The sequence below is a fragment of the Chanos chanos genome, chromosome 4 (genome assembly GCF_902362185.1).
Source record: "Chanos chanos chromosome 4, fChaCha1.1, whole genome shotgun sequence".
Lineage (NCBI taxonomy): Eukaryota > Metazoa > Chordata > Actinopteri > Gonorynchiformes > Chanidae > Chanos > Chanos chanos.
The window spans coordinates 24,044,973-24,117,061 of NC_044498.1; the positions used below are offsets into that span (position 1 = coordinate 24,044,973).

Here is a 72,089-nt window from a genome sequence, read left to right on the forward strand (position 1 = left end):
CTCTCCATCTGTCTTTTGCCCTTATGCTACACTCTACCCTTCTACCCTACGGTGCTAAATACTTCTCTCCCAGACAAGGAGAATGGAATTTAATACCATTCTACAAACTATATTACACGAAAAAAGGAGAATCTTACTCATAATGTCCTTCTAGAGAAAATTTACCGGGGAGAGAAAAAAAAAAAGCACATTCAAGACCATTTGTTGGGACTAAAACTATGTTCAGAGGTAAAAGTGGAACTTGATTGGTGGAGCTGTGTTTAGGTATAAACACCAATGGAGTGAGATAACAGCTAATGTGAATGAACTGAGCCGATAAGGTTTGCATCACCTAATTGGCCGTAGGCCTGTGCCTGGTATGCACAGCCTGGTCTCAGTGACTGAACTAAAAACTGGTAAGAACTACAGCTGTCATATGGTCCCTGTGTCTTGGAAACAGAAAAAAGAAAGAAAGAAGAAAAACTGCATAATTTGAAGTTATTTTGGGTAATGGTAACCTTCGCCTGAACTGATGTGCGTGGGTTTGACTGGAGGAGGGCCTGACTGTTTATATGCAAGCTATTTTACTCACTTTCACATCACAGACAAACTGTAACTGCCACCGTTTTATTTATCCTGTCATGTGCTTTGGTACATTTTAAATGGAAACTGTAGAGATGCCAAAACATACATTCTTAATGTTATAAATTGGTGAATATGCATGAAATTAATTCTTTGTCCAGTGACAGATTGTACAGGAGGACTTGTGCAAACCTTCACTGGACTCTTACCATAATCTTCTGAGACCTTTTTTTCTACACATTTAATCCAGCTCGGTAAACCTGGTACTTCCGAACCATCTATTTCACAACATAATACCCCATTAATCAGAGGAAATGACTTAAACTGAAGTACTTTAAGGCAGTCGTTCAATTCTAGAAAGTTCTAGATAATTGTGTAATGGACTTAACGTCTTGAGAAACAACTTTAATGTCTTTGAAACAGAACTTAAATTTGGTCACATGAACTTTTGCTATTCTGTTTAATGACACTTACTGTCCCAGTAAAAAGAGAACCGCATTTTTAATCTCTTACCTTCAATTCTGAAGGGAGAGGCGATTCAAAAAAGAAAAAGAGAGAGAAAAAACTTTTTTTTCTCTTTGTAAAGTGATCCTAATTAAAAACTGGTCATCGCCTCTCTCTCTCCATCACACACGGGGAGAGAGAGAGAGAGAGAGAGAGAGAGAGAGAGAGAGAATTTGGTAATCCATGCACATATACTAAGTGTCCATTTTATTTGGTATTCATTGAAACTTAGTGGAGTCAACACCTGACATAATGTACAAGCGACAAAGTATCACAACTTATACATTTAGATATAATTATTTTGACATGGATGTTGTACGCAGCTTATATTGCCCTATACCAATTATCTCAACCTACCTCAGCCTTTTTCATTTAAAAGCTGTTTCCAGATATAGTATCACAGTTGCCTGGACATTTTTGGGGGGTGCGGGTGGCTCTTGATACTCCTGTGACACTCTTACTATTGAAAGTGGAGGCAGACCTAATAAACTGCCCACCCAGCACGTGTTAGTATGCATTCTCAATGACTGATGCTCTATTTCCTTTTCACAGTGTGCTAATATTATATTAACAGCATGTATCTTTAAAACCACAAGCCTTTGGGCTGGATGCTGCCTTATAGTGCCATAGTGATAAATGCATTGCTCTGGAAGAAAAGTTTACGCAAGGCTTATTACACACTTAAATGTAATAAAATTAAAAATAAGTGCCATTGCTGAGAGAGGGTATCTGAGTAGTTAGAGCTCGAGTTAATTTATCAAACGCTGGTAGGCATGCAGAAAAATGTCAGAAACTCGGATAATGACCGCGTGAGAAAAACAACTGGAAACACAAGCTACAATAGGAGTCTGAGTAATTCCACAGGTCAATCAGCTGAATCCAAAATCCAAAAGGAATGCACGGGGCGACTGCGGGGTGAGGGGAGGGGGAAGGCATCAGTTGTGGAGTTTCATGGGACGTTTTTCACATATTATATATCTATTTAAATGTATTCAAACCATTACAGTTGATGGACACCGGCATTCATTCAAATGTTTTTACTTGATTTGATGACGATCATACTAGGGTTGGACTAGTGTGTCTATTAAAGAATTGCTTTAAGAACCTTGTTGGAGGCTCCATTAATATAAATTAGAACGATGTAACAAACAGTGATTTATTAAGTCTGATTTTATCTTGTAACTGAAACATCTAAATTGCTTGAAGGCATAGTCAGGCGACTGGTCACATTTAACAAGAAGTTGAACAGGCGGATCGAAAAAAATGAACAAGGCGTGATGCTGTCGGTGAACTGCAAAATATATACTCCCATTCCCTATATAGAGCCACATGAAACCCGCTGTCTGTTTAAAGTAAGGACTAATACAACGGTTAACTCTGAACCAACACGGAAGGAGTCATTTTCTGTATTTGATGTGATTTCAGTTTTACGTTACTGTTCCTTAGACAGTGTTTTGTATCACTAAACTCGTAGTGCAAGTATAAAAGTTTTCAAAACGGACAACGTGAAATCAGTCGATACTTAAAAATACCTGGCATACGTAATAATCGTGTGTAAAACTGCGAAAATGTTCTCCCAATAACCGCTGTGAAACAGAGGTGCGTTACGTTTCCAGAGATTACGCTACGCATTGGCGATGTTCACAGACTCCTGAAAGGATCTGGGTAAACGCACGACCAGCAGGAAAAAATGAAGACCAGAAACTATCCACACGAGAGAAAACTCTGAAGAAAAGCAGAGAAGCACTAAAGTAAAACGGGAGACTCACCTAACTCAGTGTCGGTGAAGTGATGCGTGGTTACGAATTCATCCAAGCACTCGGTTGCTGAGTTAACAGCGCTTCTGTGGATACTCCTTTGTGAGTCTCGGACCGACTATTCTTTGCGAAGGGCAGGATCTTAATGATGTCACAGAGAGGGAGGAGACTGGGGCCCGACGGCCTTGCAGCTGTCACTGAGAGTAAGTTGCACATGTCATACGAACCTGACAAAAGACGGAGCGTGAGGTAAATTCACTTTGCTTGGTCCTGTCTCATTCACTCACATATGACCTCGTTATCAATACAGATCTATCTATCTATCTGTACCTGTAACATCATTCACCTAATATGGCAAATATGTTTTTCATAGTTTGTCTTTTTTGGGAATGAATGATTAATGTGAGCTTCACTTTGTTTGCATCAAATAGTTTTTTCTCTCTGACATAGCTGAATCCATCCCTTAGAGGCACTGAACTGTTGGAATGTTTTTTTCATATCAGTCAGCAGGGAGCAGAGCATGGTTATGTCTTCTCAACAGGAACAAAGGCACTTGTCTGTGCAAAGAGAGTGTGTTCTGTTTGTCTCTGAGAGTCTCTGACAGCTGGAGAAAGCACTGCAGTTTTTTTTTTTTTTTTGGAAAAGCCTTGTGTTTCATGCTGTCAGTACAATATCAATTGGGGGGGGGGCAACATCCCTGTGGTATTCCCTCCATTTTGCAGACAGACAACACCTCCAACATTCAGTATAAAATCTTAAAATGACAATATGTGATGATAGCATACACCAGAATATGTACAACGCAGTCTAAATGTGTCATGTTTACAGTGACATATCAGCATCAAGGGCATTTTTCACAATGAAAACAGAGTTCAGTCACTTACAGTGTTGACAGACAGGTGTTGTCATGCATGAGTAAAACTCATTACAGTTCATTAAACCCTGGAGACAGATTGTCATGACTCACTGTGAGGCCATAGTTTTACACTGAGGGAGCAATACAGGCGGGAAGTGAACAGAGAGGCTAATGATTAAAAGCCAAAGGATTTCTGCAGGCCATGGCATTAGCATACGGACACATAAACAAACAAGCCATTAAGGATTCTCAGCAAAGAGGATGAGATATATCCTCTCTCTCTCTCTCTCTCTGTTTTAGATGACAACAATTCCACTGAATCTCATCACAACAGAGAGGAACTTTGTGCAACGCATGTCTTGGATCTATACATTTAGCTTCACAATATTTCATTCCATCTCACATCACTACCCTTCACTTTATTATTTTGGTCTTATATGCCTCCTTTGATAATACATAAATAATAGCAATTAATATGTATAACACTTTTCATGTGTACTGAGTTCATTTGAATAAAATTGGGATCATCATCAATTATGCGTTTATCTTGAGGATCATGTGTTGTGAGGCCTGCCTTTATCCATTTACACTGTAAACGAGAGCAATCATTAGGCCAGTGTTCTTATAAGCCTTTTATTCAGCCACTGTCTCACAAATGCCTCAGTTCTTCAGTGTCAGCAATTACTGTTCAGTTACACAAGGTCAGCATGTACTAAGCCTCTATGTTGTTATTTGGTTTTGAATTTGTGATTTTCTGAAAGACAGGTCTCATTACTGATTACATCATCAGAATTTCGGGAATTAAATGTAAATTTAGATACACATACTGCACAATGTGAGTCAGGCATGGCACCTGGTTGCAGTCACAGCCTTATCTGGAGTTCTGTTTGAACTGTGAAACTGTGCTCTGATATGGACCGGTACACTCTATTTCAGTCTAATTCAGAAGTTGTGACTCACACATTGAGACAATGTTTGCATCAATATGATTTCATGTAGACATAGAAATCTCTAGTTTTGATTTATAAAAGAAAAGACTTCCGAGCACCTCAAAAGATCCACCTCAGTATGTCTTAAGGGTAACATGTAACCAATAGTATTTAGTCTGTCTCAACACCTAACCAATAGTATTCAGTCTGTTTCAACCCCTAACCAATAAAATTTAGTCTGCTTCAACACATAATCAATAGTCTTTGGTCTCCCAGAGCACCTAACAAATAGTCTTCAGTCTGTTCAACACCTAACCAAAGATTTGGTCCTTGTCTCAAAAAGAACACACAACCAACAGTCTTTTGTCTGTCTCAAAAACAACACGTAACCGGTGGTCTTTAGTTTGTCTCAAACTTGGATTCACGCCAACGTTGCCCTGGCTACAGGACAAAATAAGGCAAAGAGTTATGGTCCAGAGTTATGTGTGGTATCGGTGGTTCTGTCAACACAACAGGCCTTATAGGGCAATGGAACGAATACGTAGAGACTGAAAAAGAAACCTAGCTCATGAGTTGAACAGTCACAAACACCACATTAAAACACACACTCGCGCACGCACACACATACACGCAGGCACGCAAGCACTGGGGAAACGTGTAGCTAACCTTAAAGAGATACCAGTGTGGTTTTGTGAAGACACCCTGAGAGCGCTGGGGAGCCATCTTTATTAAAAGCCTGTAGCGGCTGTTGTCGGGAGACTGTCTCCAATTTCAGGAGGAAGAAAGTGGCCATTAAAAACTGTGCAGTGTTTTGGCCAGTGGAAAGACACTAAAGGTACCCCACCAAGCTGGGAAGAAGAGATGGGCTAAGTTATCTGGCTTCACTGCCAGCTATTTCATACCTCCCTGTCAGATAAAATCAGTCATTTGATGGCTGGAAATACAGAGCCCCATTCAGAACAAAGCTCGATCTTGTAGGCTATTGATTAATTTAGAAAACACGGCGTGTAATTCAAGTTATCTTGAGCTTGGAACAGTAACCTTGACTCCCACAGAAACATGGAAAATGTTTGTCTTTTTTTTTCTTCTTTTCTTCAGACTTCACAGCGCCATAGTGGGTGTGCAGTCCTTAGGACTGATTCATGACGCTGAGCTGGTAGCAATCAGTTAAAGTGAAGGTTTCGAGCCAGCGCTGAAAAAAGAAAAGAAACCTTATTCAGCCTTTTTATTTTAGGGTTTAAACACATTCACTGAAATATGTTTTCATGTATATATTCAGTTTTGTTTCTGAAGAGCTTGCAGAGTGATGTGAATCACTCTGACACACACCACAAGCATTATTTTCAAAAATAAAAACGTAATGACTGTTAAAATGGAAAATCACATCGTACATAAATCATCTGATAACTCGCTGACGTTTTAGTAAGGTCATTATGCATTGAACATTTGTCATTTTGGTGGCAAGCTGAAGTGTTCTGAGGCAGCCGTCAAAATCTGAATGACTGCCAAGAGCACAATATCAGCTAACCAAATCACCTACCTGAGGCACAGCTCAGCTTTATCGTGGACCCAGTTCTCGCTGGGCCAGTATCAGTTCCAGAGCTGACACATAGGACATGTTAGTTGATGTACGTCTAGCGGTGTTTGAAAGTGAAAACAAATTTTTATCACACCGCCCAAGCAATTACTCTTACACTCGCGGTACTTCAGACAACTTCACATTCTTTGGATTTTTACCAAGGCTTATAGCCAAATCCAGGACCAATGCAACCATCTTTTTAGATGATCAGTATTCTCGCGGAGTAAACGTGCAAGAGACTGTAGCCTCCTGGAGGGCTTTTAGAGATGAGAGTCCTTTTCTTCTGTGAAGAGAGAGAGAGAGAGAGAAAGAGAGCACACAATGCCCCTCCACATTTGCTGAGCAGAGGTCTTAGGAAGAGAAAAAGAAAAAAAAAGAAGTCTCTAGTTTCATTGCATTGGTCAATTAGCCCTGCAGTTTCTAAAAAAAAAAAAAAAAACTCAGTCATTTAGTGCAGTGGGAACAGGAGTGCTGCACAATAGAAGCTCCAACTGCTAATTTGTTACAGCCGCAGAGGAACTGTCTCAATCTTAATTAGTCACAGTGTGAGTAGGAGACTGACACAGAGAGTATGAACCTTGCTATGGCACTGGATATGAAGTGAATGCATGTTTTTTTTGGGGGGGGGGGTTGCCAAAAGAAGCTTAAGTCATTTTGTCGTTCCTTTTTAAGCCATAAATAGTAACTGAATTTACTCTCTTGTAAAAGAGCTCTGTCAATCTGTATTGAAAGGAATATATTCACAGTGCCTGGAATACAGCTTGGCCTAAAATGAATTGACCCAGGGGTTTTACATGCATATTATGAAGTAATACATGGTAGATTTGAGATTCAAGAGACTAAATAAAATGGCAGCAATCATTCTGCTGTGATTTATTCTCTGTCGTGGGGTTTTAAAAGATGCATATTTTGCTGCATTCGGAAATGAGACACTTGGCGGGGATTTCGGTATAAACCTGATTGGAAAGAAGACATGGTTTATGAATAACTCAGCGATGTCAGACTGCAGGGACTCGTGCTGATAGTAGTCAAACACAGAGAAGGTCAAACAGCAGTTACTGCCACTGAGCTGATCCGCACTGTTGTCACTGCGTTGTCACTGCTGCTGTTACCGGTGGTGGTAATGATATACAATACACTTAAGACATTTTTACACTTACAGAATGACAACATTTCCACATTATATAAAAAAAAACTCTTGGAAGTTATAATTTGTGATTAAATTTGTTTTGTTTTTTTTAAAGTCAGCACTGACAGATGATACTGATTGGCATCTTGAGAACTACTATTGCCAAGATAATGAATCTTGAGGGGAAAAAAGTGTTTAACATAATTTTAGGGCTATCAACACCATGTTCATAAAGCTAAAGCTAATTTGAACCTGATGTGAGCATATAAGAAACACAAGTAAGAGAAAAGTAAACAAAACTATTTAGGATTGTATGAAACATCCAGAGATGGGCACTTGAGTGACTTGACTTGAGCCTTGTCCTAAAAAGACGTGAGACTCAACTCGAACAGTCTGTCTTTTCTTTTTCTTTTTTTTTTAAAGCACATTAACATTAAGGACATGTCTGATATTATTATCCCTTACTGTCATGCGTAACTTTAAGCATGTGCGCGGCCACAGATGACTGTACGCTGCATCAACAACACCGTGATCATGGCGAGCACACCTGCTGCTGCTGCTGTGCCATTTGTGATAACCTTTGGCTATATAATGCCTTCACACAAGACCCAAATAAAAGAATAGCTAAATGCAAGGTGTGCGGTAGCAAAATAAAGGATGTTGGATCGACCACATCAAATTTTATCAGGCACCTCAAAACGCACCCGGATAGGTCAGTCAGTTGCTTGATACTGTGAAAGAGAAGTTAACGTTAGAACCGGTTAGCAAACATGTTAGCTCAGCATCAGCTATACAATTTACAATTATAATTTACTTATTTGGCAGACGCTTTTTACCAAAGCGACTTACAATCAGTGCATCAGTCGGATTTCCAATCCCTTGTGAGCAGAGATCACAATAAGACTGAGCGTCAAATTGCCCCTTCGCATTGCGCCCCTGGAATACTTTGACAGCTATCTAACATTAGCTTGTTACTAGCATTGTAGGTAAGGGAGGTTACCAATAGACGGGTAACCTAATCAACACGGACGAACAACACCATCCTGCGTGTGCAGAACAAAAATAGCCAAATGTTGCAAAATACAGTTATTAATGTTTTAAAGGAAAGCTTTCACCGTGTTTTTTTTTTTTTTCATTTTGCAGTGCAATAGCCTGTTTAAAGTGATCATATCTCAAACAACTAATCAATGTCGTTACTGTGTGCTAGTAGATAAAGGAGTGATGATAATACAGTACAGATTGAGTATTTCTTATCCAAAATGCCTAGAACCGGAAGTGTTTAGCATTTCGGATTTTTTTTGGATGTGGGAATACGTTCTGAGAAATGCATCGTTAGGCGATTTAGTCGTTGTGCGAACATCATACTTGTGAAAACCTAGATGGTAGGCTGCAGCATACTTACTACACACCTATGCTATATGGTATAGCCTGTTGCTCCTAGGCTACAAACCTGTACAGAGACGCGGTAAAGACGAGATGTATGAGGCTGCTGCCGGCGTAACACGGCATACTGTTTTACAGTAAACTTTTTTTTTAATAAGTAGAGAGAGTATACTCTAAAATAACGATTAAAAAGTATAGTATTGTAAATACATAAACCAGTAATATAGTTGTTTATTATCATTATCAAGTATTATGTGTTGTACATAATTTCACTTTTATACCCCTGGCAGCGGAGTAGATTTGTTTACACCAGCATCACCACAAACACGTGAGTAATGCGTAGTGCTACGACGTTACGATTCCTACGACGTTACTAGGCAATAGTAATTTTTCAGTTCCATTATAATCTTATGGGACCGTATCTGCGTTCCATCGTTGACCGAAACGTCGTTGTGCGGCGCATGACTGTATTTGAATATATTGCCTAAATAATGAGATATGTTGGCGCCAACAGAGCGTCAGACCCCCACATCGGCAAGTGAGGTCAGGCGTAGAATTTTCCACTTGAAGCATAATGTCGGCGCTCAAAAAGTTTTGGATTTTGGAGTATTTCCGATTTTCGGATTGGGGATGCTGAACCTGTACATGTTTTGCATTGCTTAGATATGTAGCAATGCAGTGTTCTAAGCAGACCTGCATGCAGTAGATGATAGACTTGGACCTGTGACCAAAGACTTGAGACTTGACTTGGACTTGCCCCTCAAAGACTGAAGACTTGACTTGGACTCTAGCTCAGAGACTCGTGAGCACCTCTGGAAACATCACAGGTAAAGTCATCAAAGGCGTAATGTCATGACATTTTTAAGAAAAAAAATGTTTTAAAGCACAGTCTAAAGGACCTTTCCAAATAAAAAAAAAACCCTATCTTTTGTCCAGATTAAGTTAGAAAGAGCCTTTTATACATTCCAAACCTGAACCTTTCAAAGGAATGAAGTGTCCACAATCATACAAAACCTTTCACGCCGAAGAAATGCTGCAAAAAGTGTTCATCTTGTTGTGTTTTATGTAATGAATTTTAAACTTTCTCTCCAGTCATCTGTCCTCTTCAGTTCTGAAGAAGAATAAATAAATAAATAAATAAAAACCCTTGAGACCAGAAGAGGTGGTAACAATTAGCAGGGAACAGATGCTCTGCTCTCACGGCCGCCTACAGTCAGGGCTTTAATTTCCTCCTCTTCAATCTGAGCCCATTATAGGACCTCAGCCTGAATCTTCACTGTAAGTTTCAATCCATTGATTTTGCATTGCATGTCAGCAGAGCGTCGTGAAATTAAGAGAACGGACCTCGGGAAAGTAAGAAGGCAGAGAGGAGGAGAGAGAGAGAGAGAGGGAAAAGTACCAGATAAGAGCCATGGGTTAAATCTGTCTTGATTGAGTGCATTATGCGAGAGGAAGGTTATTTGCTTCATTAAACATGCTTGTGCAGTATAAAAATGCAATCAAATGGATCCTACAGCCAACACAGCTCTGAATATATGCATTTTAATTATTCAGCCACTTGACTGTCCTGGGTCTCATATAAAAAGGTGTCTTAGTAACAGATTTAGACCTTATAATTGGCAGCAGAATAAAAAAGACTTTAATGGTTTCACCTCCTTTCAGGTTATGTGAGCATGCAAGCTAGCACCATAACATTTTCCTAAGATAACATTACAGTAGGTCTACCAGGAAATATCAACTCATGCCGTTCTATCAGAATGTGTGATGCTAGCCAATGCTGCAGTGCGCAAGTTACTTTTGGTAGGAAAGCGTGGTCATCTCCATCCACCATGGGCTCTCGTGTTAGTTCTGTCTGTCACGGAGGGGCAGTCTTATCTGGCACTGAAGTGGAGGCTGGAAATGACAGAAAAGCAAAAAGCCTCTCAGAGAAGTACACTTCAGAAACCCCATTTACCACAGGCCACGCGGCCGGGAAGATTTACATCAAACAGGAGCGTGCCCCTCGGAGGGGACAGGTTGCCGTGGCAACGGTCATGCCTGAGCCCGTGGTTCAAACCCTGTTGTTTATGTGAGAGGCACTGCATATACAGGTGAACAGCCCTGCATTCTGTTTTTATGAAGAAACCGCTCACTCCCTTATTAATAACATTTTTTATTTTTCTGTCATATGCTTTTTTTCCCATCTCATTTGTCCATCAAATAACCCTGCCCACCCACACCTCAGTAATGAATGGAGCTGACCATCTGTGGATGTTACATCACAAACTAATAGACAGAGAGCAGGGAGTAAATGGACGAGCACTTAGAGGTTAATGCCATAGAGTTACAGGAAGGACCTTCAAAACCAGTCCCAACACTTAAAGTCAACACTGTCTGATCTCTGCACCAGATGCAGTATGACCCTGTTTTACTGGTCTCAGGTCAGTCAGAATGCTTTACTCACCAGCAGAAAGTGTGGGGGAAGCTGATCCTGGATCCATAAGGGCTAGGAATAAATCCATGTCTATCCCTTTATCCCACCTGTGAAGGGAGTCCTTAAATAGAATAAAGTAAAGTGAAGCTTCTGTTAATTCTACTGTTTTTTTTTTCCCAAGGATCTTCAGGGGGTAGTGCCCAAGACATCCTGCACTTGTCACAGAATGTTCAGTTTTTAAAAGATATTTGCAGAAGACACTGACTTGAAGTTGTTAGCTGTTCTTTTAGCAGCTGATAAATAATAAGATTAGAGACACTGCCCACAAAAACAAGAGTCTAAATTATTTTTAATCTTGGTCATGATTTTAACTAAAGAATAAACAATATCAAACAAGCACTCATTTTGATTAATCCCAGACAAAGAGTTTATGAGTGTGAAAGATTTCTCACTGACTTGGTTTTCCCACATCAGTGACTGAGCTAACAGAGGTGAGTTTTGTATTATCTGAGTGATGGGTCAGTTGTACAGAGGGAGCTTTGTTCTCTGTCCCTGGCTTTGACAGGGTGAGGGGAATGTTTGGGAAAGAAGACACCCTCCCAAAAAGGTGCCTAAAGACCATCCCTGTGGATGAGTCCAGCGTAGAAACCTTGGGGAGTGAATCATCTTCAGAGCAGGAGGCTCTTCCTCCTCCCCAGCTGTGATTAATGGGCTTTTGGAAATTCTTTTCATCGTTGTCGAGGTCAAATTCCTCTGTGATTCGAGAGTGTAAGACCATGATTCATTAAAATATCTTCATATTATTGAGTGTGTTTTGATGTGTGTGCTTTTGTGTGTGTGTGTGTGTGTGTCTATAATTTAACAAGTATAAGACCATGATTCATTGTAATATTTTCATATTGTTTCTGTTTGATGTGTATTAGCTAGATGCCTCCCTTGTGTGTGTGTGTGTGTGTGTGTGTGTGTGTGTGTGTGTCTGCCCGCATGTGTGCGTGCACACGCAAGCTCCTATAATCTGTTTGGGCATCATCATAATCTGCTGTCCTCTGGACCAATACATCTATTAAAGTAAAGCTTATTTACTTGCTCCCTGCCATAGATACAGACCCAGTGTAAAAATTGCAGCAGAGATAAATTAAATATTTGGCTAGAGTACTATCATCTCTGGCTGCGATAAAGCTGGCACCAGCAGTGTGTTCTGTCATTGGATAGCAACCTAGATACTTTCAGCATAAACACCCACAGTCTGGCCTGAACAGAAGCAACACACATGTTATCCTCCCTGAAACTGATTAAACAACACATATGCTCTTAAATAAGCAGAGGAGCTGAAATGCATTCTATAAACTTTATCTGTCTATCAAAGCCACCAGATTTCATGTCCTGTCTTGTGGCCAGTTAATTCGAGCCAAATGACAAAATACAGGCTGTTTAAAAAGTCATGTTGCTTTCAACTAAGGTTCAGACAGCCTCCATGATGCTGTGTACTAATGAGTTTGGTCTGTGAACAGGAAGTCTGTTTTGCTTTTGATGGATGGCCCCAAAACAGACAAACTGTATGTCCTTGGGGCATATTGTCTGGAGAAAAGAGCACTGGAACAATATCCAGGGAGAAGCCCTAGAAACATATTCTAGAGGATTATGTAAGATTCCATAACCTCTTCTGTGGCATCACAACCCACCCTCTTTGTACTGCTGTGGCAACTATCGATCAGAGTTCTCCCCACTGGTTCATCACCGTGACTGATAAAGACAGGATAACCAGTACAGTTCTCAGGCAAGGGCTCTGGAAATCTCCACCTCATTCACTCTCATCAAAAACACGTTCAGTCCATAATAGCAGCATGCTACTTCAATTATCAGTCTCTTTGAAGTCTCTGCAATGCGAGAGCGGATCATGTTAGCTGTGTGATAGACTGTGAAAACATTTACATTACTCAAAAAAAAAAAAGTGAAATGAAATGGGAAGAGAGTGAGAAAAACTTGAAAATGTGGGGACAAACCCAGTACTGAGGAGTCAATGAGAGCCACTGGTGAAAGGCACATGGTTTTTCTTTGATGGGCTGAAATTTGAAACAAATTTTTTATACAATTTGGTTAACAAATAAATCCTACCATTGGCTCATCTGTTGGATATGGATGTACGGATCTCAAAGACTGCACAGCTCTTTTTTCCATTTTCTTTCTTTCTTTCTCTCTTTCTTTCTTTCTTTCTTTCTTTCTTTCTTTCTTTCTTTCTTTCTTTCTTTCCTTTTTTTAATCAAAATACAGTGATGAGAATGTTTGTGACTTAAGCCCTGGGTCTCTCTGAGTCTACAAATAGCCAGAGGAGAATTTGACTCTTTTTTTTTTTTTGCTCTTAAAAGCAAAAAGAGTTCAGTGGACCTTCACAATTACATGTGTCCATATCAGCAGGGTCCCAACACCCTCTCCCTGGGGTAATTATCCAAATTAATCTTAAAAGACTCATGTCGAGCTTTTCCACGCACTTCAAGGTGAAAATACCATCAAAAAAAGATTTGCTCAGTAATGCTTTCAACAAATCTGTGGCATATCTCTAATTAATCAAAACTACCTGCTGAGAGTAACATTGAATCAAATGCTTCTTAAATTACAACAGGCACTGCACTATTCCATTCACCTCAAAGCTCCTCTGTGCCTCCTTTCAAGTCTTCAAGTTTCAGTTTTTAAATAAGAGGTAACCTTTGGATTGAAGCCACTTTGCCTCTAACCCTTACTCAATTTCTGAGGCTGACAGATAATTCATAAAGAATGAATTTAGCAGCTTTAATAATGTACTTTTGTTCCAAAAAAAAGAAAAAAGAAAAGATTTCCAGAACAAGTCTAGACATGTCTTGGATTTCGCTCGTCCATTGGTTTGTGCAGTCATGGGACGTTCTGTCCTTCCATGGCTGCAGACCTGCTTAACATGGATCACTATTTTAGAACTACATGCTCCTGCTTTTCAATAGGCTATTGTCATCATTGGTTTCTGTACACACAGTCGAGTGACTAGTTGGCAACGTGATGAGTCTGGCTAAAGGGATTAGCTCTTGTGTCCTGTCCCTGGTCGACACACTGACCCACAGTAGAAGTAGGGTGTGGATTAGCTATTTCTGTCACCGGTTGTTACAGACGAGAGGCTCTGACACCTGGCTTGGTTTGCGAGCACACGCTCTGTACTCAAACACTATCAACTCAGTGCAGGGGTAAAGCCAGGCCAGTATGCAAGTCTGTACCAAAACACAATTTACAGACAGTTTATCGGCACAGCAACCATAATCCGACTTAATCCACTTTAATTACTGCGCCTCCATGATTCCGCCAGTTAGCAAAGCCTGTTTACTACAAAACGCTAATGATTCGTGTTGAGTCTCAGGTAGACCTTAAGAGTAAATTAGACCAGTAATGAGTCTACAGGGGGTGGTTTTAGAAAAGTTGACAGCATTCAACCTAAAGAATGCTCTTTTGACACAAACTGTAGGAACTAAATGTGTGGAGAGAATATAATGTTTCTATAGCAGAACCACTATTTGACACTGGAGTACTCTAGAGTCACACAGTTGTCTAGAGGTGTTTGTTTATATAGGCCTCGTAATGAGGGTAAAGTGAAGGCGGTGCTACTTCCTCTTCTTTTAGCCTAATTCCAGAACCAAAAGTTCACACCACACTTATTAACCTTGCTACAACCCTGGCTCTATCCTCCAACCAATCACAACACGGCTACATTACAGCCCCTAAATTACACAGCACTATGTTACGTAGTTATTGACAGCTGCATATAATACGACTGTTAGGACACTTATGTCCATAGTCTGGTGGTCCATCAAATTAATTAAATCTTAATCAGTCAGAATGTAGATGCTATGTTTGTTTCTTTTCCATTATGAAGAAATTTAGTAAAATATAATAAACAGTATTTCCCCCATAATTTGAGGAACTCTGCTGAATGATGCTGATAATCAAAATATAACCAATGGTGAACATGTCTGAGTAGACACCCCAAAACACTATATTTCTGTTAGAAATGTTTTATAATGTTTCATAGTATTTGGCATTACTGTATTATGGTAGTATTATAAACATTCTGCTGTATATTATAAATTGTTCAATTTGAATGCATGTTTTCATGGGTGACCAGGGAGTTCATAGACATTTCACTGTGTGCTCTGTGTGCGCGCGCGCGTGTGTGTTAGGGATGTTTTTTCTCTTAATCGATCATAGTAAAGGATTGCACCACATCTCTTCTCCCATTGCTCTTGCCAAAACTGTAAAATGAGTTTGTCAGTGAGCTCCACCTCAGAAAAATGGAGAGATCATCTGCTAATATATCACCCTGTTATCAGAGAGGAGCAGCGGGGCTCTGGAAATCAGACACTGTGACCGCGGGGTGCCAATGCCTTTCGAGTTATTCGGCAGAATTCCGGCAAAACGTACAGACTGAATGATCCCGGCCCGTGTAATAACTGACAAATTTGCAATCAGAAGAAGAGACATTCTCAATCTTTCAACCAGTACCGCTCTCTACTTGGGAATAAGGTTCAGTGTGTGTTAGATTTAGACAGAGTACTCCCACAAACTTCGTCTGAGACATTATCATAAGAACATAATGAAAATCTATCACGCTGTATGTGCAGAGAATTGGCCTTATGGCAGCCCGAGGACATGCGATATGACAGAACAGAGATGAGATGGAGTCTGATCAACACACTCATAATCCACTCAGAATCAACGTATGAGTGTTTGAGTGACGTACGGAGAGAGGGCACCTCTAATCCTCCTCCCTGTGTGTGTGTATGTGTTTGTGTGTATCTGTGTGTTTGCGTGTATCTGAGTGTTTGCCTGTGTGTATGTGTGTGTATGTGTGTGTGTGTGTGTGTGCTGTTTTCAGACAGAAATATAGTGACTTAATCTAAATGCAAAACTGGCAGAAAACAAAAATGCAAGTACGCAGGTAAAATGTCATTTCGCATTTTGCGTTTCCGAAAGCACGATTTGCCTTGAGCAAACATATCAAAACAACAGAGAAAAATAACCTAGCTCGAAATAACCTCAAGATCCAACTCAATACAAAGAAGCAAAATTTATGTTTTAAAACAACAGTACTATCCTAAATGTTGTTTTATACTGACTGAATACAGTGAGTCCATAAGATGAAGTAATAACATAAATTGTGATTTCTGACCGAACATGTTTGGATTGAAAACAAAGCCACAGCATTGAAACTGTACACACTGCATTGTTGCCAGAGCCCTCAGTACACTTATGTATTTCATCACCACCTTAATAAGGATTTTTATTTTCAAAATTAATTGTGGAGAAGTACTATGAATCTGCTGCAATTTCCAGTGATAAATGATCACACTGAAATACACGCTGTATATGTGGTATATTTAACAACTAAAATTTGAATATTATTTACATATGAAGAAATGGATCCAACTAGTGAATTGGGACTTCAGAAAAATTAGGCCTCTGACAAAGACCAAGCGTTTGGTAAACCTCTGTTAGGTGGGATTCATGAGATTCTGTTAATATGAAATTCAGTTTTTCACACAAAAGCCATCACTTGCAGATTTTGGTTCAAAAGACCGAGCAGAATATTTCATGTTCAAAAATAACAGGGACTTCTGGACCCTTGTCATCTTGTGACTGAACTACTGACAGAAATAAATTTGCTTCTTTCTCCACCTAGTGGATGACACAGGAACTGAGGGCCGAGGCCATATTTACCAAACTGCCATCAGTCTCTAAGAGTCAAGTTAAATAGAAAAATTCTTCACCGCATCTTACTCCTAAGAAGTAGTTGTGACTATGCTGAATCTAACATTTTTTACATCATCACAGACAGACCCCTCACTCACTCACTCACTCATTTTCTAAGCCACTTACCCTAGTTAGGGACGCGGGGGGTGCTGGAGCCTGTCCCAGCATTCATAGGGCGAAAGGCGGGGAAACACCCTGGACAGGTCGCCAGTCCATCACGGGGCAGACACAAAGACAAACACACTCACACACACATTCATACCGAGGGGCAATTTAATGTCTCCAATTTGCCTAACTTGCATGTCTTTGAAGGAAACCCACCTGGAGGAAACCCATGCAGGGCACAAAAGGACACACAGGACACAAAAACAGATTTGAGACATTTACTCACCACAATTTTAGTTTTAAAGAAAACAATCAGTATAGAGTACATGAGTATCCCTTGTTAAATTGCTGTACTTAAATTAAAACTTAAGCTTTGAGCAAATGAACTAATTGCCACAAAAATAAAAAAATATGAAAATAAGAAAACTCTTCCCCACTGATTTTTATATATGTACCATAAATATTTCTAATGTGCTATATTACTATGTGTACATGTACACATTTTTGCAATGTTGCAATTTGTGAAGCCTTCAGATTTTTTATGTCAAGCCAGTGAGCAGAGTGTGAGAAGAGCCACAATTTTATAAGTGATCAGGACAACACAGTTTCAACTTGAAGTTGTTTGTATTTCAACTTGAAGTGCAAGACGCTGAATTTCAATGTGAAGACTTGTATTTACCCACAAAAGGATGAGGAAAAAAGCACTCAAAGAAACACACTTCTGTATTCAGGGTGAGTGTGTGATGGAGATCATTCTTTATACCGTTTCATGGCTATGACAGGAGTGTGCAGAGTGAAATGAGACGTTTTCAGTATGTCACCATGTTATCTGAGCCATGCCAAATACACCAACTGTCATCTCAAGACCTCTATAGTATTTCAGTTATGAGGTTTCTGTGACTGCAATATGTGGCCTTCTTACAGCTGAACGATGAGGAGAGAGAGAAAGAGAGAGAGAGGTCGAGATAATTGTCTAAAGCATGCGGTAGGACCCTGAACTGCAGTGCACCTGATTTAAAGTACCAAACAAGTCAAAATGAGTCTAATGAGAGAGCAGTCTGTGGATTATTGATTTGCTAAATCGCTGTTGTGTGTATATACGGTCTGACGACTCACAACAGTTATTCATTCACACACATAACTTAGTAAGACAAATTAGGGGTGGGGGCAAATCAGGGCATGTGCTCTTGAAATCTTCCCCCACATGTTTCGTCTGCCAAGAGTGGTGAGCTCTCCTCTGTAGCTTCAAAAATACCTTATCTGGGAAGCCATGTTTAGGCATTAAAGGATAATAGTTTTCATCACATTCTAATACATAATTTGCTAGCACATTGCACATCATTTTCAATTAAGTTTTTTGATTTTTTTTAATTGAGTATCTTATTCTTTTTTAAATATGGGATAGAAAATTTAACTACTCCATTGAATGTAGCATGTATCAGAGTTTGTGCTTTTTTTCTGTAATGAGGTCCTGATAGTAAAGAACATAGCTTGCATTAATGACCTATGATAAAATGAGCCTACAGAAAACATGTATTTCTTTACTCCAATGAATATTTCAGAGGCTGGGACACACATAAGTAGAGACAATAAGGGAAGACCCTGCTTCTTCGTTATGGACGTTTGTTTCCTGGAGGTAAAACAATGCCTTAAGCTATGTGTATTTGTCTATGAAGGGAACATGGAAAGACATTGGCACTTTGTACACTAAACGACCATACATTAAACTATTTCCCCATACACTTTCTTGTTCCTACTGGCTACTCCACAAAACATTTTGGTCCTATGAAAATGACCGAAAAATGCTACCACACCTTGTTTTATTCTTAATAACTTCATGTTCATTAGTGGTAGAGACCTCAAATATTTGCACAAAATCAAAAAATTGTATTTGAAGAAAAAATAATGATTGATACCATATGTGTGCAAAAAAATGGATTTATAATACGCTTAAGATTACTCTCTTTTAGGAATTTGCCTAATAGGAAATCAATAAGCATGCAGTACAAACTTTTAATGGTTCAGTCATACTGAGAACACGTTTGTCTTCCACCTTACAAAGATTGGTGAAGCTAGGAACAATACTTTTCAAGATATTAATGCCCAAACATGGCTTCCCAGATAAGGCGTTTTTGAGAGTGTAAAGATTAAAAAATATCAAAGGCCAAAAAGGTATAAAAACATTGGAACTAATCAAAAATATTTTACAGACCTTAGTTTTTGGGCCCAAACATTATATAGACAAACTTTGAACAACATCTGAAACGGTACTGCAACCGCTTTCCTGAATTCTGTCTGATCTGACATAGAATTACCCTATGAAATAAACCAGTGGGTCACAGCACGAAATTAATTGGTGATTTTAATTATTGTGAAAAAAAAAGTGTTAACTGCTTGCTAAGCTAATTTCTGTGATTTCTGTGGTGCACAGAGCATAATTAACCTGTAAAGTAGTTGCCCAATTAAAAAAAAAAAAAAATTCTTACTAGCTTTCTGACAGAATGTTTATTCAGGATCTTATGTTTCCAGCTGCTTACCGCATGCTGTTCAAACTGACATTTAAACAATAAAATAGAATTTAAAAAAATCTGTTCTTGTCATCCCACTGCAATTCATTGTTTTCTACACATTACAACCAACCTGAATCTTTATCAAAAACTGATAAAAAGCTGACAGTGAATACATTTTATGCAATAAATAGTGAAACTTCTGTCGTATAAGCTTTCTATGTAGCACTCTAATGAGCTTTGCACACTATTCATTCACCCACCTCAAAACAATCTATGGTATTTATCCATTAAGCCCTGAGGAAATAATTATAACTCTAAAAATGTTTGCCTGGCTTTATTTAGCTGTCTTCGCCCTCACTTGCACCTGTATAAAACAATAAAAAAATGATATATTTTGTGTATAAATCTCCTATTTACATATTGATAGTTTCTGGCTCCACACACATGCACCTGCACTTTTCACCCAGAGTTCACTTTAAAGAAAGTAAAATATTTGCCCAGTGTTTCTAACAAAGTCATTTACTGGCCTCTCCTGTAATCCTTAAGGCTTTCATACTCTGAAGTATCCAACAAACTGAGAGTACTCTAATGTCTAAAAATGATGATGAATAGCATTTTTTTCTGAACTGAGTTCGACTGAAGTTCCATAACTTTATTTTCAGCGATTAATATAGTTCTCAAACTTCAGTAGACATTAAATTTAAAATGTTATATTATTTCTGTGGATAGATACAGCACAAGAAGAGCAGAACAACATACAAACATGTGATTTAATTCTCACATGTGACTTCATTCCAGTTTGTGGACACAATGTGTGTGTGTGCGTGTGTTGTGTGTGTGTGTGTGTGTGTGTGTGTGTGTGTGTGTGTGTGCAATCAATGACTGCATGATTAAATACATTGGTATAGTGAGTCTTTTTGTATCTGAAGTAAAGTTTCTGTGTCTTTAAGAATGTATAAAAGTGAAGGCACTAAAAATTGAACTGAAATGAGATGAACCTGTTCCTTCTTAGCAATAGAAAAGCTATAAACTACATAAATACACAATTAGTTCATCTCTCTGTGATTAATCTCACACACAGAGTGTTGTAAGTGCGCCTTGCCATTGCCTGGGCATTGTTGCATTCTAGCTATGCCAGCTAACTTACATTGCAGAGGGTGATAGGGAGGAAGCATGCACAAGTGAGGGGTGTTGCGCGTCATTGTCATGGCAACCAAACCAGCGCAAGCCGATTTGGTGAAATACATCCCAAACATCAGGTATTCAGCAGTAGCTCGTGCTAGCATAGATAGCTTTCCTTACAGGTACTTTGAAGTGTAACAGCTGAAACCAGGACACATTTATGTATTTCTGAGAATGCTCTGGACACAGAGCACACCCTGTGAAAGATGGACTGTCCCGGGTAAACCAAGACATCTGGTCACCCTACCTACATCACAAATGGACACTGCACCGGATCTCTGCCAATTGTAGTGTTGCATCCAGCCCGTGTTTGTGACACCACTCTGAGTATCTGGTGCAAGGAAGGGCCAGAACTGGCCCATCTCCACCTATCATTAAATCCAGCCCAGAGCTGTAAGGCATGTTCACATCCAGCTCACATGTGGCACAGACTCATTCTCCTCCAGGATGACATTGCCCCAGCTCCGCCCCAGACTCCATCACAAACACTCTTACATCCAGTCCAAAGATGGATCCGATCCTGTTGCCTTAGGCCTCTGCACTTAAATTAAAATCTGTGCATGGTTTGTGACTGCACAACCTTCAAAGTGAAAATCTTCAATAAACACTCCCTTGGCGGTATGTTTAATGTAGTTCAATATGTAGAACATTTATATACATAGGCTATTACATACAACAAAACAACTCACAACTTGACCACATGAATGGTGCAATCAGAATGCATTCATTCCACTTCAGCATTCATCTGTACTCCAGCTCCACATAGTGATCCACAATGGCAATATGATCATTGATCCTGCCCGGATTTGTGGAGATGCAGGCGGATTCAGCACAGAGTCAGCTGCTATGTGGGTAGTATGGTTAGAGGTTGCACCGATACCCTGTTTCACTGGCAGTCAGCATGTGTACACAGAGATGGTGTCCCCACAAAGTATCTTTCTCATACAAACGCCGAACATTTTGACCAGATGCTAGCACTGCCTTCCCTTATCTTTTGTGAGGAGATGACATACGTCAGAACAGCAGAGGTACCAAATCAGGGATTCCTTGTGCTATCTGTCTACAGAAAATAATGAAACAATTATATCTACTACCACTACAAAAGCTCTCCACCTCTCTTACAACTGTCACTGTTATAAAACAAGTCTTAAAAAGTGTTATCTTGTAGCAAGAATATGATAATGTATTGTTCAAGATGTTAGAAAATCACTAATTGTTCGTTGGCTAATAATCTTTCATTGCTATTATGACAAAACTATAAACAAACGGCAGCAAATTAGCAAGTTAGTTTATCAGTCAGCTAAACAAGGGCTCTGGTCTCTTCATCAGTCACTACATGAGATGCTTTTGTTAGGATGACTGTTAGTTAGTTCAGTTGCACACCAGGCATTCCTCACGCTGAATGACCAAAGATTCTACAACTACATTGTCCATTTCTCACCTCATTTTTTTTCAGAAGCAGATTTAGGCCGTCATGAATTCTCTTGCCCTGTCATGCCACCGTTTATCTTTTGTGGTAAAAAATGGATTGGATAAGTTGAAAGAAAGAAAGAAAGAAAGAAAGAAAGAAAGAGAGAAAGAAAAAGAAAAGCTTTGAATCGATTTGTTGGCATGAAAATGGAGAATACTGTTTTAAGCAGACATATTCTGGTAAGGGGTGAGTTTTATACTGAGGATTCCTGTTGATAAGGACACATTTCACATTCTATGACTAAACAGACATTAGCATGGAGGTGACAGTAAGGTTGACTGTGTCCATTATGTCACCTAGTTGAATTTACTAAGCACATTAAACTGTAAAGTTAAGGCTTAGTAAGGCTTAGCTGTATAACTGATTCGTTTCTGGCTTTGCTCCACCCAGTTACTGACTGGATGCCAAAGATTCAGATTCTGAGAGAATAGTATGCTCCCTTTAGTGTCAAATAAATATGTAAACTTCCTACTGTTTCAACCTTTCAGCAGATCCAACTGTGTGAAAAACACTGTTGGGTTGGCTGAAAATTTCAGCTTGCTAAATTTTAAATAGCAAAAGTCCGAAAGCAAATGGAGTGAAAGAAGCACCCAGTGAGGATCCAGGAGAATTAGTAAAGATTCTCAGTTACTGTGCGCGTATTCAGTTAGAATGGCCCCCGGCCACCCTGTGACTCAGCGTTTGGCAAACCTTTTCAGCTGAGAGAGAGATGGGAAAGAACTGCCCTACCACCGGCTGGGATATGGCCCGTCACCACGGTAACAGCCACAGCTCACAGAGCGACTCATTGGATTTCACAGGATCTGATTTGTGTCCAGAGACAAAGTTCACCTTAAAGATTCTCCACAAGAAGAAGACGAAGAAGAACAGACAGACAGACAGACAGACAGACACACACACACACACACACACACATGTTTTCACTCAATAACAAGGGTGAAAACGAATGCCTAGACTCTCATTGATGTTGCACGTCAAAACTAAGGACAAATGTAATGCAGAAAGACACATTGCTTGAACAGCTGTGGATCCCAGCTCTGTCCTCGTGTGCCGTGCTGTCCTTTCAGGCGGCAGCCGTCAATGGGAGCATGTGACAGACGGCTTGGCTGAAACAGACCAAAAGTCTGTTACCAGACAGACCACTAGAATCCCAGCATGCTCGGGAACTGCCCGTCAGATGTCTGAAACAAAGACAGCCAAAAGCAGGTTCAGTGAGCTCGGGTCCAACAATAGTAGCCTTATTCGCTTTATTTAAACAGGGACAACCATTCATAAGTGAACAACACACACACACACACACACACTCTGCTTGACACAAACCAAATGTGGAGCTCTTTGTTTTAATTTTACTGTATCACTGTACATCATACAACTTTGGCTCACAGTCAGAGCTTATAATGGAAAATGTATCTCAAGATCACCAAACTGCCACATTTCTGTGAGAAGACGTAATAGTAATGTGATGAAAGAAGAGAAGATGAAGAGAGAGAGAGGAGGAGAGAGAGAGAGAGATTATTGATTTCTTTTTTTTTTTTTTAACTTTGGTGTTACCATCAGCTGACTTCTGCTAACGGCAACAAAGCAGAATATTTACACACACACAAGATGCAGTGTTTGGCCCCAACAACTGGTTGTTTGTTGTCCTACGTATGTGAAATGTATTTGAGAGCAGACAAAGACACATTTATCATGCCATAAACAGCACTTTCACTGCACTGCTTCCTGACTGGGCTGCAAAACAGATACCAAAGAATAGGAGTGAAGAAGAGGAGGAGGGAACTGAAAAGGAGCGAAGGAATGCTGCACTCATTTGACTTCATCCCTATTTTTTCTTTCTTTTTCTTTCTTTTGAGAGAAAAGTTATGATTATTGTTGTGCTATGATTATGATAAGATAATCATTATGGAACTCACTACTTTGACAATCATTTGATTAAATTCTAATTAAATTCTAATCAAAAACATGTCCATATGAATCAGAGTCACAGTGATAAAACCGCTCTTGTACACACTTTTTACATTTACAACCAAAATACCAAAATTCATTTGTGATATGAACAAGCTGGGGTATAGATTTGATGGTTCTAATCTTGAAATTGCTCTCGTCAATTATGTATTTCATTCATTTTAGTGGACCAAGATAACTTTATAGAGTAAATATCTTTTTTTTTTTTTTTTTGGATATTAAACATTAAAAACAAAATATCAAAATTCAGTTTAAAGTCTGCTGAACTCAAATTGTGCTTTGTCACTGCTGCAGTCATGAACGATCAGACTGCCGTTCACGGACTGACCAGGGCATAGATGCTCTTTGCATCTCACCCAGGGTGGGGTTTCTCGCTTTAACAGTCCTCTGGCATGCACGGACACACGTCTGGTCAAGTCTGGGCAAAAGAAGAGGTTCAGTCATTAATATTCTACTCCAGACATTTCCTCTGAAACATGCTATTGTTTCTCAAGAGGAGCCTGGAAAAAAATAAAGGAATATGCCCGTGTGTGTGATTTCCACGGGAACGTTAAAACCAGGAGCTGGCAAAAAAAAGGCACCAAAGAGCACCTGTATGTTACAGAATTGAGAAAGTGTTTAAGTGAAGAAGTCCGACAGTGTTTGTATAGAACGACTGAGCCCAGGGCTCTTGCCAAACAGCTTGTTTTGTTTAGTCATGAGCTACGACCGTGGTGAAGGAGGATACACATGGTCTTCACTGTACTGTCTATGCTTTTTAAACCCAACACGACATTTACATTAACTTACTCATTACTGAATCAACACTGAAACATACTGTGTTATAACAGCTGTATTCATAAATTCCTAATCAGAAACTTTAAACAAAAACAGATTGTGCATATTAAACAATTATGTATGTGGACAACCCCTTTTTTGGATAAAGTTATTCTAAACTCAGGTCATGAAACACTTCTACGCATTATTTAATAACTGCAAACTTTGTATAAATCTTTTTATTCTTTTTATTTCCATCGAAAAATGAGGGAAAATGCATATAAACAATATGACAATATTGTCAATAAGCCTATGGACTATTTGGAAACTATCATTGGGCTTTTAGTGATAATTTATACATATTTCAAAAGCAAAAAAATTTAATTAAAATAACGTTTTTACAAGTGTTGTACCATAACAAAACCCCCTCTCCCTCTCTCTGAGTGTGTGTGTGTGTGTGTGTGTGTACAGTGGAGTGAGTGTGTGGTCACAAGCCCATTGGTCAAAGAGCTGGACTGGCAGGGCTGGTACCCAGAACCCATTGCCCCTCCACAACTGCCCTATAAAAGTCTTCCTCCAGTTTCCTTACCCAGCTCACAGTTCTCATCTCAAAGCACACAGCACTGGTAAGTTCTTCATCCTTATGGTTGTAATGGATATAATTTCACTATAAATGGGTATGTGCTAATGTGTCAAAACACTGTTAGAGGTTTTGTGAGTTCATTGAGCGTCAACAGTGAGTATTAATAGACAGTTTATTAAAAATGCAGAAATGACTTCAGCTGTTAAAGACAAATGAGAAGGATGAAACAGTGAAAACAAAGTTATGTTTCATTGGAGTGAAAATGTCCTATTTACATCTCGTTCTTTTTTTTAATATTTAAATACTAAAAACAAACAATAAACAGTAACAACAATACTAATAATAATTAATTGTTTCTCTGTTCCTGAACCATTCCAGGCATGACAGCATAATAGTAAGAATATTCTGTTTCAGATTCGTCTTTCGTTTAATTTGGAAAGTAAAGGAAGAATAATGAGTGACTTGGAAAACTCCCTGGCAACCATCATTGAGGTGTTCCACAAGTACTCTGAGAAAGAAGGGGACAAGCACAAACTAAAGAAAAGTGAATTAAAAGAACTGCTTACCAGTGAATTACCAACCTTAACAGAGGTAGGGGAACATCTCTACAAATGTGCTCTAATGAAGTACGAACTGAAAAGAAAAAGTAAAGGAGAGGTATACATGGGGGATAGAGGGGAAAGAAAAAAAAGCGGGGGAAATTAATACCATAGAGCAAGATTCTTTAAAACACTCTGGTCGTGACTGTAGCTTAATTTGCAAAATGTTTTTTTAATTGGTGGTGGTGGTGGTGGTGGTGTTGGTGGTCAGGACAGAGTGGGGCGTTTGTCTGTGGCGACTGTGAAAGTGAACTATGGGTGCACTGTTCTCTTCTCGCAGCATGTGAGAGACCAGGCCACCATGGACAGTCTCTTTGAAAGCTTGGATACGGACGGAGACTCCGAGTGCGACTTCCAGGAATTTATGACCTTCGTCACCATGGTTACCATCTGTTGCCATGAGTTCTTTGAACACCATGAGGATGAGTAAGCAGCAGGGGCAATGATTACTGCAGTGCTTTAATGACCTGAAAGGGCACTGTGCCGTCTACCTGTTCCCCTGCCCCACCCCTGTGTCTTCCCCGCAGACTGTTATGGGATAGAATAGACATGAGTGCAGTTGATATATTTACCTTTGTTTTTCTTTTCTTTTCTTTTCTTTTCTTTTTTTCTGAAACATGTTCATTCTGCCAGGCCTGTGTTTGTATGTCAGAGGTTTGTGGATAATTTATTATAGGTCTATATGTTTTGTTGTTATTTTGCCAAAGTGGCAGAAATATCACAGAGTTCCCTATACAGGCCTTAACTAATACCACTGTTTAAAAGTCTACTGATATGTTTCAAGTGCGGTCAGAAATATGATTACAACCAAGTTCTATCAGAATTTACCCAGCCTTTTCAGAATGCAAGGACTGAAAAGCATTCAGTGCTATATTGATTCATATGATGGACAAAGCACATTCACCAATACAGGACTATAAAGTATGAATGAATTTGGAGGGTTTATCTTTTCCATTGATGCTCCTCATATTTGAAAGCCAGAAACATTAATCTGAGTTGTTTTATTGTCATCATTGAACTGTATGTTTCCTGACTAGAATTGGCTGATATACACAACTTTATTAGACTTGTGCGCACAAAAACATGAGACGAAAAGGATATCATTTATGAACACTGAGAATAATTCATAACATTGAATTGTTTTAGGTACTATTGTTTTAAATACAATTCATTTCTTCAGTCTATTACTGTTACAGCAGAGCCTTGGTGAATCCACTATAGTTAAGACCCAGACAGGAGATACAGTTTGCATAAACCACTAACACACATGTTACATAGTGTAATGGAATCAGTTGACAACACTGGTGATGTTTTTGAGATATCAGAAATCATATACTAACATATATATCCATTGTATGTATTTGAAACCCTGGTAACATTAGCTTTAATCCCTCTATTGTACAGAGTGATTCAACAGAGGTTTCTATGTATGAACAGATTGCTGCTAAAAAGGAGAGACTCAATAAAATTCTTGAAAAAAAACCTTGTTTAGTCTTATTTTGGTCTTCACTTTCATCTCACATTTCATAGTAGTTATATAATCACTATAACCTAAACCATTATCCAAACAAAAAGATAACATAAAGCAATAAACCTTTGTCATCTTCTGTAAATTGCATTTTTATTATAGTTTGCACAGTTCGTAAAGTCTCTTTAATCCAAATACAATACTATACACTTTAGCATAAAATATGTTTTGGGTTTTTTTTGCACCTGCTTAACACTACATTCATAGAAACACATCCCCTGTTCAGGATGAGCCTTGGGGCGTTGTGACTGATTTAGCACCATGATTTTTGTATTGGGTCTCCTCTGTGTCAGACTTCCAGCACAGGGTCAGGACCCCTGGAGCAATGTAGGGTTAAGTGCCTAGGTCAAGGGCAGATCAGCAATGCCAGGCATCTTTCCCAGCTTTCTCTCTCTCTCTCTCTCTCTCTCTCTCTCTCTCTCTTTTTGTGTGGATGGGTGCATGTATGCGTGAAGTATCATTTGTCAATGATGTAGGCCTAGCTGTGTGTGAATGCAGGGTCATTGTGCAGTGTGCATGTGTGTGTGTATCTGTGTGTGTGTGCGTGCGTGCGTGTGTGTGTGTGTGTTTGTGTGTGTGTTTGTGATCAACCTCATGCTACAAACATATAAGGGCTTTTTTAGATTTATAATGAACAGAGGATTAAAAAAAACTGCAACATGTGAAAACAGCACTGCTCTGACACTAATTAATGACATTTATTTAATGAATTACGATGTATCACAGTTGTCATTCATGAGTTGACTGACTGTGTAAATATTCCCTTGTAATTAAAGCATCTCTGACACAGTCACATTACAATAATCTAAATTCCACACACTGGTTTACACTCTTCCCCCTTCTTTATCTTTTCTTTAATAAATTTAAGAGATATTTTCCCGTGTTCTTTCACAGAATGTTTATGGGGCTGTCTCCTCAGCCTGTCTCATATGAGCAGTCTTGACAGAACCCTTAGTTCCACTAAAGGCTTTTCCACAAAGGTTGCTATTGACAAGGCCAGTCTTCTATACTACTAGATATGTCCTCTAGATGACACTGTTTCACTGTTTAAAAAACAGAATGCGCAGCGAGTAACGCACTACATTTATTTTAATAAATGCTGAAACCATTTCTATCGCTGGTGACAAATGTGAAACCTCTCTGGTCAGTGGTCCAAGGTTTGGTGATGTGGGTGGAATTCTTCCTCACTGAGTGTCTCTGTACCCATCTAATCGATTTATTTGCATGTAACTTTCAATCTTAAATCTGCTTCATTAAAAGACCCTGAAGCTTTGTGGTATCACTCTGACAACTACAGTAAATATTTGTGATAAAAAAGGCATTTTGTTTAGTTATAGCTATTGACCGTCTTTTTAACAGTGACCAAAATGTCGTTTTGCCAGTTTTTTTTTTTTTTTATTGTTAGTTGGAAGCGTTTTGTGCTTGATAATATTTATCTATCCTTGTTCTTCGGACACATTTTGTTTATGTCAAATGCATGCATGTGTTTATTGTCCTTGCATTTAACATTGTTTTTGTCTCTGGTTTTCATTTTTAGTCTCTACTAAAACTTTTCTTTTATTAATGATAGTTGTCCTGAAGGTCAAGGCCATACTTCAAATACAGGTCTTTTCGTGACACTGTGTCTCCCAGTTACAGAAGGTTGGCACTCAATAATAGTAAAAATGATTTGGTACAGTAACTTGAAAAATGACTTGGTTAAATTCGATTTATATTTGTTCATTTGATGAACTGCTCCCTCCTCCCAGTCTCTCTTATTATGTCACACATGAACTGGTAACAGGTTTTAAACGTTTGATATTAGTCCTGTGTATCTTTAACAGATTTGTTCTGAAAAACCAAACCCTGTGTAAGAGGTATTACAGGAGCAGATTAATATCTAAAGCAAATTTCAAGTATTCTGAATTTTTCACTTTTTCAAGCACTGTGATTGGTACTACCGGAGTAGATTAATATCTAAAGCAAATTTCAATTTCTGCACTATTTGGCATTTTAACTCAAAGGAGACACTAGCGCGGGTGCAACGATACACAACAAGGACTATTATTTTGAAAAAATAGAAATCCATCGGGATTCGGCCATTTTGGAAAAAGAATCCTTACTATCGCTGGCTTTACATTGCTCGGGAGGGAGGGGTGTTGAGAATAGAAATATCACTGTTGTGTGTTCGTTTAGTGCAGAAGAGAGTGGAGTAGTGTGTAAAGTGCGTTACATCTGAAATAGTCACGTTTGAGGAGAAGATTGGTAAGTACAATGACGGCCGTTTTGGCTCATAACGATCTTTCTCTCTTTTCTTTTTTTTTTTAAACATGAAATAAATATGTAGTGGGCTGCCAACACATAGATTAGCCGTTCAACTTTCTGTGTGAAGTGAGTTTAACGTTACACGAAAGCGGCAGGAAGTGGGTGATTTCATATTTTTGTCGAAATCGTAAAAAGTGACTGTTGAGCACCGACCCCAATTTGTATTTAACTTGTTTTTCTCTCTGCCAGTCTGCACAATTGCATTTTTAAAAAAGTAGTTACCAACCTTACTTTTAGGTCAAATCCAACGCAGATACACTAGTTTGCAGTCCTGCTGGCAAACTACTATATTTTGAAGTGAAGTGATTTGGCGCGGTACTGATAAAGGCTGCTGGCTAGTGTACATATTGGCAAGTACGACCTACAAGTAATCTGCAATAGTCATTCGCGTCACTTTAGTTTAAAAGTCAGCAAGTGGCTGCGGGTTGTAGATGCTTTGGCTGTAACACTGGTCATGCTCATAATTTTCGGCCAAGTTTGTATTGTTTTGTTTGTGTTACTCAGTTTCAGTGACAAGTGCACTAATTTAAGTTTACCCGTCCGTAAGGTTCTAGCAACGCTCTGTTCAACAGTTACACTTTTTCCTTGTACCCTTTCTCTCACATTTTCAGTTGAGTTGTTTTATTGGTCTGTCCTGTCGACGAGAGACCATATTTATTGTTTAGTCTTCTGTTCAGATGAATGTCATTTACTAACCGATTTATCCTGTCGTATCACGTCATACATCCACACCGTATGAGTGAAGACAGTACCACCTGCTGTATGGGTGTCTCAGCCTTTACAGCAACCATTAGTCGAAATATGACTAAAAAAATTATATGCTCATAAATTATTGGAATGTTTTTCTCGTGTAAAATTATCACTGAGGTTTTTAGCGTTTCTAAATTTTATTTATTTAATTTTCTGGGGGTAGCACAAGGATATGCCACTATCTGCATCAACCTATAACAGTAGCATTTAAGAGGGTTGCAGATAACAGTGTTTAGATGAGCTAATCTAACAGACTAGAATCGTTGCATTTTTTTACAGATACTAGTGCCGCTCTAAACTAAAACTGGCAAGCACAACATGTGACAAGCCACAGGTTTTCTGTTGCCAAGCCTAGAGTTGAGCAGCTGTTAGCTCGCTGACACCCACCCAGTGAGAAACTGTGCGACTCCTGGGAAAATTGTCTCCCTAATGCGATCCAATACAAGGGCTGATAAAAACATTAAAACAGATCATCTCTTTGGAGTGACGTGAATTCAACAAGCGTCCGAATTCTTGACATATTTTTCTTGAAATTCCCCCTCGTGTTCCAGTTTCTAGCAGTGTTTGCTACTCTCTCACCAGAGAATTCCCAGATTTATTATTGTTATCCCAGATCCATTGTGCAGTCCACTACCAGACAGACAGCGACAGCTGCTTCTCCCTGCGCAGTCAGGCCTCCTGGCTCCTCAGCGTTTCCAGTATCTTTTGAAATGCCAAGGATCTAATTGCAGTGTTTGACCAGAGGTGATGTCCAATACAAAGTCTTATTAAGCTGGACAGAGATGAACGGATACTCCCGCAGTTGAATATACTTATCCATTATCCATCTGTTATTCAGTCAAATATCAGCTTATTCGCAAGAACAGTCTGCAGAGGATTAGGAAAAAAAATCTTGTGTTCTTATGTTCTTATCGTCAGTCTCCTCGTTATGTTAATAAAGCTGTTACCACTGAAAAAAATCGTTGACCTGAACAAAACAAGGGAACTAGGCTGTGTTTTATGTGTTGCCTTTTTCACACTTTTCTTTCCAGTTGACTGACGTTGACGAACCAATTATTGTAAGTGGCTTTGTGAGGCGAGCGGACATGTCAAAGCATACTGCATACAAACATGAGGGCATGTGAAAAAACAGAGAGAGAGAGCGAGAGACAGAAAAGAGAGAGTTGTAGTATCTGTGTGGCTGCTGGCAGTGAGTAAATATATTGTGCAGCTTCCAAAAAGGCCTTCATGAGCCCGTCCAGCTGGCAGGGAGGCGTGTGTAAAATCGTTTGTTAAGCCAGTGAGCCGCCTCTTTACGTTTTGTGTGCAGCTGAAGTTAGATGGAGGAGGAGAGGATGCACTCTGTTAGCTGTGTTTCGCTTTGCCTTCACATGTGGGATTTGTAGCACTAACGTTGAAATGGCGTAAAGCGGCGACTTGGCAGGTCGGCGGGCCACAGATGCCCTTGCGGGGTTTTTTGTGCCTCTGCCTGCCAAACACCCCTCACCCCTCCCTCCGTTGTCACGAGACATCATTTAAACAGCAGCACCACCTCAGCTGCAGTTGTGAGCATTGTGCCCAGTCTATACTGAAATGCTTTCAGCGTACTGCTCCAGCGGTAAACTGGGCCAAACAGAGTTTTTCTAATTAAGGCCACTGAATTAACAGCAGCTGTCTCTGCAGGTGCATTTGCAAAGATACAAAGTCAAAGATTTTTACAAAGTGTTTGTAAGGACAATCAGGAGTGACCTTGAGTATCTCATGGATTTCTTTACGGAAACAACCCCCCACGATTCTCACTCATCACAACAACAAAATTACATTTTTTATGAGGTGTTGGCAGTCTGTGTTTTTGTATCTAAGATGTGAGTTTTTCACAAGTTTTGCCGTAAAATACAGCCATTCAGTCCAAGACTGTGTAAAAGAAGTTTTGTTTTGTTCACCTCCCCGCAGGAAGGAGTATATAAATTGATGCATAGCCATGTAGTCATGTTCTCATCGTGTTTTATTCAAATTCTAGATGAGTGTGAAATATTAAAAAAAAAAAAATCTTGATTACTTGTCAGGAGTATACTTGTCATTCCTCATGTAGTATTGATGGTTCACCTACTTTATCCCTCTTCCTTGCTTTCCTAACATGAAATATAGTCATATTGTTATAGAGGCTTATGGCATACAATGGATTTCTGATAGAGGGAAGAGTGCGTGAACTGTGTTAGCGCGTTATCTCTCTTTCAGTGCACTTCCTCTCGGGTTTCACTTTTTTTCTGATTTACATCCTGTGTGTCTGAGAGCAGAAAATGCAAAATACATTGAGGTCAGTTAGAGGAGAAAGTAGGTTATAGGAGACTAAACGCCAGGAGGGAGTAACATATTCGTGATGTCTACAAGTTTATGCCATTTGTCTTTTCAACACTATTATGCGAATAACAAAGAGGTTTTTTTTTTTTTTTTGCTTGTTTTTTTGTTGTTGTTGTTTTTGTAAGTTGAATTTGCCACACAGAGCAGGATTTCTCGGTCAGATGGAGCTTGATGTGAGAAGTCAGACTTGTCTTGGTGGGGAAAGGAGTGGGCTGCTCTTGTTGAAGTTTCTGGGCTGGTTTTATCTGGGCCCAGATTAGGCCAAGTGGGGAGCTAAGTTTCACTGTTGAATGAATGAATGTACTCTAAAAGTTATGTGTCAGAGGAAGTTTAACAACAGGAAGGACCTGGTGGTTCTCACAACTCCATGTGTGTAGCCTGCTTTGGCAGTGGGCATAGGCCTATTTTCAATCAGTCATTACACAACTGCATGACAGACAACAGGATATGAAAAATTTGTTCTGTCATGCTCGGCAGGTTTCAGAAGGATTTCAGTATGTTACAGCAACTTTTTCAGATATTTCCTCCTGAGTTCCCATCACCACAACTTGAGGAGGGGAAAAAACAAGTAAGCAAAGCACAGTGTGGGAAGTGTGATGACTGTCTGGTGCAGTGTCACGGTGCAGTGTAGTGGGAAAGTTTTGACATGAAGTCAGACTTAGGCAGTGCTATGGACAGGTATCCGTCTGTGACTTGAGGGGTTAATGGATTTTTAAAGACAGTGGACATGCATAAAAGCCACAGGCCTTGCTTCCTCTTTCTGTTCATTGGAAGGTCTGTCTGCGAGAAGGTTTAACAGCTCAGCAGCTTGTCTGTCGCAGGTTAACCCCAAAGTGCACAACGCTGGTCTCCATGGACACCGACCAAGGGGGACTCCACTTCTCCAAGGCAGAAAAGAAGGAAGCTTTTGGTCATCAATTCTGTAGTCACATAACCAAAAGTTTTCTTCTTTGTCCAGGTGAGCTTCTGCAAAGGCTAGGCGAGCCTTTGTGTGCCTGTCTTAGAAAAGTGGTCAGCATCTGTGGAAGCCAGCCTTCTGCTGTGTCCGCTGGAGTGTCAGCCTTGAGATGTTGCTACCAGAATTGCTTAGACTCATGAGAATGGCCTCGGTGGTGAGCCTTGGATTCTTCTTGGCCTGTCACACTGCCATTCTTGCCAGCGCAGGGATCACTTTTGGCATCCTACCCTCACCCTTTGAGATTTTTCTCAGTGTGGAACTCCTTGTACTTTTAGAATATGCTTTGCACTGTGGCCACTGACACTTGAAATCACATGGATATGGCTTTATAGCCTCTCCCTGGCTTGTGAGCAGCCACAATGTGCAACCGGAGGTCCTCACTAAGCTCTTTGGTTTTAGCCATGACTTGCAATTGACTGACTAGAGAACTACTGCATGAGCTGTTCTCAATTTACACTTGATTAGAATGTTCTAGAACATGGTAGAAATTAGCAGGAGCATTTGGAATGGTATAGGAGCTTGCGTTTTCTGAAATATTTGCGACAGTTTCAAGGGGTATGAATAAATTTGGACGTGGCATTTTTAGTAAAAATGTTTAAAAAAAAAAAGAAAAGAAAATAGAAATGTTTAATTTATCATTTACATCTCTGACACAATGTCTTACTGTCTTTTGTCACTTGTTTATGTCCTTTCCAGCCAGATGAAAACTATTGGTCAAATGAAAATTCACTATAAATCTGAATTTTGCATGGGTATGAATAATTTGGGGCATAACTGTATGTCCATGTAAACAGTATGGTAATAGACAGGTGGTGGGGTGGAAGGCTGGTTTAATTGATCCCTAATTGCCTATGTGTATAATTACACGGCCTGTTATTGATGTGTCAGTATCAGCAAAAACAGTGACTGTGTGGACTGGTGATTAGAGTAAAGTAAAATGGGCAGAGCCAATAAACCCAACAGGGAACCTACCGGCCTTCTCACTTTTTAACTCTATGTTTAATTTGACTTCACACAGGATTCTTTTGAGTGCTTTATAGACGGATATATAATTCTGAGAACTAATTTACATTTAAAAATAATCAAATAAATAAATAAGGCCTAAATATTTTTAGTTTCTCCTTAAAAGTTAGAGGTCACAGCTGGAGATGCTGCTCTCCCTTAGAAATTTTTATAACAAATACACAGAATTCATCATTCAAAATCCCCACCCTTTTTAATATATCACAACAAAACTCATATTTCATTTCAGAGCTAGGCCTACAGTCCTGGAGTGTGGTATCTACATCCTGTACAGTTTGTTTTTTTGTTTGTTTTGTTTTGGGGGGAAAAAAACCCTCCCAGGCTCAAGTCCTTAATACCCACACATGTAAACATGATATCAAATACAGTATTTCTCATGATGAAATACACATTTTCATTTACATTTTCATTTACATTTCACTGTATGTGGAGTTTGACTTTCACTTGCAGCATGTGTTGCTATAGGCGATGCAACAGATTACTCCAAATGACAAGGTTAACACACCTATGTATTTACTCTCTGCTTAGGTCTACAGACTCATACACAAACTTATAGCTCAGTCCTTACTGTGGTCTGGGGTCAAGGTTTGTTACTTTCTAAACACAAAGGACATAAAAAGAGAAAAAGACAAGAAAAGAAAAAGTTGTAGATTTTATGACTGAGAGACAACAACTATCAGATAGTTAAACAATTATTTTAAAATAACATAGCTTCAGCTTGTTAAACAGGCCTACTCATGATCATGTGTCTATTTTTATGACATTCAGGGTTTTAAATAACAGAATATGTCCACATATTTTAACATACTTGATTGTCAATGTGAAAATTATAGCGCAAATGCATTTTTGTACATTGTGTTCACTGGGTTAAAAGAACAGAGTATGGCTGCAAATTTATGATTATGATTTTCTATGCGCAGTATTATGAATGGATTTTGATCCAATGCCTTGTCCTCACTGTTCATTGCCTAAAGCCCGCTGATTTAACCTTTGTTCAGTGGAAAACTGTTTGGTTGGCAATACACAGTGAGCCATAAATCCAGGTTCAGCATGAATATTGGTCTCTGTTACACCCATATTGATTTGAATGCTGCTGTTTTGTGATTGTTTCCCACAGTTAGTATGTAAGGGGGCTGACCAGAAGGTTCCCAGCCCTGGTTTCTCCCAGCTGGCATGAAATCATGCCTGTAACCTTGGCCTTCCAAACGCCTGGCCCTTCTCAGCACTGCCACATTTTCATTGATTTCAGCAGCTGCTGTAATTCTGAGATTTATGTTGTTTTTGTCCATGGTAACAGCCTGAGAGAGGACTAAGAACATAAAACCTAAAAGTGTGGGCATTTTTTTTTTTTCACAAGTACAGCTATAATAACCAACAAACCCAAAGATGACATGGTCACGTGTTAATAAAAAACAAGAAGATGAGGGGGAAAAAAAGGAAAAACTAAGTGAGTATTTTTTTTTGTAACATTGAAATAGATTTGCAGCTTAAATACACTTTTTCCTACAACAGCAGTATAGGGCTCTTGTTTTTTCTGTCAGTCTTCTGCCTCCTGACTTATTCTTTCGGACAGCTACAGCATTTGTGCAAGTGCTTGAACAAAGTCCTCAGAAGTACTGCTTTTTTATTTTTTTATTTATTTATTTTAATTTCTGGGCAGGGGGGTATCTGGGACATGTAGGGAGGAAGCAATTAAAAGGAGGAGTTTAAGTGGAATTAGGTGAGTCAGATAAAGCTGGATTGGGAGTGAAGCCAGACAAACAGACATGATCTCCATTTATGCAACATATGCCACGGCGGGGTGGGGGTGGGGGGGGGGGGGGGTGATTATTTCACCATAAGCTCTCACGGCCTGAAGTGCATTTTTTTAAACTGTAGAGGCATGACACAGCTATACACCTGTATTTGCTAACATGGGACAAGTGAAGATACTAAGAGCATATGTGGATGAAATGGGACTGTTTAAATCAAATGAAGATGAAGCGTGCAGGCTGCTGTTATAAATTAAATAAATAACTTCCACTGTTTCTCATTGGTTGTTATTGCTAGCAAAATAGTGAAAACAAAATTTCAGTAATTTTGTATAATTAAAATGACTTTTTGGATGAGCTCTGGCTAATATATACTGTAACATATAGCTCACTGTCATGTAGTTGTAAGCAAACACACAAACATGTACATAATATGTTCCTCCAAACCTACATCCTCAGACTGTGGGGGACTCCGTGTGGAATTTCATATGCTTTCTTAGATATTAGTTTGCAATAACATCCACAGTCACAGTAAAATAATTAAGAGTCGATGAGGTATTTGGAATGTCTGGCCTTTGTTTAAGTTGTACAGATCACATGAACCATCAGTCGTTTTCAGTTTACTTTTCACTTTCATTTATGGAGCAGCAAAGACTCTTAATTCTCTCTCTCTCCCTCTCGCTCTCTTTCTCTGCCCGTTCATACTCCCGACACATGGCTCTTTTTGTGTCACACTGCTTTTGAGATGCAGAGATCACAGAACAGAAGTACCATTCAGTCCAGCAGCACGCTAGAGGAGGAATTCCACGCCTCAGAGTCCCACACGCCTAACGATCGGCTGTAGAGGCTGTCTCCAAATACCAGCCCCCACACACAGCCTCCTCAGTTTACATACTAAAGCCTTTTTGTTTTTTATCTCTCTGGTCCTGTCTTGGTCCACCTTCCGCTCCCCCATATTCAAATAAATAAATACATGAAGTCAGATGAACTAGGTCACCATGGAAACCCAATAAACTCTACACTGTTAAGAATCTCTCAAGTGACGCGCACAGGGCTTGTGTTTCTGATTAGTTTTGTATTCGTGTTGGTTAGGAATGTATGTATGTATGGAATCAGTTGTGTAGTGCTTGTGTGTAGAAGTCTACAAAGCTACAGAAGCTACACAAAGACTAGTTCCCTAGTTAAGAGTCCTGTCAAGACTGTTGAGATGTAAGATGGCATTGAAAGCAAGGCAACTACTGTGGTGGTAATAACACCCCCCCCCCCCAAGCTTATGCCCATATAAGGGCAAAACTCAGCCAGTCTGTCCTAGACTACACCCCCCCACCCCCACCCCACAGTCACATTTGTTGAAGCCTGAGGGAGACACAGTTCTCTTAACCCAATTTTAGTTTTGTTTTTCTCCACAGTCAAAACAGCAAGGTCTTTAAAAATGGGTATCTAAGACCATAAGATCTTGCTTTGTGGTGTCTGGTGTTACGATGCTATGGATGAGGAGAATCGTGTCAGCGCTAAGAGAAGAGGATGTTGGAAAAAAATGTTACTCATATGAGACTTGTCACGATCAGCTTTTCAGAGAGGTTTAATAATTGATTTCAAATGTCATTGGTCTGCTTCAGGCTTTAAAGGCATAATGTGTTGGGGAGATTTTGGGAAGCATTTCAGGGAAACAAAAGACATGCCCATTCCTGACAGCTCCTCCATGGTAAACTCGCTCTGTTTTGATTTCTGCTCTGGACCATGTAGCTTTACGTCAAAGCTGGGCCCAAGTTGTTGTGAACTTCAAACTGCTGTTCTTTTTTTAAGTTTTTATTCTGTGAAGCCCTGCTGCAGATAGTGAGCCTTTGGTTGGATCTAGATAGCGCGCTACTGCTGAGAGTGCAAGAAATTCCACCATTTATCAGCGTTTTTCTCATTTTGGTTTTTGGCTTTGTTCTTCGGTGCCCTTGTGTGTACTGTAAGTTGTTTTAAAGTTTGTAGACTGCTGGAACCACACAAGTGCCTGGTTTAATCATGCTTCCCAGAGTTGTGAAACAGTACACGGTCAGTCCCCATCCAAAATTCTCTTACTGCTCGTCCAGCTTTATATAAAGGTGTAGAAAACATAAGCAGTAATGGTGTGATCTTTTTTTTTTTTGGGGGGGGGGGGGGGGGGGGGGTCCTCTTTTGCTCACAGTTCCTTTTTTTTTTTTTTTTTTTTTTGTCCATAACAGTGCCTGTAAATGGGATTGACTGTGAGGGAATTTTTATTCTGTTTACCTCTTCCTCTTTCATGACCAGTACTGTCAAAGCCAGAATAACTGATGCACAGTGGGATTCATGCAAAAGCATCGTTACAGGATCGTACTCATCGCTCAGGCTATCTTTAGATCCTGATGCCCGTGAGCTCAACAAAGAAAGAGTTTCCTTTTTGGGGACTGACAAGGTGTTTTTCTCTTTAATGCCGAACCCAGCCTTCCTTTCACTGAGAAAACACTATGGACAACACTGCGAAACGTGGCTTTTTATAATACAGTGTCTACATGTTGTAGAAACACGGACAGGAAATTGATGGGTTTTTTTTTTTCTTTTCCTGCTGTGTTATTGGATAGTTGATGGATCCATTTTTTGTGTATTTTCAGTTGTTTCTTAGTTCCTTTAAATTGTATGTTTATAGATGTAAGGGAAGTCCATAGCCATTTCAGAGAAATGACTGCCATTTTTGTTGAGTCGAGCGTGAAGGCTATTGTGGTCTTCTAAAATGCTAAAGAATGGGGACTTTGGAAAAACGGAAATACTTTTTTTGTTTGTTTGTTTGTTAAAGTTCTTAAGGAGTTTTGTGTGTGTGTGTATGTGTGTGTTTCCAAACACTGTCTTTTATCATTTTATTTCTTGGGTTCTTTAGTGAAAGAGAGCTTTTATTTCCCTTCCGTTGCTAATCTGACTGTAGATTAGCACAGTAAAATCTGATCTGAATGTAGCTTTGACCAATGAACACACTGGATTCTGCATCAGACCACGCCACTGCAATGTTTGGATCCAGCTGTATTAGTACGACTGAAACTTTGCTGTTCCCTTTTTTTTGGGGGGCGGGGGGGGGGGCATTTTTTAAAATTATTATTTAGCACTGATAGATACTATCTGTACTTGGTGTTTAGATTCCCTCTAGTTTTTTCTCACATATACTTTCCTACACAAAAGCCCGTGTCATTTTCACACTCAGAATGTTCCGGGGGATTTTTCTTGGCCTTGGCTCATATCCAGCTTTTCTGTACACATACCACAAATTTTCAGTCAGGCCTAGCTGTTATTAGCTATTAGCCGTAGAAACTGGATGTTAACCTTCTGTTTTTGTCAACCTCCTTCCAGTGTTAAAATGGCATCTCTGATATGGTACTTCAGTAACAAGCTAATTTCAGTCTCTAATGTCACTGCTGGCCTGTAGCGGGCGAAAGGCCTTTTCTACACAGTCGAGTCTTTATTAAGCTACATTCCTCAGCAGTTCTGTGCGTGATGTGCTTTGAGGGAACTTCTGTAAACGTGCCGTGCTGAAATCAGCAACTTGACTACACGACTAACTAGGTCTGGTTTTCTGATCTCCCTGCCTTGTCATTTTCTCGTGGGACCGTCTGAATTTTACAGTTGACTAGTCTCCATTCAGCGTGACCTCTGAGTGAACTCTGGAGAGTGACTTTAAGTGCTCTTGAGTGGCTGACGGGTTGCTCTGTTGCTCAGGTGAAGATGTTCCACTAGAGCCCCTCCAGCTAAGAGAGAAAGCAAGTACTCCTATAAAGGACCTTTAAATTTCAGATCATCTTTGACATTGAGCCTACACAAATACTTTAAGGAATAATAGGCTAATATTTCAGTCACCTGACTAGGCAAATGAGGGAAAATGAAATGATTAAAAATTAAAGGCTATATAATAAAACCGGTAGATTTACAGTGATGCTCAATGCTTATTTTCATCGAATCACAGTGATGTTAAGAAATGACAGAGAGTGGTTGGTTCCTGAGGCGATTGACCCTTGTTGACCGTGGATACTGACAGTGCGTGAAATCCCTCCATTTATCACTTGAATACATGACCCAAAAAAAAGTGTCACTGAAACGGGCCAATCACGGCTGAAGGAGAATTCTGATGTCACAGAGTGGTCAGTGACTTTTCTGAGCAGACTGCCATCTGCTCCAATACAATGGACCTCCTGACTGGGCCCTCCCTAATGCTAAGGGAATGGGAATGATGGAGCATAGTTCCTCACTTACTGGTCAGTCACTGGACATTGTCCTGAGGACATTATTAATGTCGTGTCTAATGATTTAAATCTAAAAAAATGTATTTTTTGTAGTACATGTTGTTCTTGTGAGTGTTTAGTACAGAATGGATCATAATACATAGGTCTAAATGTGTGTTCCTGGGGATGGGCAATATTTTAGCTGTGACCATAACCTGCTCTTAGTCAGGGCTGTTTTAAAATCCCATCTGCTTCTCACGCTCACCCAGACTGTGCTTGAGGTGGCAGCTGGTCAAGACCCAGGTCAGCATGAGGACTGCGAAGGGGTCGGCTCTTCCCCGGCAGCGAACTGGAGCATCTTTAATAAAAACAGCTGTTGGCCAGCCTAGACCTTGTAGGGAAGATACTGACCAAAATGATGTGGAATCCCAGACACTCGGAATGGGAAATTTAAAATAAACTACAGTTTTGCTTCTTCTTTTTGTTTGTGTGTGTGTGTGTGTGTGTGTGTGTGTGTGAGACCTTTCATAAGAACTCTGAATTCAATTTCTTTTTGTCCTTCTCGCTTTCTCTGTCTTTTTAAAAGAAAGCACATCTCCTGGTCGAAGCCATTTTGATTTTTTTTTTCCCCAGTCTTTCACAACCAGCTGACACACAGCCACAGAAGTCCTTGTAACAGAGGCCTAATTGAATTGTTGAGAAACTAAACAGTGTTAGGCTGTTTATGGATTGTTAAAATGAAAAGCAGTTTTCATTTTAGTTTTCTGTTAGGGATTTTGGTGAACCCCCTAGATATCCCTGTCGTTACCATGGAGATGGGTGTCACCCAGCATTGGGCTTTAGGCTAGCTGTGGTGTGTGTTTGTGTGAGGCAGAGTTTTGTGGAGAGCAACAGATTATTAGAAAGGCGTAAACACTAACAAGACCCATAAGCCAGGATTCCAAGGGCAGTCCCCCTTTTTCCAAGGGCAGTCCCCCTCTTTTCTAACCAAAACCAGAGACTCATCTACTTTTATAATTAGCACATATTCCAGACTTCTGAATAAAAATATATCATACTGTCTACTATTCTATGTCTGATGTTAAATAAATAAATAAATGAGATCGTATTACAGACTCCTTTGACAATAAGGTCCTTTAGGGAGGAACCCAGGTGAAAGCAGAGAGACTTCAGGGTGTTTGGGAGCTCAGACAGCAGCTGTGAGCACACTCTCTCTATTCCTCTCCATTTCGCTTTAATCTCCAGAATCCCTTACAGCAGCCACAGATTGCCCTGGCTCAGGATTTGGACGATGACTGGGATTTTTGAATGGTGTAGCCCGAATTTGTCCTTTAGGGTCAGTGGAAAATTCCACTGCGAGTTCTCAAAAACATGTTTATTTTCTGGGAATTCTCTCTTCCTGATTCTAGTACCTGGAGCTGGTGCAAGGGAAATGCCGCAGATGAAATATCATCATTGCATTGGCCCAGATCATCCAAAAAAACACAAAGATCAAACAGCCACGGTTTCTGCTCCATGACGCAAACCTGAGTTTTAACTTACCTCGCACAAAATGAAGGGGAATAATATTATTCTCATTGAGTGTTACCAGAAGGAGATCTTGAAAGCATGCATAGAAGGTTCTTTTACTGGGTGAGTGTAGTTGGATGGAGTGATGGTTTCTCATGTGAGAAGAAGATGTCAGAGAAGGAGGAGATGCCCTCAGAAAAGACCACTGGTTATACTGGTTGACGTATTGGGAAGCCACATGCCCATATAAGGCATACTGGATGCATGACCCGTAGTCCCCGAGGGGTGTGTCCACGCCTCTCCGTCGTCACTTCTCCTCGTGCAGGTTCCAGAGGTGTGGGGGAGGGGAAGGGGAGGGTGAGGGCTATCTGAACTGGCAGATGAAAGGCGACGTGGAGGGAGGTAGAGAGCATTTGATCCAGTTCTTGTTCCTTAGTCCCCATGTAGGACCGAGATATGCATCCTTTAGCCGTCCATCCATAAGGAAAGAAGTGAGGGATACTGTCTAATTAGCATCTTAGTGTTCTGTGGGGTGGAAGTGAAATAAATCTTGACTGTGTCTTTGGGCGGCTGTCATTCAGGTTCGGCTGAGTGTGAGTACCTCTGCGCTCTGACAAAGGGAAGTCGTCAGATCCTTTGGAGCCTCACTGGGAAATAAGGTCAGGCTGTGTTGATGTTTGGCAGGGTTGCCCTCTGTGGTCTGCTGCTGCTCTTTTGTTGTTTTTGTTTCTCTCGATGACTTGACAGTTGTTCTGATGACTCAGTCATTATGGTGAAAAGTACCAGCTCTGTCACTGCTAAAAGAGGAATTATATAGAGTTTCATTTTAAATTTGAGATGATGTACACAGCATTTACATGTCTTGTTTTAGTTGAGTGAACACAAATATTCCATTGAAGTGCGTATACATTTATTTTTTCTCCTCTGACTGTTTTGTCATAGTTTGATTTCAGTTGGTTATTTGTCAGGACTGGTACTGTAACATGTCTTACTGGTAATAAAAATGTCTGCTCATCTCACACAGTATAAAATCTACATCTTGGAGAGCAACATGTGCTGATACTCCCTCTGTGTGTGTGTGTGTGTGTGTGTGTGTGTGTGGATAGAGCTTCTCGGTGTGGGGTGAGCCACAGACTACTGTAATGTGACAAGGCAATGTAGGTTACAGTACTGCATGTTCTTGTGTAGCTTTCATTAAGACTGTATGACATTTGCATTCTTAAAACCTCCTGGGGAGCTGACGTGTGTGCGCGTGTGTGTGTGTGTGTGTGTGTGCGCGTGTGTGTGTGTGTGTGTGCATGCCCTGCGGAGTGTGTTTGGACTCCTATTAGTCGCATTCATCAGACATGAATGTCACTGGATATTTAATACCCCAGTTAACATGGAGCAGCTGAGAGATGTCTGTTAATCGGCTTTCCGTCCCCTCCGTTACCACGGCGCTATTATTTACAGAAAGCTAAATCATTTAGTGATGCATTTAACCTACATAAAGGAAGTCTGAGAACACGCACAATAGAATTTAACAGGCTAACACTGCATGTTCCCCTAGTGTGAAGCATAAAGATATACTTTAAAGCGGCAGGCTTTGTAGAATGTTTATATCTGAACCTGCATTCAAAGTATTCAAGCCCCGATGCTTACTCTTTTCTTGTTATTTTAGAAACCAAGGTCAAGCGGATGATCTAAAGGAGAGTCCCAGGTCCTCCTCCAGATAAGGTAAAACACTCACTCTGCACAGGACACTGAATTCACACAGGACATTACATGCATTTAAAGGGAACTGGGAACTAAAAGCCAGCTTACAGACAGTGAACTATAAGACTTCAGTGGAAGCTGTGAGGAGCATCATCAAAACCACTCAGCTTGTTCTAGTCCAATCCAACTGGATTTTAGTGCTTGCTCACCTGCCGTACTATGTATAGGTGAGATGAGCAAGATTTCAACCCAAGAAGACTATGTGTTATAAAGAGAGAGAAGAAAAAAGGTCCAGACTGGTTTGTGTACTCAGACTGTCACCATCCCTTTTTAACAAAACAGTTTTACTTGTCAGCATCAGACTGCAGTTTAGTTGCCACACCTGCTAAAGATCCAGGCCCACTTAAGCTAAAAACCACTTTCTCTGGGGGAAGTTTGTTTACTACAGAATAAATGAGTAATTTATGAAGGTAATAAAAACCTCGACGGGGTATGAGGTGATGAAAGACGCATGTCAAATAAAACTCGTGACAGCCAGACTTGTGCCCAGGTTCATTTTCTGAACGGTTTATTTGTTTGGAACACGGGCCGTGGCCAAAGACAAGAGGATAAAAAAGACAAAGTAGTTTTGCTCGCGTGGCGTTTAATTACAATGGGCATGCTTTAATCACAAAGCAGAAAGGCTTTTGATATTTGTTTTCCTGAAGCTTCTGGTAAACCCAGCAGCAGTGCAGAGGGTTTTACTGAAAGTTTTATTTATAAAAAAATGTGAGCACAGTGTGTGTGTTCGATAGAGAAAACACTGGACACCCCCCCTTCCCCTCTTTCTCTCTCTCTCTCTCTCTCTCTCTCTCAGTTGGGCTTAGGAACAAATGAAGCTGATGTAATGCCCAATCTATGAAGTAACCTACATTACAATGTAAAAGTACATCTGGTAGCTTTTGTTATGCTAATGAAACAGCTAAACAATTGCACATAATTTAGTGAAACAAAGAACAACTCTGCATCGACAATGTGCAGATATGTAGCTTTTCATAGAGCACATGCTCTCATTATTCTGCTCCAATCCTGTTTTTTTTTTTTTTTTTTTTGGCCTAGATTTCTGAACCATAACAGGAAGGTGTTTTGAATGACACTCCCTGACCAACGCACTGCTTTCCTAACTTAAAGAGATGCAGATTTCTTTTTTTTTTTTTTTTGTGCAGCAACTTGAGTGAGACATGTGAAAGGTGCATTGTGACGTCTCCTCCTGTGAGGGAAGGTTTTCGTTGCATACCACAAAATGTCAGTCAAAGCTCTGCATTCCCTCTCACACCTCCACACTGACAGGGACTGCTCCCTGTAATTCTCCCCATGTGTGTTTTTACAGGCTCACACACTCTGTGTGAGCGTGCAAGCAGTGAACATATTTGTTAATTGTGATGTAGCACACCATGTCTTTCACTTTGGATTTTATTTTAGACAGAATAACCTGATGAATAAACACATCACGCATGGACGACAGGCACACACCCACAAACCCACACAGGTTTGGGTTAAAGTGGTGTTCTCATATTAAGGGCATTAAATCTGTTAGGTCGTCTCATAGAGCTTAGCCTCAGAGGTGTGACCAGTGGAACACACAGAGAGAGCTTTGGATGCCCAAGGTTTCCTGGTTGTTCTCTAACAGCACTACACAGAATGCATTTCACACCAAAAACACAACCCAACCCTTTGTGTTTCTCACTACACATCAGACAAAAACAATCAGCAAAAATGCACATCTGTCTGAAAATACCCAAATGAACATCCTGCATGTCTCTGGGAATGTATAACACCAGTTTTTATGACAGTTGGCGCCAGGGGTGGATTTAGAAAGCGGGTTTAGTGAAAACTCATTGTTAACTCAGAGTAAGTAGTAAAGCTCCTAATAGAAGAGCCCTCTGGGGTCCTCATTCTCCTAGCAAAACAAAGCCATAGGGCTCTTCTATTAGGAGGTTTACTACTTGCTCTGAGTTAACGAACTCAGAGTTTTCACTAAATATGTTTTCTGGAATACCACCCAGATGTCAAGTTAATAAATAAACAAATAAACAAGAGACCTGGCATTTTGCCAGTCATCAGTTTGAACTATTAATATTCCTACATTCATTCATTCAATCATTTTCTGTGCCGCTTATCCAATTAGGGTCGCGGGGGGTGCTGGAGCCTATCCCCGTGCTCATTGGGTGAAAGGCAGGGAAACACCCTGGACATGTCGCCAGTCCATCACAGGGCAGACAGACAGACAAACACATTCACGCACAAATATTCCCACAGTTGATATGAAGTGGGGAGACTCCAGATGAAAGTCCCTGGACGGCTGATGTCATTGGGACCTTATCAGACAGTCAAATGACGGTGTCATTGTTTTATAATCACATGGTGATTCTGCATGCGCGCGCATGCACACACACACACACAGAGCTGCAGTCATGTGACTGGAGTCTGACAGGCATGTGCAGCATGCATTTAGCACACGTAATAAACATATACAAAAGAAACACATCTGTTTTCACAGCTTCGACCCTAGCTGCTGTGTTACAGGTCCGCTGAGGTATAGTGGTTTCACAGAGCTATGTATCAAATCAGGCAAACAATGCAGAAGAATGCTTTCCTCAGAGAAGCAGTTATCATCAGGTGATCTATATTATTTAAGTTGTACAATGAAAATAACCAGGACAAGTAAGAAAGAGCAGGAAGGGAAAAATGACACCTTTATTTTTTCTTTTTCTTTTTCTTTTTTTTCTTTTTTTTTGTTTACATGTCTGTCTGCATTAAAGAATGCTTCAGAACCTGTTTAATCAGATTCTTTCAAGTGGGAGGAGCTCGAGTAGCGCTTTGTATTTCCCTGTCATGCTCTTTTGGCAGCCGTGCAGCTGATCCTAGCCCGGCACTACTTATTAATCTATGCAGCTGAAAGTTGCTTTTTTTTTTTTTTCTATGGCATTAGGCACTTAAATGTAGCGGTGACAGTGCCCTCTTGTGGACAAAGACACTTACCTACCATTGATTAAAAAAAAAACGCTTAACACTTTGTCAAACATACTTCCTGTGTTTCGATGAGGCCTGCTACCTGTAATCATGTCAGTGTGAAACTCTTGTAGTGAAGAGTTACTGAAGAAAGATTGGATACTTATGGGACAAACTACATAAACCGCTGGGCTGTGGTCCAGACCCAAGTGTATGAGGCATGCCTGTAATCTGTCATCATGGATCTAACTTTTTCTTACGGTCTGGGTCACTGTTCTGTCTATCTGACATGCACCTCATACGTTAGTGGTTTCCCTGCACCTCCGTCACAGCCACAGTCTGACTGAAGAGCTCCAACATATTTTTACACATGCTGAAATCAACTCAAAATCACCTCTGTGGACTGATACCTTTAAAAAATCACCTTAATCCATCTTGTCTCACACACCGTTCAGGATTTCCACGTTCAGTCGAACCGTCCGGGGAAAAGCCCACAGAGCTGCCGGTCCTGGCAAGCCATACCCGATCTTAAACGTCATGTAGATGTTATATGTATCCTGTTTGTTGTGTAACATAGCATAGTTTATCAGGACCAGCGCCTGTTCAGACCAGTATCTGATTAATTACTTACATATGCCGCTGCTTTGTCAATGGTTTAGCAGATCGTAATCGCTACATTCACTGTTTCGGGAGAGTTTCCCAGAGCTTCGAGAGAGTTTTGTCACACGGAGGTCCCGAACATTGCCTTAAACAGTCATGTAAGATGGAGTACAATTCTGTAAAATAGTGTTTAAAAGAGTGAAGGTGCATTATATCAAAGAACTATGGTACAAGCACTATTATTTCAACAGGAATAAAAAAGGGAACACCCCAAAATGTTTTGTTGCATCTGTGCTTCTGACCAGCGGGAGATAAATTTTATTAAAGTCAGAGCATACGTGTAGTGAAATCTTCAAATACCGTTTTGTTGTTGAATGAATTTTTCAGTTTGTTGCTATACTGATAAATCTATCATTACATTTCTAGAGTCATTTGTTTACCAATTGTGTCTTATCATTATATTTTGATCAGGTTTGCTGGAATGGGTAATCTTCTAAAAGTCCTTACAAGGGAAATAGAGAACTATCCACATTTTTTCCTGGACTTTGAAAGTAAGTTTTTTTAATAAGAGAAAGGAGACTGTGTGAGGGTTACACCATTAACCGTTGATGTTTTTTCTCCCTCCCAGGAGCAGAAGGTTGGTATCTGTCTGTCTGTTCATCTGAAGTTCTGTCAGATGCTCCTACATAGACCCCTGTGTGTAACTGACTCTCTTTTCCTCAGTGAGCAGTGGCCCAAACAGATTAGCTAAGTAACAGGAATAGACCTTATTTATTTAAAGTGACCCAGCACCATGCTAAGACACCTTTTCTTGGATCATCTGTCCAGTGTGTGTTTTCTTATGAAGCTCACTAAGAAACAAGAGCAAAGAGAGAGAAAGTGAGAGAGAGGAGTCTATGTAGGAGCATAAAACAGACAGAACAGCTGATGTCAGCAAAAAGCCCGAACCTGACTCTTATTGCTGGATCAATGATTCTCTTTCCATGACGCACAACACTTCTTGTTCTCTCTGTCCCTCTCTCTCTCTCTCTTTCTCTCTCTCTTTCTCTCTCTCTTTTTCTTTCTCTCTCTTGCTTTCTTTCTCTTTCAGAAACCAAATGGGGAATCTGTTAAAGGTCCTCACATGCACTGAGCTTGAACAGGGGCCAAACTTTTTCCTTGACTTTGAAAGTGAGCAGTGCTTTTGCCTGGCCTAGTGTCTCTGTGCTATTCCCCTCAGCTACTAACTGCATGTCTGTCTGCCTTTTCCCTATCTCAACACTAATTTTAAACTCGATATTGCATCAGCCAAACATCTGTTTTCTTATGCATATGGGAAATTCAGTCATTAGAATTGGCGTATGTCTCTGTAAAGCAAATTAATCAGCCTCTAATAGGTTAATTAATAATGAAACTAAGCAATAAGAAAGCAGATGTAGTTAAGTTTGTAGTTAAGTGAAACCAGATTCATTGTCTTGAGAGTCTAACTGAATGCAGATTTATGCATGTGCTAAATCTGACTCAAGCCCAGAAGTCACAAACACTGTTAAGATAGGCTTTGGAAGAATTTGTTTTGCTGACATTTTTCTCTCCCCCTCTGTTTTTTTCCCCTCTGAATATCATCATTGTAAATGTGTGTAGATAGATAAATAGATAGATATGTGTGTGTATGTGTTTGAGTTTACGGGAAGGTCAGTTAATGTGTTGTAAATGACTAACAGTTACCTTATGTTCTCCTTTGAATGGCAAACTGTATGTCTTCACCTGTGCACCCGTCGGACTACTTTAGGAGTCGTCCCTCATCACATTTGCTTTCTGTCTGTTCTTTTTTCCCCCCTTTTATTCTGTTTCTGTTTATTCCTCCAAACTGAATTTCTCTTCTCACATCCTGAATGAATTCTTGAACCATTTTGTAAATATTATTTTATTTAGAAGCTAAGAACATAGATAAGGTGGTCTGTTATATGCATGGTCTTTAATTGTCATCATTGGCTTTTCGCACACCACTGCAGAACCCTCTATCTACATCTATTAACCATTTCAGTTCTCCAAGGCCCTTTTCTCTAAACCTACTGGAATATTCCAGAACCCTTTTGGCAGAGGTCCATATTCTGCCATACATTTGTGATACAGCTATATTATGAAATAGAAACGTTGACAGAAATGTTTGTTGGTTGTGGTTGTTGGTTGTTAAGTCATGCTGTTGAACGTGAAGTTGAGTATCATGTTTCTGGCTGACATGATCAAAATAAAAGAATTTTTAACAAAAAGTCTTAGAAATATAAATATTCAGCTACTTTTAAGTGTTATTTATAAATATGAATGTCGAGGGCTTATTGCTGTAATGTAAAGCGATGTTTAACAGTTGTATTAATATGTTTGTGATTGTAACAGACGCACAGCCGACAGACTCTGAAAGAGAGGTATGGAACCAAGTCAACGCTGTGCTCCAAGACTCCGAAAGCATCCTCTCCAACCTACAGGCCTACAAGGGAGCGGGGCAGGAAATTAGAGATGTATGTCTCTAACGAACACACACAAGCATGCACACACACACTCACTCACTCAAACGCTTCTGTACTCTGCTCCTACAGTTTAAAGTAATAACGTCAAACTTGTGAGCGATATCACTGGAGATCAGGGTTCATTTTGTCCATCCTGCTGTGCTGTTGCCTGTGTGATGAAGAAAATGGGTTCCTCTCAGCTGTTATTTTTCTGCTCAGTAGCAGTGCATCCCCGACAGAGACTAATGTAATAACCTTCTAGTGAAAGTGACGTAGCAGTAACGAAATCTGTGCACAAGTGGTCAGCTGGACACCTTGGAGACGCATGATAGACACAGGTGTAAACGGCAATGTGTCTCAGCTGTCCACTTGTGATCCAATTGCCCAAGATGCATTTTAAAACCAAGTGCAGACAGGGCCAAAAAGTTCTGATGTTCTTTTTGTCCCTAGGCCATACAGAACCCAAATGACATGGTTCTCCAGGAGAGAGCCTGGAACTCAGTCTGTCCTCTGGTCATCCGGCTCAAAAAGTTCTACAGCTTCTCACTCAGACTAGGTATGGGTTTGTTTTTTTTCGCCATTGTGACATCTGTTTTGTCAAATACATATATACATATTCTTTGTGATTTGTAAATGAACCATGTCCTCATTATTGCTGGTTTGTCCTGTGTCCGTGTGCAGAGAAGGCTCTACAGAGTCTGCTGATGTCTCTGACGTGCCCTCCCTACACCCCCACACAGCATCTCGAGAAGGAGCAGGCGCTGGCCAAACAGTTCGCTGAGATCCTGCATTTCACCCTTCGCTTTGACGAGCTCAAGGTACTGCCCCGCGCTCTTCTGTTTATATGATTCCCTCGCAGCCTTTTCTATTTTTGGAGACAGAAGTGGATTAACACCTTGTTTGTTTTCAAAGGCTACTATCGTAGCGCAGCAGTGCTGTTTTAATTAAAACAAACTCGTCTTTCTAGATGAGAATTCCCGCCATCCAGAATGACTTCAGCTACTACAGAAGGACGATCAGTCGAAACAGAATAAACAACATGAACGTAAGCTTTGGAAGTGGAACGAGCTTTCAAACTAAATTTCAGTATCACACTCATTTCATAAACCAAATAGTTAATTCTACATCATTAGATTACATTATGCACAAGGAAAAGTCAGAAATAATTCAGCTTTATATGCTTTTTTTTTTCTTTTTTAGCTGGAAATTGAAAATGAAGTGAACAATGAGATGGCAAACCGAATGTCTCTGTTTTACGCTGAAGCCACTCCAATGCTTAAGACCCTCAGCACTGCAACCACCAACTTTGTGACGGAGGTAGGACACCTCCTCTTTTTCACTTTTCACTCTTTTTTCCTCTGTGACTGAGGTAGGACACCACTTCTTTTTCATTTTGCTTTTTTTTTTTTTTTTTTTTTTGCTAGTCTTGTTTATCAGTTGTGCTGAACAGCAGTGTTGCTAATTCAGACATACATCATACACGACTTACATATGATTTTTTAAAAGATGGTTACATTCTACTGAGCCCCTGAGTCTGGAATGTATCGATCACGGTATCATTTAAGTCATCCATCTGCGATGTTGAAGACATCTCTGACTAAGATCTGAGATCACCAAGCTGTGTTTTAGCTGCACACTAATAGCCATGTTGTTTCTTCCCGTTCCCCCCCACTCCCAGAATAAGACCTTACCCCTTGAGAACACCACGGACTGCCTGAGCACCATGGCCAGCGTCTGTAAAGTCATGCTGGAGACGCCGTGAGTACTACTGTCTTCTGTCCAACGAGGCAAACTATTACTGACCTCCACTGCCAACGCTAGCTAACACAGCTCCACTGGCATATGCTTAGTGCCAGTATTTGACAAAAAGCTGTGTTTAGTGAGTTTACACATGGGGAGAGCAGAACCAGTGTTGGCTAGTGGTGCTGTGTTAGCATATGCTTACTAAAGCCAAAAAGTTAGTGTGCGGTGAGTGTGCTTGGGGAAAAGGGTCATTTTTAAGAGTTGTTGCTACACTACTGAGTCACTGTTAGCTCTACTCTCTTAGGCAGTCCAAAGAATAGAACAGAGTATTCAGCAGAAACCAGTAAGCGTTGCAGTTGGAAAGCTAATACCCTGAAGCATTACACTAGCCAAATTGAGCTCATAAACTTCTGCTGTCAGTGGGCTCAGCTAGGCAGATGTTTAGTGTGAATCATTTTCATTTTTAAAGGTCACTTGATCCACTCAAACTGTAAACTCCACTGTGTTTTCTTTGTTAAAGAAAAGTAAAGTTAAAAAAAGCTTTGCAAAAGCTTAGCAGTGACTCTTTTTCTACATTATTTTCAGGGAACATGAGCTTTCATGATATTTGACTGTCCAAAAGCTGTAATAAATTAAATGTTGGCTTCTTGATTCCATATCTTTACATTTTCTTACAAAGTTAGAATTTTTTTTCTAGAGTGCACATATATTGTATTTTTTTAATGATGTGATGTCATTTCAGATTGGTTGTTAAACATGTCATGTTTTTGTGATCGATTTATAATATTAGTTTTGTGTGATTTGATTGAAGGGAGTATACGAGCAGGTTTAACAGTGAGGACACACTGCTCTTCTGTATGAGGGTGATGGTGGGAGTTATCATTCTCTATGACCACGTACATCCCAACGGCGCCTTCAACAAGTCCTCCAAAATTGATGTGAGACTTTCCTCTCTGTATCTGAGATAATGCTAGAGTTTAGTTTTTCTCTAGTAACCGCCTGTCAGCCATCTTGTTCTTGAAATGAATGTGCGTGTGTGTCTGCGTGTCTCTGTGTGTGTGTCTGTGTGTGTGGGTTTTGGGGGTGTTGGGGGATGGGTGAGTTGTTTTTGACTGACAGTTTTTGCTTTCCTCTCTACAGATGAAAGGATGCATAAAGGTGTTGAAAGATCAGCCAGCTGATAACGTGGAAGGCCTCCTCAATGCTCTAAAGTAGGTTTTTCTAAGTCTATCCTTTATAAAACCCAGGAGTGGTCATTTTACAGCAGGGTGCGTGTTTGTTTGTTTCCTCTGTACAGTCTTGCCATAAGAAGGACAAGACACTGAACATGCACCTTGAATTGTTCACACACAAAATGTCCTTCACTAATTCAAAACCTCAGTCTTGGCAGCATTTGGCATGGTAGTGCTGCACTGGGCACTGACTACTGTACAACTCCAGCTTTTAAGAACCAGTACTGCTCACAATCTCTAGACAGAGGAATTTGTTTTGCCTCTACTGTTCATTAGTGACATTTATAGCTTTTAGCTTCTGTGAGAACAATTCTGCGATGATTTAATGGACTTGTTATATTGGTTGATTTTTTTTTTTTCTCCTTTCTTTCTTTCTTTCTTTCTTTCTTTCTTTCTGTATTACTATCTTTCTGTATTACTATCTTTCTGTTTTTATCAGGTTCACCACAAAACATCTAAACGATGAGTCCACTCCCAAAAACATCCGAACGATGTTACAGTAACCTTTTCTTTTCTTTGTTTTTGTTTTTTTTGTTTTTTTTTTTTAATGAAGAGGATCGATTTACTGACCTCAGAAGATGTATATGTTTACATTATTTAAGGATTTGATGTCAATACTTTGTGTGTATTTACATGCTCATTCCCTCCAGGTTACTGTAACATAAAGAAATCATACCTTCATTGTAAACAAGCTTACTTGCCTATGATGCTTTTTGAAGCACAAAATCAATGAGACCTTCTAGCCTTACACAGGTTTGCGAAAGACCAATTGCCTTGAAGCTTCTTTGAATCAAACTTTGAAGCAGATACTCCGGTCGTTGATACGATCTCTTTTTTTTTAATAACCAAAGGGGCTAAATCATTGGTTTGTTCTTTCATTTCCGCAACAACTGTTGTGAGGTAACAGCAGTGATGACATGCTAATGAAGCTATACCAGTGAATAGTTTTCTGTATGTTGAAATGCATCTGTTTTCAGTGTTGATTGATGGAGGAAGGTGTCACGCGCCATAACAAAAATTTGTGTGTGTGTGTGTTTTTTTTTTTTTTGTTTTGTTTTGGGGTTTTTTTAATTGTGGTGAGGTAAAACGTTGGGGTATATATATATTTTTGTGGTTTTCTTTTTCATATGTGTTCTCTTGTTCAGCTCTTCTAACACCAAATCCATTGCTCATCAGCACTGCTTCAAATTTGAAATAAAAACAAGAGTTTGAATATATATTATCAGTGATGCTGTGTTGCAAGTGTCTGTTATGCTGTGTAACAATAGAACAGCTGCACAAGTGTGTGATTACATCCAACCCCCCTTTAAGCCAAGAGTTTATCACACTAGGTGTAGTTCACTGACTCAACACCCGAGGGCAGCACTTCACCAAGTTCAGCTGGGAAAAGTTTTGCTTTGAGCGGTGGTTCACAACTCCAGTCCTGGGGGGGGCACTGTTCTGCACATCTTTGTTTTATCTCTCCTGAACTCAGGAGTGACAAAGCTGACTGCACTGATCAATTAATCATCCAGCCCTTGATTAGTTCAATTAACTGTAATAGTGAAGAGTTAAAACAAAGACGTGCGGGACAGTGGCCCCCCAGGACTGAAGTTGAGAACCACTGACCTAGAGTAACGTACGTGTTCAAAAAGGTGGTTTCACCCACAATGCGAAGCATGATGTAGGCTAATTCCCTTGATATGGTTTGTTTTGATAAAAATGAAACCGCATGAAATACAAGTTAAGTGAATGTAATGGAAACAGCCCGTTAGCATCCATTTAGCATCTAGCAGTAGACAGGTGTACAGAATGAAGGGACGTTTAACATATACGGCTGAAGTTGCTCTTTACGTTATCAAATATTTTAATAAGCACATTGGAACTGGCGTTTTTACATTACTGGTAACATGGATAATTTCGCATTTGACAGCCCTTATTTTGCTTAACCTGATGTTTCAAATTAACCATTTATTTAGTGAGATATTGTTTTACTTATCATTACAGGTATTTCACGATATGTGAATGGCATTTTTTGGTTTGATTTAAAATTGATTTCAAGAATAGCCATATGGATGAATACTACTATGCAAATAGGTCTACTCAAGTTAACATAACTGAATAGATTGGCCTGAACATCTTCTCTGAATGTGATGTATGACGAACCATTGAACTTGACCGTGCAGGTGCCGCATTCTCTTTGGCGACTTTGGAAATCCAACCACTGGCTCTTCGCAGTTCCACCACAGGAAGAAACATGACAGAATGAAAAATGACCTAAATGTCAGAGCCTTGAAAAGAAAGCCCTTTGGGACACCATGGGCATGGAGCCACGGGGTCACATTTTTCAGGAAAGCTGTCGAATTTCTGTCGCTCAACTACAAAGCAGAAACAATGACCTTTCTAAACAGTTTGAAAGTGAAGCGCCCCCGTTTGTTCCATTTGTTTCGCCTTAAATGTGTGGAGCACTGCTGCTGTCTAACTTAGGTAAAATCCGCTCTGTTTTCCGTGACAGCAGACTGGCGACCCACTCGATGTTTTTAATCTTGCGCCTAAAACATTCTTGGTATGTGAACTTATTTGTGATACAACAGCATCCCTATTGCGTTGCGGTCTCTCGTGCAAGTAGAATGTGCAGTGCTTCTGCAACCTCAGATAAAGATCATAATGCAGTTTCTTTTCCTCCAACAGGATCGCAATTCCTTCACATCTTTCTGCTGCTTTAGCTATAGCAGTAGTGCCAAGCAAAAGGCAAACGTCAAACATCTTACAGTATAAAGAAGTCACTGTGATTTTCCTTCCTTTTTTATTGCACAAAAACTCCATTAGGTTATATGCTCCGTGTTTCTTTCTTCCTCAAATCCACATTTGGGGTTACATAATTCCTTATGTTAATTCTATTGTCACACACTGACTGCGATCTGATTACGGCTTTTCACTTCGGGGCTGGGATCTGCAGATTTTCCACCGTACTCTGAACCAGGTGTGAAGGCACTGTGTCCAGCCACTTTTCCTTATCAATCGATTAATTATCAGCAAAGAGGAAAAAGAAGATAGAATATGTATTTGATGGGCAGTGGCTGGTAACCATGCAGTATGATTAAATAAAATTATATATCATCCGTGATATCAGGCATAGATTGCCAGTGTAAATAAATCAGATTATATTCTAATGGCCTACAAAGGCAGAAACAGGCTGCAGAGAATTTTTGCTAAGTGTGTGGTGTAAGGTTTGGGAATACCTAGATTATCTGAACCCCCCCCCCCCCCCCCAAATAATTTGTTTCTGAAATATTTTTGAAGCATTTGCTTTTTGTTTTCTTCTGGCTGAATCTTTGAGATTCATCTGCAGGAAAAATGCTATTACCCTTTTCCTGTTAATAGAGAAGGCAGTATTATTGTCTGTATAGTGGGAATGGCATAGCAAATGATGGGGTTATGGGTTCAAACCCAGAGCATAACTCTAAATTGCCCTGAATAAAAGTATCAGCTAAATGGGCAGAATTATAATTCTAAAGAACACAGTACTGCACTAAACTGTGACAGAATCATCTATTGTGAAGTAGTCAAGTGAAAATAAAAGGGAAAAAGGGCATGGTATTCTTCCCCATATGAATGAACCTTTTTATTGGGCTATAAAGTCTATATTTATAGGTTGCTATTGAATGCTTAATGGTGGGTGATGGTGTTACCCAGTTAGTAGTTCACAAACCAAAAGAAGAAGAAATCTGTGGAGTTAAAAAAAAAAGTTCTCTATGTAACATGATGTTGCTTATAGAGGAATTCAGTGGACTAGACAATGCTCCCTCCTCTTTTTTAAACTCTATGTTTGCACCCCGAGGAGTGGCCATGTTATGGAATCAGGAGTCGCTGGAGCGCAATGGAGGAAAGAAAGCCTGTCAGGTGCCTGCGTCTTCCCTCCGAATGCAGATATGCAGAGTCATGCTGCCTCTTGTGTGGAGACCTGGCATCACCACCAGGCTCTGCTCTGGCATGGCGCTGAAGCACTGTATCACTGCTATGCTACTCTGCTGTCTTCCCACTGTGCTCACTAATAGGATTTCAGAATTCAAGATATACTGTCTTTCTAATTGGATACCTGCTAGGATATCCTTTTGTGACTAGTTCAAAACTGTTTATGAATTGCTTGTGAGGTGTTTGGGACACTGTGTGTTGTTGCTTTCTGTTCACTGATACACTCTCTCTCTCTCGCTCTCTCTCTCTCTCTCTTCCTGATGTGTTTCCATTAATGCTGAAAATGTACTTAGTGTCTATATAGCGGGGTACCCATAATTCTCAGGCTGGAAATGAAGCCTAGATCCTTGGGGCCAAGGCTGAGAGCAGGGCTCGTGGAGCAGCTAAAGCACACAGAGACTGGAATGAACTCATCTAAATCAAATGCACAGTGAATTGGCGTCTCTGACTGTTGAAATTGTTTTGTGTCTATCTAGAGAGATGTAGAGCTCCTCTGTGTGTAAGCTATTAGCTGTGTCCTTTATTTATTAGCTTAGTCAATGACTAAATTGACTGTTTATTTATCATATCACATGAGTGGAACTGGTTTGTGCCTTTAAACTAGAGCATCTTAGAAACATCTTTCTTTTTATCATTTAGTTTGCTCCGAATCGTATCTTTTACAGCTTGTTTTAAAATATTAGCTGGTCAGTCAGAACAATCTTTTTATTTCCGTTGAGTATGGATAAGTATTTGGACAGTATGAATAGCCTTCAAATACTCGGATAACAAGATGCTTCCTTTACTCTTCGTGCCTCCTGTCTTTGTAATAGTTGAACCATTATTCCATTGGACACGATACGCAGTCCGTTTTTGTGTTTTCGGAGTAAGTCAAATGCAGTGGCTATTCCCTAGGGGATTTACCGATGTGCGTGCGGCAGAGCATGAAAGTGCAGAAATTGGAAGGGGATGGGCGTTTTACAACGTCTGAATGCAGCGCTAAAAATTCAGCTCGTTTTATGAGACACCGGTGATGGAAGACGTGTAAAAATATGAAAATCACGCTGAATGTTTTCCCTGCTGATTGAGGAATGTGTTAAATATTATTTTGGTTCACAAAGATGTAATGTAGAGGGTCAAGTGTTATCCATATGCCGCACAGGGTCAAATCTTAACCATATGCCGCATAGTAATCTCTTGTGATGATAAAGAGATTACTGAAACACACGTCTTTACAAATATATTTTCATTCATTTTCACTTCCCGTCTTGGTTTTAAAACTTTAAAACTCTCTCGCAGTTTATGATTTCTGTTTCTCTTTAACGATTGCTATACCAGTTTTGACATGTCATTTGACAGTGCTCATTTACATAACTTTGATACAAAACGTCAGGGCGGCCCGACGTGGTTCTCAGGGCCAAACCGAACTTCGAGAGAATTCAAAAACATGGAGCAGTAGTCACATACAGAGCAAAAGTTTCTTGTTGAATAATGCATTTTTTTTCCTAAAATATACATGAAAGGGTTTCTGTCGCTGAGTGCTGTAGTTGATGCGTGTGGCACATTATGTAACCCTATGGCGTGATGAATGATACATACTGAACATCCTGAATCGGGTTGCGTAACCGTTAAACGTGTCTCCAGAGACTTTCTGGGCACCTTATCTTTGCCTCTGATTAAAACAATGTGCTTTTTCCCCTTATGGAGATTCACGCTGCTCTTCTTCTCACAACAGCTGCTCACAGTTACGTAAGCCGGGCTAATTGACGTCCATCAGTCCTGCGTGTGTTCGTTAAAATCAAGCCTGGTTGATTGACTCCCTTTCCTTTAACTGTAGTGGGTTAAGTCGCTTAGCGTGGGTGGGGTATCGGGGGTGGGACCTTGTGTATTATGCGAAAACGTGACACAGGAGAATCCCGTGGTACGCCTCTGTGGTTTTGGGATTGTTGGGTGCTGTTCTTTGTTAGACATTTGATGTCTAAGACAATCAGCAAAAACAATAAGTTTATTTTTGAATAAAGGCTTGCTTTACTTTCATGTAGGCTATTACCTGATTTGGCATTTAAGGAAAGAAACAATATGCTGAGGGGAATGTGTTAATGACACGTCTAGACTCGATTAGACTCAGACTCGTATAACTGATTTCGAGTGTTTTCTGACTGTGTATTACTGATATGGAATCTCGTTCAATGGCATTACGAGACAGGCAACCAAAGGATGGAACGAAGGTGGAAACTGTGCCGCGTTCATGGATGACACGCCCATTTCTATGCAAATAAGTCCCAACATTTGTGCGCAGCGGTTGAAGCTGCACACAGTCCTCTGGATCGATTCTTAACTCACTAAATGTAATCGATCTGTCATCCGTACTGGGATCAGACCAGGGCCATGCCATAAGATATGTGGTTTGTAGGGAAATGACGCCATAATGTTTCAGTGCAGTCCAACATATATTTTTAAAAACACTCACATAGTGACAGTACAACGTTGAAACGTGTCCTTAGTGAAATTGCTTATGTTAAGTTGAAACAGAAAAGTGTCTGTGCAAAGTTTTTTTTTTTTTTTTTTTTTTTATTCTTTCTTTGTTGGATTTTTACAGTGGTACACATCACATCTGAAACAATCGTGATGAATTGCTTACAGTGTCACAAGACAGTTGTTTTTATCATCTAGCTCTGATACCTGCTAGAGGAGACTGCAGCGAGTGTGATGAAATGCTGGGGCTAGCCTCCCACCTCTGTCTGAGAATTTCCTCTGTTTTGTATGCAAGAGACAGACAGCCTCGGTTCTGCAGTGTGGGTTTCTGAGCATTGGAGTGTGTCAGGCAGAAAAAAAAAGAAAAAAAAGAAAAAAAAAAAGGGGGGGGGGGGGGGGGGGGGGGGGACATACCGCCATACCGCAGTGGGAAGGGAGGGGATTGAGAAAGGAGGGGAGACACCGTGGAAAGCCACGCGCACGTGGCTCTGCGCCAGGAATCCCTATCTGGGATGATTAGCATTATCCCTTTGCCTTACTGTAAAAGACTCAAACTGGGTGCAGTTTTGCTCTTAATTGTTCAATATATAGATAATATAAATGTATATGAACATGCAGATGTATGAATGTATCTATATTCACATGTTTATGTGTAAATAAACAGTCATAGGGTGAAAAAAAGTGGTACTTGAGTAAATATCACTGCAGAAGCTTTGCCTGTTTCCCTGCTTGGCTTGAGAGTTAAACCACATCGTTACATTAGTGCAAACCATGATAATGAAATTCTGCAAATTCTGTGCAACAGTAACAACATAAAACAAGTAATGCTGTTTATTATAGTGTGTTGCTCGACTGGAATGAAGCGCACTGTGTATGGGGTGGTGTTTTTAAAATCCAGGTGTGTACTTGACCAGTGGGGTGGGGTGGGCTTATTGTCAGAGAGGCCCTGTCTCAAGCCTGGTCACTGAATGAAGAGGGCACTGCATAGGCCATCAGGCCCAGAATCATGGTATGTAAACTTCAATGGATTTTCTCTGAGTGCGGCTTGAACCCAATTACTCTAAAGCCCCCCCCCCCCCCCCCCCCCCCAAAAAAAAATCATTACCATTGCACTTCCCCCTGGCATATCAGCTCTCTCTCTCTCTCTCTCTCTCTCTTTCACACGCACACACACACACTCTCTTTTTCCATTACTTTTGTCATTCAGTATCCCCTAACTATAGTGGTCACTCTCAATGTGTCTCTCTTCCATTCTCTCTCTCTCTCTCTTTCCATTTTCCATTCGTCCTTTCTCTGTTATGCTATTTCTCCTTCAGCTTCTCTCCTTAACCCATCCCCCTTTCATTCTTTTTACTCTCTCTCTCTCTCTCTCTCTCTCTCTCTCTCTTCCTTTGGCTGTCCTCCTCCTTATTCTGTCTTCACGCCATTATCTCTCCCCTATCCTCTCTCTCCCACTTCTTTCTCCTTTACCCTACTGTTCTCCTCTCGTTCTTCCTATCTTGGTCTTTCTCCTCTCTGCTGGTATGTTGACCTGTGATTGGTTGGCTCTTATGCTTGTCAGGTGACACAAAGCGTAACGTTTGACCCTGAGATGTTACAGATATGCCGTACATTTAACCAAAGAAGACTTACGTCACAGTGGCTAGTCCTTCACATTGGCCCATTCAGTCATATAAACAGTACAGGCATTCTTGAAATGATTCAGACGTGAAAGTCTTGTGAGAGATTTGTATGGGTGACTGAGTCCTGCAGCACTTGGGTGAGATAATTAATTTTCCTTTCGAAAGACAAGACTGTTAAAACTCATAACTGAGATGGCTGCAGATGAATTAGGATATGACAGCCCCTAAGAAGGAGTTGAATAGTGTGACAGAGAGAGCTACATTCAGCCTATAAACAACCTGGAATGCTATCATCCTCATCCTGTATGATATTTTTCTTAGAAGTCCAGCAGTAATCAAAAGGCAAGTTGTCAAGCAGGGCTTTTTGTAACTGGGCATTTAAGCGCACTCTGCATATTGCACGCTGGGTTAGGATATTGTCTGACTTGTCCCAAGTTCCTGTGCATTTGAAATGGAAAAGGCATGATGCTGTGTTGCATAGCTAATGGATTCTCTTTCAAACTCCTATTTTAGTCAGTTTGTTTTAATAATTCAAGACCTTGCCTGTATGCTGCAGCTTTCCCTATCCTTGTCCGTCAACTGGAGGAAAGATGGTGGAGGCCGTTTTGCATTCATGCTTGTCTGGCCGTGTTTGCTTATTGTGATGTGGTGAAAGCTCCTACGCTGCACAAACAAAAAGACAGATATGTGGGCTTGCTGTCTCATTGTTGTTGCTCTGTGGATGTTCTATTCATACCTAACGTTCATCTGTCAGGCTACAGTAGGTGTGGGCATTAAAATGATCATTTTATTAACATGTATTAAATGGAATTTTGAACATTCATGAAAACATTTCTGACTACAGCTGCTGTCAGTATCAGTATATAGGATCAACAGCTGAACATATTCAAGAAGCTCTGGAGAACTGTCTGTATATAGGTGTGTGTGTGTGTGAGACAGAGAGAGAGAGAAAGACAGAGCTCTAGATTTAACAGATGGTGTATTCATTATTCTCATGCAAGAGTGTGTGTGTGACTGTGCATGTGTGTGTGTGTATGTGTTTGTGTGTGTGTGTGCACATGCGTGCGTGCATGTGGGCGAGCACACGGTTGTTTTATTTTGTTCGGCGCGGCATGCCCTTGGCGTTGAGCTGTGCCACCTGATGGAATAGGAGTATCTGCCAAGATGTCATTGCTTAAAAGAATTGAGGCTAACATACAGAACTGCAGCTCTCTCTCTTTTCTCTCTCTCTCTCTTTCCTCAGCAGTTTCATGTCTTCTAATATGTGTTGAGCTTCAGTACCAGCGATCTTTTCATGAATCATTCAATCCAAACATTTCAGTTTGTTGTATTTTGGAGATAAAGTAATGTCACTGGAGAACATTCTCTCCAGACTGTTCCCTGCACTCTGAGTTTTTAGATTGTCAGTAAATGTTCACAAATATTTGCTCTACTCAAAAACTAACATAGATATGTAAGTAAAGGTTTGCCATACTTTGCTGAAGGTGGCTCAGATGCCTGGCATTAAAATAATTCATCATGAACAATTATATATCACATAGCACTGTTTGATACGAATATCTTCTAAGAGCAGTCTCTCTTTTTTTTAACATTTCCGCTCCCTTGACTTTGCCCAACAAATGATAAAAACTCACAGACACTCACCCATGGCATGGTAGAAAATAAGTCAGAATTGAAAATTACAGATTATGTAACAGCACTTGAACTTTTTTATGTAAAGAAGTTTGAAAGTAGATTGAAGTGCCTCTCAGTGGTCATTTTAAAAGAAGCCTGTTCAGTGTGAGAATCTGTGAGTAGTGTGAAATCTACGAGCAGAGTGAAGCCATACTCTCCTCTCATTCAGTGCGTGATGATTACTGCCTGATCCCTAAGGCACATGATGGCAGGTTCAACTAGGCATGTCGGACAACACAGCATAATTGATGGGTAACGAGCATGGCTTTTACTGCCTCTGATTAAAAACAACCATGGCACACTCAAAAGTCCAAAGGAAAGCTTATGTAAGATTGCAGTACTGGGATCAAAAAGGAAAAGACAGAAGAACAGAAAGACGGACCCGATATATGCATGTAACTTTCTTTCTTTCTTTCTTTCTTTCTTTCTTTCTTTCTTTCTTTCTTTCTTTCTTTTCTGTTTGCCTGAATACATACTCTGGATCAGACATGTAGTCATCTGTGAAAGAGGATAAGTGGATTTAGATTAGTTTGGCCGCTCACTTATTCACTCATTGAAGTTAGATTACTCACTCATTCGGAATATCACTAATGTCATCCAACTAAGTTGTGGTGATTTTCTTGAGCCACGATAATTGTTTTAAGTAAATGGACAAACACACACATGCACACACACACACACCAATCTTGTATCAACATATTTCCTCTTCTGAGATTCTCCTCTCACTGTACACACAGTCAGACTCTGCTGCTTCACACAGCCTTTGATCAGTACCAAGTAAACATGTGTGTAAAAACTCCGCTCTGAGAGGAATACAGTCTCAGGGGTCCATGCCTACTGCATCTACTTGTAGGCTGTTCTTGTCTCTAGCTATTAGTAAATATACCAACTGTAGATACATTACTCAGCATGTGAAAGCAAAATCACCTGGGCAAAGTGATTAATGTTCTCATTATTTCAAATGGAGAACACTGTCTCCAACCGTTGGCTATAGAGGTAATATTTAAACTGTTATGGTTAATCAAGATAAATGTACACACTTACCTAAATCAATCAGGTTTTAAACAGGGGGAATTGCATCTGGTTTATCTCACAAGCTCTAAAGGGAAATGTCTATTCAGTGGGGATTGCTAAGCAACAGCCCCCAATATGAATATAGATGAACTGCTGGTAGAGTGTGTTAGACAGTAATATATTTCATCCTGTGATAAACTAACCATTTACACATTTAAACTTTGTCAATCCTGATCAAACACAGTCTAAGCATTTTACACAATATTTTCAGTGTTAAGCATGGTTTTGCTCCATTAGCAAGAACAATGCAGTAGCAAAGCAAATAACTGTGCTTTCCTGACCTGGTGAATATGTAGCCATTCACATATCAGCATACATGTATTTGCTTCAATCTATGGGCATTGTATTTCTTCTCCTTATGACTGTAGGGAAAAAAAAACAAACAACAAAAAACCCATCACCACCAACAAAGAACAATTTTTTTTGTGTGTGAGAATGTACAAATAACAAACAGGTGCTACCACAAAGCAGAGGCATATACACAAAAGACCCATGTCTCAATAAGACAGGACATCTTGTTACTTTGGATTCACAGCTCCATTAATTTCAGAGCTGTTGGCTTCAGACTCCAGAACATTTTCAGATGCCTCAGCAACTCGCCAGCCTCTGACTAAGATGGAATGAATGGGCCTTGGCTGCCCATCGCGTTCTGATGTTTGAAAGAGAGTTCACAGAGTCAACAATACATAAATAACTCCAGAATGCCATTACGGCCTCTCTCTAAGATAAAAAATCCCACTTAATCTCAAACATTAGTCCATCTGCCCTCATGGACAGCCATGGGCAACAAGTCAAATGACCCTGTGCTCTCCTTAAAACCTCATTTCCGTTCGCTGGTGGTTGACACAGCTGCGAACAGGTGGAGGTGTCGCAGTGCAATTCACTAAAGGTCAAAGCAACTGTCATTGTAGCGTAAAGGATTATTTCCTTTTGTTTGGTTGTACTATTTGACAACTCTGCTTTTCTTTACTGGTGTGAGTGGATGAGGTTCACACAGATGGTGAGGTGAACGCCTGGAAAGTGAATGGCTTGTGGAGATGGTGGTGTGAGATTGGATGCGAGATCAAATCATTTTAAAATGAATGCTGCCACTCAAGTCACACACGTGTGACACTAATCAAACATAAAACAGACCACTGAATGTTTTTATACACTCAGTAAAGAATCACACACACACACACACACACACACACACACAAACACACAGTCTAAATCTTGGAATAACAACAAAATTTTGGAAATAGTAGGAAAAAAAGATACATGTTGCAACTGATATCACAGCAGTCTAGGTGAAGAGTCCAAGAATTGAAAAGACTAAACACAGAGAAAATAGAGAAATAGAGAAAACACAACAGAAAAAAAAGAAAATTAAATTACACACCCAAAACAATGATTTGAGAGATAATACCAGAAGCAGTATTGGAGGAAGTGAAGAACAAGTCTTTTTCAGAAGGCGTGGATGGAGAGAGTCGAGTACAGACAGATTTACCAAGATGATCAGGAGTCTCTGGGGCTCTAGGCATCTCTCTTGCTGCATTAAGGACAGATGGGAACTTGATATTCCAGTAGGTCTGATTACACACATAGATGCACACATGACACACAGACGATAGTGTTCTAGACCGTGAGCACGGGTTCACATATATTAAAGATTTTCAGCCATGTGAGTTCCAGGTAAAAGGGATGAAGTGAAAGAGGACTCTCGCCTTAACCTTGAGTCTTCTAAAGAGAAGTTTTCTCTTTGTTCTACACCTTGTTGGTTTCTCAGAGTGAGAAATGCTGAAAAAAAATCAAGATCTGCCCACACTGTCACTTACAACCTTGTGAATAGGCTGAGAGAAAAAATAACACACACACACACACACTCACACACACACACACACACAGGCAGTGCCTTTTTACCCTGACTTTTGTGTGCAGGTATCTGATGAAGGTGTTCTCCACGTCAAAAAAACTGAGGGAACAACTCCAGTGCATTCACTCAGGAAAATGTAAATAGAAAATGTTGTAGGCTGGTGTTTTATGGCTCAAAAAGGCAGACCATACCCAGTTCCTTTTTGAATTGTTATATACTACAGTTCCTAGTCCAACATACATGTATTTGTAAAAGTACTTAAAGTGTCTTCAAATTAGTTCCGAGAGCTGATGTCAAAATAATGGGTTTCTGCACTCCTCTTGTCGTCTCAAGGGTTAAGTCTGTATTTGAGAGCGGCGGACTTTATGCATAATATGTTCCTCCTACACAGTTTCTACAGACATTATTATAATGGAACTGGCTTTTGCAGGAATGCGTAGATTGCGTAGAGGGACTGAATCACTGTTCGTCCTGTGCTTTATCTGCCCACATGTTCAGCCAGGTTTCAACAGACATATCCACATAGTCCCAGCATTTTAATAGGGAGCCAGCAGTCGAACAATGCCAAAGTCAATCATTTTTGTGGCCTTTTCAGAGCAAGTCCTCAGAACTTCCTTCTCTACATCTGTGCCATTAAATAAAAGGACCCTTTTCCCACTCAAGTCCACTTAGAGCTTTACTGCAAGATTTACTCGGTCATGTGAAGGTCACATAGCACGTGTATGGTACAAGAAAGCAATTTTAGTATGCGCTCAGAATGGAGATGCATAAATGAACTGAATATACTGCAGTTTGGCCAATGTTAAAGTCACATCCATGAAAGCTCATGTCATGTTTTAATCATGAGACAGTATGGTTTGTAACCCTCTCTTTGCTGGCCTTCTGCTCTGTGACAATTGAATCACCAACACTCTGTGAGTGTAGCACTGTGAACTAAGACCATTTTAAGGCAGCATAGACGGGAACAAGAAGAGAAGAAGAGGAAAAAAAAAAGACAGCCAGCCACAAGAAAACAAATAGGGGATAAAAAAAAACATATCAAAAACAGCTTTGCTACTGGGAGATGACATCCTTTTCTGTTCTGATTCTTTGTATAAAAAAAAAAGCCTTGAGAGAAATTCTATCTCCATTTTTTATTCATAGGGGTGAAAAGATACCAGATGGGAATCATTTATTGTCACAAGCCTCAGTATTTGGATGACTCTGTGTTATTGTGAATGTCAGAGACACAGAGCAGAGGGAGCAGACCCTGACCCCACAGCTGCCATGAACACAGTCTGTTTGTGTTACCCTGACTAATGCTCTCTGATTGGTCCACAGCCTCTTACTGAGGGACTTTTGTGAGACCAGTCCATTCTTTGAGAGTGAAGTTTGATTCTTAATAAAGCTCTGTTTTCCTAAAGGCTTTTGTAGTACAGATTTTTATTCAGCTGTAAAGGGGAACCTACTTTGACATAGATTTTGTGACGGATTTGCTGTGGGATTCCCAGACCTGGTTTGAAGACCAGAGGGCTGTGCTTGGACAAGACACGAGACATGCTGACCTTTCTAGTCAGATGTAAGAGCTACCATGGCTGATGGAGCTCTAATTGGCATCTTATGCCATTTCAAATGAATCACTTTGCTTATTTGGCATTAAAAATTCCTTCCACTGTAGCCTTGCTGCTGCATCTGGAGATTCATTTTCAAAATGTCAGAGTAATTTGTCATTCAAATTTGCTGCATTTCAGATACATTTCATTGTGTTTTGTGCAGCCCACTTCACTGATTTGATGAGTTGTTTTAGTTGACGTTACTTAATTGTCTGTTTGTTTTCTCTGATCTTCCTCTTGCTTTCAATCAGATTCTTATTTTTAATGGAAGTATCACTTTACCAGTTAGATTTCTACATGGTGAGTAGTTCTGTACACAGTTAATTAGCTGCTTTCGTTTATAAACCTGCAACAGTCAGGTTACAACAGTATCCCTCAGCACAGTGCATGCTGCACTGAAATATAGAAATCTCTATGTTAATCAGTAACACTTATCCTGACTGTTACCAGAGCTGTCTGACCAATTGGATGAGTATATGAGGTCTAACCAATCACAGGCTTTCCCGAGAGATTCACTGTGAGCTTTCAGGTCATGAATCAAAGATCAATAGTGATTTGTCTGTTATTCAGTAATAAGAAGAAGAAGAAGAAGAAGAAGAAGAAGAAGAAGAACAATGATGATAATTATAAACTTAAAATAGAAAAAATGATGTCAAGGAGTTCGTATTGAAAGAGGAGCATCTTTGTTGTTTTGGAAATATTTTGGCTTCAAAGGAGAGCAGATGCTGTTGATTTTACAATAACTATACATTAAAATAATTTTTGAGTTCAGGTTGGGGTTAGAGTTAGGGTCAAGGTCATGGTTAGGTTTAGGAATATGAGTGAAATACACTGTCCCACTTAATCCCAATAAATTTTCACTCGTACACACTGGAGTTCCACTCAGAATAACCGTTATAATTATTTTTCTTCCATAACCATGCAGCCCTGTTAGACATCATACTTTCAATTATCTCAAACAACAACAACAACAACAACAAATCTTCTGGATTTGAAGTGTGGAATCACAGTATCACAAATCACAATGACCCCGTTTTTATGTGTTATTTTGTCCATAATTTATGCAGATATGAATAGATCAGTGGGGAATGTGGTCTGGGATAGGTTCTCTCTGTGTGGAATGTTCCCGTTGATCAGTGTCTCTCCATTCGGATATGTTTTCCAACCAAAAATACTGTGAATGCCCAGACCTACAGAACCCTACAACTCGAGAACCCAAACAAGACCCAGAGATCGATGAGCATCAGGCCTACCAACCAATCAGCTTCTATGCAGCAACCAATCAATAACTCATCATTGGGCCTGAAAATATCTCCAAGTGCAGGACCTGGAAAAATCCTGCCATTACAGCACGTCTATTTAAAGCACTGCACTGTAGAGGAAGCGCACAGTGAATTGGCTGAATAGAATCTGGTGCTTAATCATCAGTGTTCTGCACTGGGATGCATTAAATAGACTGGAAAATGAAATTCCTCTGAGGACAGCAGGGTATTCTTTGCAGCTGTTGCTACCATGACCATTTTGGGGCTTATGCCATAGTGGACATATACTAAACAGTAATACTTACACAACTTGTAAGGTCAATTTGGTCTTTTTTAAAATCTGTAACTCATTCTCCTTTTTTTTAACAAGACTTCATAGTGGAGATCTTATAATAAAAACAGACACACCCCACTTTAAAATCTGGTTTATAATGTCATCATATAAGGTTTAAGTGATGCAGTGTGACGTGTGTGCTTTGGTTTGTGTTTGTTTTTGAACCAGTGTCTCATAGAGCCCAATGTGCCCATAGTTTGTGTGTGTAATGTGCTCTTCTGAGAGCACTCACTCACAGCCGAGCTGAGGAAATGTCGCTGCTTTATTTTTAGACCCTCCTGGTTAACTAACCGTGAGGGAACGCAGTCTCTGTGACACACAGTTCAGCGAAGCATTGGAGAATCATTAAAGTATCATTACAACATAATCATGAACATTTTTCAGATGACATGAGCAGAAAATGAATAACCAACATCTGTGAAATAAGACATGGAGAGTTTCTTTCTCTTCAAAGTCAACAGCGTGAGCCTCTAGGATAATGTGGCGGTCTTTCTTTGTTTCTGGAAAAGCATTTCAACATATGATAGTAGACTACTGCAGTATCAAACCATTCTCAGTAAATAAAACTGAATTTCATAAGCAGTGAAAAACAAACACATGTAATGATACCATATGCCCTTACATATCCTCCAGTTAAAAGCCTCCCCTCTCTGTCTTTCTTCTCCTGTCTTTCTTCCCCTGTGTGTCTGTCTTTCTCCTGAGTACCTTCTTTGGACCAAATGTTTGTGTGCTGTTGTGGAGATGCATTTTTTTTCTTCACTCTTTCTTTTTTCTTTTTTTTTCAAATTCATATCAATTCTTGAATTTCATTTACCTTTTTTTGGTCATAGATAATATCTGCACAGCAGCTTCTTTGAGTGTAGCACAGCAAGTCTCATACTCTTTCTGTGAAAACTGAAAACTGCTAGTTACAGCCATCACATTCATCAATACAAGTTTATCTGACAAACTTAAAGATCTCTTTCTGAAGTGTGTAATGGACTATATTAAGAATATAAGGATATTCATGAAGACATACACAGGCAGTTCCTCCATTATTTCAGGATGGAGAAACCTTTTATAATTCAAAACATCAAAATGTAAGTAATGAAAAATAAATTAGCCAGAACTCTGTTTGCCTAAGCTGTGTGGGCTTTGTGAATAAGTCTGTTGGTGACTTATTTTAGCATAGTATAGAGTTTTGATTTCTATGCTGTTCTACACTTTTGAGGCTATTTACAACATAAACATACACAGCAGATTAATGGCTATATTTATTCTAATGTTTTGAATGAGGTTTGAATGAGGAAAATTCTAAAGCCCATAACTCATTTTACCATTATTTTTAAAAAGTTGAATGGAATTCTAAATGATAAATAAATAACCTCAGAAAAGATTTGATTCTGATTATGAGTGGCACATGTATATATTTAAAAAAATAAATTAATTAAAAAAAAACAAAAAAACTTTTGAATAGTCTCAGTACATATATAGTCAGTGTGTGCTGTTGGTTGGATGGTTTTGGGAATAAGCTGCATTTGATTTTGGTCCTGATTGCTATAAAAACATACAAATCACCCTGTTGTTGCAAAGCTCATTACTGGACCATATCTTATTATACTACTTCAAAAGCCCGGCTCATTAAGAGAAAGGCCACAAAGGTGATCTGATGAAGTCTGCTTTCATTTCGTCTGACTGAAGCTTTTTCCACTTGATATGTCCTCATGCCCGGTGTGTGTATGTGTGTGTGTGTGTGTGTGTGTGTGGGGGGGGGGGGGGGGGGGGGGGTGTTGGGGGAGTATAAGGCATATTTCTAGAAAGTCATGTCGATGGTCTAAAATTAAATGGAAAGTGATTCCTAGCTCACGTATCACAGCTCAGTGTCATCTGGTCTCCTGACAGCAATTAGAGTTTGATCGTAGGGAAGAACGAATCAATAAAAATCTCATTTCTCAGGACATGGCGTCAACCTGTCATAGCACCATTACATATCTCTAGACCCGTGAGCCAATTCACTGAGGAACATTAGAACGTATTAACCCCTGGAGAATCATCATTGTATTTCTTCAACCTTACAATGATTTTGATGGTCCCAGTCTCTAAAGTTTAAAAAGAAAATATTCTAAAGGGGTGCCAGTTCCCTGGTGAGCTTCAGTTAGGTAAATCATCAGAAATTTACAGGTTCAAGAAGAGACGATGTGCCGCCCAGTGCAGAGCGTCCACTCTGAACCGAATGGCCTATGATGTAAGCAGCATGAAGTCACTGATGGCATTAAGGCTGATCTACAGAACTGCAGAGACTGGAGGAAATGGGCGTCGGTCAAAACAGGCATTCCTTTCACAGCACAAAAAGAAGTACGAAAAATTGCACTAGTTTAAACAAAACACTACCAAAGTCTTTAATTATTCTATTTAAAAAAATGTAGTCACTCATAGATGGTATTAAAGTCAAACAGTTGCAGAGCCAAGAGGAACAGAGTGAGCGACGAGTGATTCAAAATTTCGCTCATTGTTTTGTACCCCACTTCCCCACTTTAAAGAAGAGAATCGTTCCCTGCACACAGAAGTACACCAGAACCCCAAAGCACCAAGGAAATGACTTTTTTAATCTGCCCAGGCTCAGTAGGGGTAACTGCGGCAGGTCCAGTGAGGACAGGCTGTAAGTCTGTCTTAAAGGCACGGGCTGGTGTCATTTGTAGGGAAATAGAATATAATGAAGGAATGGGGTTGGTCTGAAAGGGTTAAAGACACTCACCATTGGCAGTTAACATTGATAGCTATCTGCAGCATTGAAGCACAGATGTTTTATAAACACTGTAATGTTACGTGGCTGAGATTTCAATTCTTCAGCCATTTGCTTCATACGGCAATGCTCTGCAATGGAGACATTATTGTCTCTGGTGATTGTTTTCCATTTGTCTCGTTCTTTATAATGGTAGAATTCTACATTATAATGACACTAATAGACAATAAGAAGTCACCTTAGTCATTTTAAAACAGAAGAGCACAGACCTTTCTCATTTCAAACTGGAGATAGGAGTACTTACTTCTCAAATGGGCTTATTACTGATTCATGTACTGAATGCAGAAACCCAAAAGCCTATTTCAGATCATTACCAA

General features: G+C 40.0%; 2 protein-coding genes across 3 annotated transcripts; both read left to right on the plus strand.

Moving 5' to 3' along the window:
* Positions 1-25,902: 25,902 nt before the first annotated feature.
* On the plus strand, positions 25,903-26,478 carry s100b (S100 calcium binding protein, beta (neural)). Its single transcript, XM_030771983.1, has 2 exons — positions 25,903-26,040; positions 26,329-26,478. The coding sequence occupies exons 1-2, from the start codon at positions 25,903-25,905 to the stop codon at positions 26,476-26,478; spliced, it is 288 nt and encodes a 95-aa protein (XP_030627843.1).
* A 3,299-nt stretch (positions 26,479-29,777) lies between these two features.
* On the plus strand, positions 29,778-54,159 carry fam49a (family with sequence similarity 49 member A). 2 transcript variants are annotated; one of them, XM_030771329.1, is made up of 12 exons: positions 29,778-29,820; positions 44,086-44,141; positions 48,183-48,262; positions 50,085-50,206; positions 50,645-50,750; positions 50,876-51,012; positions 51,162-51,239; positions 51,395-51,511; positions 51,873-51,952; positions 52,749-52,875; positions 53,078-53,148; positions 53,609-54,159. In XM_030771329.1, the coding sequence occupies exons 3-12, from the start codon at positions 48,193-48,195 to the stop codon at positions 53,670-53,672; spliced, it is 972 nt and encodes a 323-aa protein (XP_030627189.1). In that variant the 5' UTR covers positions 29,778-29,820; positions 44,086-44,141; positions 48,183-48,192; the 3' UTR covers positions 53,673-54,159. The 2 variants fall into 2 exon arrangements, with proteins under 2 accessions (XP_030627189.1, XP_030627190.1); XM_030771330.1 differs by lacking the exons at positions 29,778-29,820; positions 44,086-44,141; positions 48,183-48,262 and adding an exon at positions 48,809-48,881.
* The last annotated feature ends 17,930 nt before the right edge of the window (positions 54,160-72,089 follow it).

What these genes read in the sequence shown, in the direction of transcription:
- s100b (XM_030771983.1), top strand. Translation starts at nt 25,903, where the DNA reads ATGAGTGACTTGGAAAACTCCCTGGCAACCATCATTGAGGTGTTCCAC. An exon ending in AATTACCAACCTTAACAGAG is followed by an intron (nt 26,041 to 26,328) that starts GTAGGGGAACAT and finishes CTCTTCTCGCAG; the next exon opens with CATGTGAGAGACCAGGCCAC.
- fam49a (XM_030771330.1), top strand. Translation starts at nt 48,809, where the DNA reads ATGGGGAATCTGTTAAAGGTCCTCACATGCACTGAGCTTGAACAGGGG. An exon ending in CAGCTTCTCACTCAGACTAG is followed by an intron (nt 50,751 to 50,875) that starts GTATGGGTTTGT and finishes GTCCGTGTGCAG; the next exon opens with AGAAGGCTCTACAGAGTCTG. An exon ending in ACAGAATAAACAACATGAAC is followed by an intron (nt 51,240 to 51,394) that starts GTAAGCTTTGGA and finishes TTTCTTTTTTAG; the next exon opens with CTGGAAATTGAAAATGAAGT.